This window comes from Plectropomus leopardus, chromosome 18 (genome assembly GCF_008729295.1).
Source record: "Plectropomus leopardus isolate mb chromosome 18, YSFRI_Pleo_2.0, whole genome shotgun sequence".
NCBI classification, from domain to species: Eukaryota; Metazoa; Chordata; class Actinopteri; order Perciformes; family Serranidae; genus Plectropomus; species Plectropomus leopardus.
The window spans coordinates 24281607-24351100 of record NC_056480.1 but is presented as its reverse complement, the minus strand read 5'-3'; the positions used below and the strand labels follow the sequence as shown (position 1 = coordinate 24351100).

Below are 69494 nucleotides of genomic sequence, written 5' to 3'. Positions count from 1 at the left end.
CATGCAAATCAAATTAAACTGCTACTGATTTAGTTATTGTAGGATATGGTGACTATTTCATATCATTAACTATGTGACCTAATGTCATTGGTCCTATACTATGCTACAGTTAGTTTGTAGAGCATTTTAATGGTTTTCTATAAATAAATGGCCTGGACAGAGAGAATGCTGCAAATATTGCACTTCACTATTATGGTAATACACATCAGTAACAAGGTGGAATAAACATTTATTTCAAAGATTTTTATTTAGCAATAATATTTTTTCCCCATTTTTAAGGCTTTAAATCCGCTTCTTCGCTTCTCTACCACCGGAAATAAAAAAGGATGAGGTTATTCAAATAAAAAATAAATATGCTTTAACTCACTGACAAATTGGAATTCATTACCTGGCCAGCTTTGGGAAATATCCTCTCACATGGCACAGTTATTGCTGGAATTGCAAGGTAAACTTGCGTGAGCTTGTATAACTGGGGGATTCTACATTTGTTGTTCCAGTACACAGCTGGGTCCTCCGCTCTGTCCAGGTAGCTGTCTGCATGGTAACATCCACTTCCATGATGGCTTCCGCAGTTGCACTGAAGCACTTCTTTGTGGACTGCACCATTTGGTCAAAGGACCGCCAGACCATGCTAGGAATCATCTATAAATATAGAAATATCCATTTGTGTGACACATTTCACAGAAGAATTTAAATAAGAACACATCAGTCATTAAAAACAAGAAACCTTTGGATGGTCAGATTGACTGCTGGTGCCAGGTCTAGGATCCAGGGATGGAATTGCTGCTGCTGCTGCTGCTGCTGCTGCTGCTGGTGGTGGTCTTATGAGAATAGCACACTCGGATATAATGTATTTTTTGGCCTCCTTGGCTTTATCCTGATCAGGAAAGGCTAGCATTTTAAATCTGGGGTCCAGGATGGTTGCTGCCTGTAGGGATGTCACGTTATTTTTTATACAGTACATTTCATAGGCAGGGAAACATCATTTGCAACATTAAATTTCAATCCAAGTGCACATATATGCATATAAACAGTTCTGTACAATTAAAAACACAATACACAGCAAACGTTAAAGAATGAAGGATATACAACTCTTACAGTACACCACAAAAACATATATACATACCTGCAGGTAGTGGATGTTTTCAGGAAGTAGTCTGGCCCTCAAGTTTTGCATCAGATTCAGCCCCAGTGTTGCTGCAGCATGGTCTGTTGTGTATGCTACTTGCAAGGAAACCTCATAAAAGAAGGTGACAGACCACAGGAATTGCCTTTAAGTTATTTAAGGCAAAGATAAATACTACATAGTTCACAGTCATACTTAACACTGCAATATGTTATATAGAAAAATGTCAGAAAAAATAAATGTTAAATTAACCTTCGAACAGGATACAGTGGTCTCTGCTGACAGTTCTTGTGTCCCCTCAAAAAAGGGGGAAAGGACGTGTAGACAGTTGCTGATTTTCTCCAGCTCATCAGTGGACAGTGGTGCAATCTCCGTCTTTAGATTGGCTAGAGCTGCCCCTACTGGCTCCCTCTCTTTGTAGAGGCGCTGGAGCGTAAGGAAGGTGCTGTTCCATCTCGTTTCCACCTCCTGCAGCAGCTTCATCTTAGGCCACCCTAACTGCTGCTGGACGACACCTAGCCTCTCCTTTGCTTTAATGCTGGACTTGAAGAGCCCCACTATTTTTCTAGCCTTAGAGCGGATATCAGCCAGGTCAGCAGTGTCCTCGATGGCTTTCTTGGCCACCAGGTTTTGGGTATGTGCAAAACATGACAGATGATGTGACTTTAATTAATGCAGCACTACGAATCATGTTTGCAGCATTGTCTGTGACAGTGCATCGTATTTGGTTCTGGAGGCCCCGGTCTACTATGAGTAACTGTTTGGCTTCTTTTATGTTTTCTGAAGTGTATGAATTTGAAAACTTTGTCAAACCCAGCAGTCTGCTCTGAAGTTTGTTATCCTTGAAAAAATGACGTCAGTCCCATGAAGTCATCCATGTTGATGGAGGACCACATGTCAGCTGTCAGACTCATGCAGGCAACATCCTTGATTTCTTCCTTAATCTTTTCTTTAGTTGCCTTATATTTTTCTTCCACCATCATCTCCAGTGTGTTCCTGCTGGGCAATGCGTAGGTTGGATCTAGATAGTCGACAACAGCTCTAAAGCCAATATTGTCCACCACAGAAAATGGCTGACAGTCCTTCACCACCATGTACACCAGTGCCTCACCCAATTCAGTTTTCCTGGCTATTAAAATAAATAACATAATTTACAAATGTAGCATGCGAATGGGCATATGTTTCAAATATTACACAGAATAACCACACCTCCACCAGACTGCTGATTAACACTAAATCAATGCACAGTCCACCACAAAGTGTGTCAGTACTGAACATACTGTATACGCTTGTGTAGCAGCCACAGGCCTTGAAGGAGCAGCAGCAGAGGGGGTGGCAGCATTGCCAGCCCGATCATCCTCTGCAGTAGGATCCACAGAATGTTTGGTCCTCAGATGCCTAATCATTGATGATGTGTTATTGCAAAACTTTAACACTGAACTGCACTGTCTGCACTTCACCTCATCTTGGGATATATATATATATATATATATATATATGTGTGTGTGTGTATGTGTGTGTGTGTGTATCTATTTATATATAAGCCTATGTATGTATGTATCTATCTTCCTTTCTATCAATCTATCTATCTTTCTATCAATCACTCTATCTTTCTATCTATCTATCTACCAACAACTCAGATCAATTCGCACAAATCTCTCTCTACTTCCTCACCACAACACAATACCTCAAATGCCTGCTTTTCCCATGGTCTTTGAAAACTCTCTGTCTGAGTTTGGTACAGATCACGTGACATTTGAAACCCGTCTTGAGCTACGTGCTGAAGCCGGAAGTGACGAAACCTTTTGAAACAGTTCAATCTTGAGTGTTGAATTTGCCATCTCTATTGAAACATTTCAAAACCTATTTGCTCTACATTGGCATCTACTGGTAGAAGCTTGCTTTGTACTCATTTATCATTGTTTTTGTTGTAAGCTCCCCAGCCTAAAAGCCTACCTTAATAGGTGTCATGCCAATCAAATCAAACTGCTATTGATTTAGTTCTTGTAGGATATGGTGACTATTTCATATCAGTATTAGTTAGGTGACCTAATGACGCTGGTCTTATGCTATACTACAGTTACTTTGTAGAACATTTTAATGATTTCATTCATTAACAGAGACTTAATCTGTCCGGGTTTGGTACCAATCACGTGACAAGGGGACAATAAATGTAAAACAGGCAGTTATTATAATGACACCATGGCTTTAGTGCGTGAAGCTTTGAATTGCATTGTGCTTAAATTAATGCCAATAAAAAAATAATATACCCATTATTATAGTGTTTCTCTGATAGAATGATGGCAGGGACAGAGGGGGAAGTTGAAACAAATTGGGGTGAGGGTGATGTGAATTTTTTCATTTTTATTTAAAAATAACAAATTTTCCACAGTACTGGGCCTCAGGCAGTTTCTTGTTTTTTGAGAGGATTCCACCTGCTTTAGAAAATACCCTTTCACAAAGCACAGATGAACCAGGGGTACAGAGAAAAGCAACAGCAAGTTTATACAAGTTGGGAAATACATTTTTCTGTCTTTCCCAATACTCCAGGGGGTTCTCCAGTCTTTCAATGTTTGGTTCACCCAGGTACGTTTGGACTTTCACTGTTGTGTCATGTGACATGTTGGGTCCTCGTCTGCAGGACTGTGGTGTCCAAACAATGCCACAGTTTGCTACCTAGGATATACAAACAGGCTGTAAGTGACTAAATAGGCCTACAATAACACAATTAGAATGTATCCATTACCTTGAGTCACAGGCTGAGAAGCTTCTGATATGTGCAGTTGTGATGACGATGAGGAGGAGGAAGAGGAAGACGTGCTGTTTCATATAACAGCAGCACATTCATAAGTGAGCCTCTTCTCGGCATCTGCTTCTTTATTGGGGCTAAAAAAGCCTATCTTTTTAAACATGGGATCGAGCAGTGTTGTCAGTGACATGATGCTCATTGATTGCAAAGTGTATAGCTTCTCCCTTAACTGTCCCATCAAACTCTCAGCCATTGCTGTGCTCCCTGGAGTTTGGACAGTTCCCATTTCCTCCTCCTCCAGTGCGTAGTGTAGCATTGATAAAAAGGGAATGACTTTTGATCCAGACACTCTCTTCTCCTCTGACAGCTCAACTGTGGCATCATTAAATGGGGACAGCACTTCTAGAGATTCTGGGATAATGTCATAGTGTTCTGATGAGAGTGGGGCAATGTCAGTGTGTAGGCCTGCCAAAGCTGCTCCTACAGGTTCCCTGAGGTCATTAACACGTTGGAGCATATGGTATGTGCTGTTCCAGCGTGTATACACCTCTTGAACTAGCTTCAGTGCTGGCCAGCCCATTTGCTTCTGCTCCTGTGTCAGCCTCTCCTATAAAATTACCCAACAAAAAGTGATTCATTCAAGTGTCACTGCAGTAGCAACTTAGGTAAAACAGTGTCATTTAGAATACTGCAATGAAATAAAGGAACTCACCTTTGCAGTGGTGCTGCTCTTGAAATAGCCCACTGTCTTCCTAGATTTTGCCTGGATGTCAGACAACACAGTGTTTTGGTCAGGAGCTTTTTTAATGAGTAAATTTAAAGTATGCGCCACACAATTTGTGTGACACAAACAAAGCTCCTTGGCACAAGCACCCATATTTGCTGTGCCATCAGTCACAAGGCAAGTAACTTTGTGTGTAATACCCTACTTTGACATAAGTGCTGCTTTTACTTTTGCCAAATTTTCAGCAGCATGTGCCCCAGGGAAATGCAGCAGCCCTAAAACAACAGCATGCAAAGAGGTGCTTGCATCTATAAAATGGCATGTCACAGCTAGATAGGCATCAGTGCTGATAGACGTCCACATATTTGATGTTAAACTAACAGCAGACGCCTTAGACACAATGATTGGCTTTCTCCTTGGATTCCTTATATCTGTCCTCCACTATAGCTTTCAACGCCTAAAGGAAAGAGGAGAACACTCTTGGAATGGAAAATATGGGGAAATGGGGAAAAATGCCTCATGTGCTCACATACGGACTTGCCTTGTGGGGAGAACATAGGTAGGTGTCAAAGCTCTAGCAAGCTTTCTGAACCATTTGTCCCCCACAATAGTGAAGGGCTGGGAATCCTCAATCACCATATTGACCAAGGCCTCATCCACATCATTCTTCTCTCCTGATGACTAAAAACTGCAGTACTCAATTACAGATGTTATTAATTAGTCACATTTAAAATATAAATTAATGTTGTTTAATACAAACGTACCATGTCATTTTATGTTGTAAGTTGTCTTATCATTGCATCCTAAAATGGCTTACCTGAGCTTGGTCCACCTTGGTTGGTCTCCTTGTTTTCATGCAGGGCTCTATAATGCCTCAGCATAGATGAGGTGTTATTATTGTATCACAGTTATTTTGAACATAACAGACACTTCAAAGAAGTGGAAGAAAGAAATTAGAACAAGGGATATGCTGTGCTGTCAAATATATTTATATTACGCAAGTTATTATTATGCACATACCTTATTAGGAGAGATCAGCTCAAAATGTTCCCTGACAGGAGAAAATCTCCTCTATCTTGCTGGTTCCATCACAAAAAAAGAACCTCAAATAGATAGCAAACAAACGTACAATAAAGTCCCAAGTCCACAAAATGGGACGGGGAGGTCCATTGTGTTTCGTTGCCCCTTATATTTCGAATTGCACACCAAACCTGCTTACCATTTCCTGAATCAATCATGTAGTGCGGCCAGCTCGCAAGGCTTCGAATGTCACCAGATAGGTCATGGACACAAGCCTCGATACGTGGATTACTGGACTACTCACTACACGCTTCGAAGCCTCGACACTGAAGGACACATCACTACCGTTTGTTACATTTGGTAAACGTGTACATAGTGGTTTTTTTCTCTTTATCGTGTTTTTCAACTGTTTTTTCACCTTTGTGAATATCAGCACTGTTTTCACCTTGTTTTCTTTTGACTACACCATCATTTAGGATGGAGGAGGACCTGCCCTGAAATTCAGGGCCTGAGGGACTCCCTTTCACGAGCTGGCCAGATGTCACAACCCGCCACACAGCCGCCTGTCCAAGCCCCACCTGTGCTGAACTTGCCATATGTTGCTACTACGCCAAGCACCGACACCACAAGAAGTCCCAGGCTTGACCTTCCAACACCAGCACCATGGCGTATGCATCTGGCGGCGCCATCAGATGTGTCCCCTCTGCAGTCACAAGGCACCAGCAGCAGACCTGAGCAGCCAAGGCCAGAGTATAGACATTATTCTGGGCCAAAGATACCAACGTACCAAATGGGTGAGGACATTGAAAACTTTTTGTTGTGCTTTGAGCATATTGCTAAAACATGGAACTGGCCAGAGAGTGAGTGGACATGCAGACTTGTCCCTCTGCGGTCTGGGAAGGCGTTAGAGGCCTACACTGCGATGGACGAGGAGCGGGCCCACTGCTACAGTGACCTGAAGGCAGCACTGCTGGCGAAATTTGACATCTCTCCAGGGACGTACCGGCAGCAGTTCCGATCCACTGTGGTATCATCCGGCGAAAACACCACCGAGACTTACCATGCCCTGAAAGTTCTCTATTAGCGCTGGATTCAACAGCAGCAGCACACCAAGGAGATCGGTGGGGCCATCATCATTCCAGCTACTGTGGGTACTCCCATCGGAAGTGAGGACCTGGGTAAAGAAGCACGAGCCAACGGAGGGTTTCGTTGCTGCTAAACTGGCCCTGCAGTACCTCAACGCTTGGAGAGGAGGACTGCCTGCACACCCCAACACTGCAGCACACTGACCACAGCAGCCTCAGCATCAGCCTGCGAAGGGAGAGCCTAGCCAGGAGCCTCCAGGTAACCCCAGCTCTGCCCCAAACCAGCGAGGACCAGGTAAGGACCTTGTCTGCTTTTACTGTCAGCAGCCAGACCACAAAGCTTCTGTGTGTCCCATATGCAAAACTAAGCTTGCCAGTGCTTGCTATATGCTGCGGCCTGAAGTGGGGAACACGGAGGTGAGGTTATAGCACCATAAGACTGACTGTTAATGGCCTGCAAGTTATTGATCTGTTGGACAGTGGGAGCTTCATGTTTCTGGTTAGACAGGATCTGGTTCCAGTTAGCAGTGTGGACTACAGCAGACAGGAAGACATTTTTTATGTTCATGGGGATAAGCATTCCTACCTCACAGCTGACCTAACTGTTGTTATTAATGAACAGCCTTACCTGACTGTTGAATGTTTCTTGTCCTGTGATAACTCATGCTCGGGTGCTCTGGTGTTCAACCACTCTCAGACCTTGACAGTGATCTGTGCGAGGGTGACACTCAGAGGCCAAGAAAAGGTAACCCCAGTGTCCAACCGCTCCCATACCCTAACAGTGGTCCGTGTGAAGGTGGCACTTCGCAGCCGAGCCAAGCATACCCTTGTGTTCCACCACTGCCAAACTGTGACAGTAGTCTGTTTGACAGTGGTACAAAGGGCCCAAGACAGTCCCGTCCCCATGCCGCTTTGAGAAGCAGCTGAGGTCGGCGGAGCCTGAGCCAAAGACTTCTCTGTCAAGTGAAATGTGGACAGTACCTGAAAATGTTTCTGTGTTACAGAGAGAGGATGAGACTCTGGTTGCTAAGGTGGTTGGGGAGACAAAGGGAAACTGTGTGGGAGGGAAAAGATTCACTGTGGAGAATGATGTGTTGTACACTGTTGATAATGACCACAAACACCCGGTAATCCCTGCTAGCTGTAGACCACTCGTCATGCACCTGGCAAACACACGCCCATGGTCTGGACACCTTGGCTGCCACAAAACATTTCTGCGCATCAGTTCACGTTTCTATTGGCCCACCTTGTACATAGACATCCAAACATACTGTGCCACGTGCCCAACATGACAGTAACCATGCCCTGCACGCAGGTCTGACTGAGCTTTCCTGCAGCCACTGCCTGTCATCTCCACTCCCTTCCACAGGATCACCATGGATATTGTGAGCCCTCTGGTGAGAAGCAGCGGGAGACACTAGTATGTCCTGGTTGTGTGCGACTAGGCTACCCTGTGCACAATTACCACACCTGCGGTTCTGCGTGCATTGTTGCAGCTGTTGTCCAGAATAGGGATACTGGATGAGATTCTGACGGACCATGGGACCAACTTCACCTCTAGGCTGATGCAGCTCTTCCACAAGCAACTGAGCATCTCCGCCATCAAGACCACACCATACCACCCACAGACTGATGATCTGGTTGAAAGATTGTGGCTGACACTGGCAAGGACTGGGACCGTTGGCTGCCGTTTTTGCTCTTTGCTTATTGTTAGGTACCCCAGGCGTCAAAGGGCTTCTCCCCTTTTGAACTGTTGTATGGCTGTGACATTCAGGGACCACTGGATCTGCTCCGAAAAGGCTGGGAGGTGCCTTCCACCCCGCAAAATGACAGAGGGGTGGTGCAGTTCGTGCGGGAGATGAGGGAGTGACTGGTGAGGTACCGGGAGGAGGCAGAGGTGAACCTGAGGCCCAGAAAAGCCACTGATAGCCGCATCACAACATTGGAAGCTACATGCAAGGAGCTACAGGTGGCTAGCAGTCTCCTCAGAGCCAAGGTGAATGATATGGAGGGCCACTCTCGCAGACTCGATCTTGCCAAAGTCCATAACGATCGAGATGTGGTCAACATTCTCCAGCTCAGTCGTCTGCAGGCACCTCTGCTTTACCACAACGATAGGGTTCACAACTCGATATTCCCTGACTACACTGCAGAGGTTTCATCTCAGCGGCAGGCTTTCTGCAATGTAAAGAGGCAGCTAACCGAAGCAGGTGCTAAGTGTTCCCTGCGTTTTCCAGCTAAGCTCCATGTTGTTTGCAAAAACGCAACTAAGATATTCGACTCACCGGCTGATACTGAACAATTTCTCCCATTCTCACTTATTGTTATTATATTTAAGCTGTATATTATGTTTGCAATATTCTTTTTGAAGCCTGCAGCGTGTAACATGTTGGACCCACTCTGATTCAGAAACACACACCTGGACATTCTAATTTTATTACAGGACTTAAAGGTATTGTCCACAGTACCTGGTGTGAACCTTTTTTTTCTCTCTCTCTCTTTATATGTTCATAGGTTGCACCAGTTAATCCACCTACCCACGTATCCTACCAGTTGTACGATCTGAATTGTTCTTCCATTACCTTTATCTTTCTGTGCAGTTTTACCATAAGGCCATTTGTTAGAGATTCTCACGGTTTTTCAGGGTTTTTTGCTCCGATGTTTTTGTTTTTTGTTACTCTGTATTTTTCTCTCGTTGTTGTGATCACTCAGTGTACTGTCACATGTAACACGTAATTTTTTTTTGTTCAGTTCCTCTGCTCAATCCCACTATAACCATTCACTTAAGTCAGAAATGAGCCACATCATTTACTTCTTGGAATTGTAGGGGTATGGGCAAAACTGTTAAAAGGGGCAAAGTCTTTTCACATTTAAAGTCCCTGTCATCTGACATTATTTTTTTACAGGAGAACTATATTCAACCTACACAGCAGAGGCGCTTGATCTATGTGGGTGTCGCAGGTGCACCAGTCTGCCCTCTCTTCTAAGGCGAAGGGGGTTGCCATTCTTGTCCGCAGAACCATTCCCTTGTATTTAAATCTCAGACTACTGATCCAGGTGGGAGGTTCGTTCTTGTTACTAGCACAGTCAATTCATTTCCGCTGGCTCTCTTAAATATACATGCCCCTAATTATGACAGCCCCAAATTTTTCTGCAAAGTATATAATGTTGTTACTGAATACAATAATTGTAATAGAATTATTGGAGGGGATTTTAATTGCTATTTTGATCTTCTGATGAATAGATCCCCCTCTAAAGCAGCCCTATCATTGAAATCTGTCCCTGTTCTTAATAATCTTGTTAAATCTTTAGATGTAGTTGACATATGGAGACATCAGCACCCCCTGGAGAGGCAATATTCTTTTTTCTTCCCTGTACATGGTACTTTAACTAGAACTGATTGTCTGTTGGTTGATTCAAGACTAATTTCAAGTATTAAGTTCAACGTAGCATTGTATTTTAATCTCCAACCATGCCCCCCTCTCAATGGAAATTGACTTTAATCTTCATGATTCCCATTAAAACTGGAAATTCAACCCATCGCTGTATACAGATGACGGGTTTAGTGACTACATTTTGGCCAGAATTGCAGATATCCTGCTCATAAATGATAATGGCATTGTCTCTGATTCAACTCTGTGGGGGTCTTTTAAAGTTGTCATAAGGGGTCACATCATTTCATAACAGTCTTCCTGTAAAAGGGCCAGGCTTAGGCGTTTAGGTGATATTGAGGTTGAGTTAAAGGTTTTGGAAGACTCCTACGGCAACACTCCTTCTGAGGACACCCTTCGCTCTATGCTTAAAGTGAAATATGAGAATAGCCATTTTCTTGGTGAGCAGGTTGGGAATTGCATTCGTAAACTAAAGCAGAAGCATTTTGAGTTAAGTGATAAACTAAGTTAAGGTCGATAAACTGCTTGCTAGGCAGCTGAAGAATGTTCACGCTGACTGGGCAATACATAAAATTTCCCCGCTCACTGGACAGCTATTAACTGATCAAAAACAGATCAATGACAGATTTTTTTAGTTTTTATACTCAATTATACACTTCTAAATCCACCACCACTGATTCGGATATTGCTAATTTTCTTCACGCTTTGCATATTCCTGTCCTTACAGAGACCGTGAGACGGGAACTAGACTCCAACTTTACACTGGAGGAGATTAAACGCCGACCAGAAAATAATCGCAAAAGTCATGACAAATTGGTTTAACAAATATATTGGAACATTAATCCATCCCAACCAATCGGGTTTCATCCCTGAAAGATTCTCCTTCTCCAATACCAGGCGCTTGCTAAATTTAATGTATTCAGCTAGGCTGCCCCACTCTGCTGTTATCTCATCAGATGCCCAGCAGGCTGAAGACAAAGTAGAGTGGAGGTACATGTTTGCCGCTCTTCAAAATTTCGGCTTTGGTGTGAAATTTATGACTCTTTTAAAGATACTTTATGCTTGTCCCCAATCGTCAGTTTTGACTAATCGTGATAGGTCTCCTCCGTTCCTGATGTGCCGCGGTACCAGGCAGGGTTACTGACTCTCTCCTATGCTCTTTGCTTTAGTTCTTGAGCTGTTGGCTGTAGCTATTAGAGCCAGTCCCCAAATCATTGGAATAAGATATGGCACATCTGACTGTACCATCGGACTGTATGAGGATGATGTGGTTCTGACGCTTTAGTATGTGAGGACATCTCTCTCCCCTCTTCTCGATATGATGGATGGCTTTGGGCGATTTTCTGGTTTTACCATAAACTGGCGGAAATCTGTCTTTATGCCCCTGTCTAATGATCTTGAACCAAGTTTTCTTGATAATTTACTCGATAATTTTGCCGATTTGGGGATCGACATCTCCAAGAACCCAAAACTTATATTTAAACTCAACTTTTTGGAATTGGTTGGTAGGATTAAGAGCATGACAGATAAATGGAAACGTCTTCCCCTCTCATTAATAGGCCGTTTTAACGTTATTAAAATGGTAGTGCTCCCTATATTCACGTATCTCTTTCAGAACGTGCCAATTTTCCTCACAACCTCCTTCTTCAAGGTGTTAGATTCTATTATCATGCCCTTCGTCTGGGCTTACAAGCCCCCCTGAATCTTGAAGGCTCACCTACAGAAGCCCACGGAGGAGGGTGGCTTATGTCTCCCTGTCTTTTGACACTATTACTGGGCCTGTAATGCAAGAGCATGGGTTTTCTCGACTCATACTTTGGCTGGGGTCAGAGAGGAGGGTGAGTTCTGTCCAAGATGGCCTGAGATTGAATCTTGTAATACTGTGTCACTAACTGGAGCTTCTTTGTCAGCCATTGTATTTTCTAAACCTGATATACATTTCAAATCGTTAAGCAATGACTTTATTTTATGTAACTCAATAAAAATTTTAAGACAAATCAAGGATGTACTGAGTCTCCCAGAACTGTCCATTCACACCCCTATATGCCAGAACCCCTGTTTTAAAACAGGTTTGATAGACGCTGTTTTTAAGTGCTGGTCAGATAGGGGTTTATCAACTATCAAAGACCAATATATTGGAAACCGTTTTGCATCTTTTACTCAGCTTCAGGCATTCAGGTGTTATTTGCAAATGAGGAACTTTGTTAGGCAATTTTTTTCTCGCTTTGATTCTATGCCAGAAAACCATTTATTCTATAATATAATGAACAAAGACCCCACCTCCAAATATTTGATCTCACGGTTTTCTGTCCTGTTTTCTTTGGCAACCTCCTCTCTCCATATTAAAGAGGCAAGGATGAAGGATACTGGTGAGGTAATCTCAGACCAGTTATGGGTGGAAGGGCTAAATAGGATAAAAACATCCTCTATTAACACCAGACTTCAGCTCATTCAGTTTGAGCTGAAGTCATTCACCAGTTACACTTTTCCAAGACCAAACTGAACAGAATTTTCCCCTCTGTTTCTGCCATCTGTGATAAATGTAAGTCAGCTGACAGGACTCTTGAGCATCTTTTCTGGTCCTGTCTGAAGCTTCAAAGTTTTTGGGCTGACATCTTTCACCTGTACAGCATCATATACTATATTATGTGGTTAGCACTGTTTCCTCACAGCAAGAGGGTCCCTGGTTCGAATCCTGGTTGGAACGGGGTTCGGTCCAGGCGGGGGCCCTTCTGTGCGGAGTTTGCATGTTCTCCTCGTGTCTGCGTGGGTTCTCTCCGGGGTCTCCGGCTTCCTCCCACAGTCCAAAGACATGCGGCTCAGGTTATTTGGTGACTCTAAATTGCCCTTAGGTGTGAATGTGAGTGTGTATGGTTGTTCGTCTATATATGTGTCGGCCCTGCGATGGTCTGGCGAACTGTCCAGGGTGTACCCCGCCTTCCGCCTGATGACAGCTGCGATTGGCTCCAGCCCCCCCCGCGACCCTTACGAGGACAAGCGGTTACAGAAAATGACTGACTGACTGACTGACTGGTTCCTGACAGTGTTTTGGTGTAACTGGGCTGTTCCAACGACTCTTTGGCTCTCCCCTCTCTTTTACAACAAGGCCTCATTTTTGGCATGGTCTTTGCAAAATGAATTATTCGAAGAGAGTAAAAGTAAATATCTCCCCCCAGCTTCAAAAAATAGTTTAATGATATGATTTCTTGTCTTCATCTTGAGCAGATTCGGTACACTCTGAATAAGATTTGGGGTCCTCTGATGGAACATATCAGGAGGGAGAGATCACAATCTATGAATTGACTGTCCTGCTCAGTTGCTTCAGTATTTTTTTTGTTTTCTTACCATGGAACTTTGCTAGTGCCAGTTTTATGAATTGTTGCTCTGGGTTATTGCGTCAACAATTTGACAAATACACTTGTACATTTTATTTTCCTTGCTTTGTCTTAGTGCTGGCAGTCTGTCTATTTTTTAAATTTTTTAATTAATTTTTTTATTTCATTGTATTAACGTGTTGTAAGTTTATTTCATTGAAAATTATATAAATAAAATTTAACGAACAAAAGTCATAGTACAGCATGTTGAGGCAGTTTATATTATAGCCAGCTGAAAAAACTGTCCAAAAGTCAATATTTTGAGCATTTTATGCCAAAGTATGGGATGGCAAAAAAGCCATAATACAGTACAGGAAAAAACGGTCGAAAAGGTAATCGCTCTAAATGTTAAAAACAGTCATAATAGAGAATGTTTAGGCAATTTATATTATAGCCTGATGAATAAACTGTCTGAAAATTCAATATTTTGAGTGTTTTGAGCCAGAGCACAGAATGGGGGGGGAAGCCATACTATAGCACAGGGAAAAAGTCATCACTCAGAATGCTTTAAAAAGTCATAGTACAGTGTGTTTACGTCTTATTTTGTATAGCCTGGTGAAAAAATTGTCCAAAAAAGTCAATATTTTGAGTGTTTTGAGCCAATGTACAGAATTGCGAAAAAAGTCATCGCTCAGAATTTTAAAAAAAGAAGTTATAGTACAGCATGTTGAGGCAGTTTGTAGTATAGCCTGCTGAAAAAAACTGCCCAAACAGTCAATATTTTGAGTGTTTCAAGCAAATTTACAGTATGGCAAAAAAACGATAGGGAAAAATGGTCAAAAAAAGTCATCGCTCTCAATGTTAAAAAAGTCACAGAACAGCATGTTGAAGCAGTTTATAGTATATCCTGCTGAAAAAAAAAACGGTCCAAAAAACCATTACTTTGATTATTTTAAGCCAAATAATAGCATGGCCAATAAAAGAGCCATACTAAAAGACAGTGAAAATGGTCAAAAAAGTCATATGACAGCATGTTTAGGTAGTTTATTGTATAGCCTGATGAATAAACTGTGCAAAATCTCAATATTTTGAGGGTTTTGAGACAAAATGCAGTATAGCAAAAAAAAAAAAAAAAAAAGCCATACTTTAGCACAGGGAAAAATGGGCAAAAAGTCATCACTCAGAATTTTAAAAATAGTTACAGTACAGCATGTTAGGGTTGTTTAAAGTATTGCCTGATGAATAAACTGCCCCAAAAGTCAACATTTTGAGCGTTTTCAGTCAAAGTACAGAATCGGGGCAAAAAACCATACTATAGCACAGGGAAAAATGGTCAAAAAAATAATCACTCAGAATGCTTTAAAAAGTCATAGGAAGGCTTGATTAGGTTGTTTATATTATAGCCTCATGAATTTAACATCCAAAAAGTCAATATTTTGAGTGTTTTCAGTCAAAGTACAGAATCAGGGTAAAAAAAACATACTATAGCACAGGGAAAAATGGTCAAATAGGTCATCACTCAGAATGCTTAAAAAAGTCATAGGAAGGCTTGATTAGGTCGTTTATATTATAGCCTCATGAATTTAACATCCAAAAAGTCAATAATTTGACTGTTTTGAGTCAAAGTACAGTTTTGCAAAAAAGCCATACTACAGCACAGGGAAAATGATCAAAAAGGTCATGGCTCCAAATGTTAAAATAAGTCATAGTACAGCATGTTGAGGCCATTTATACTATATCCTGCTAAAAAAAACTGACTAAAAAGTCAATATTTTGAGCATTTTAAGCCAAAGTACGGTTTTGCAAAAAAAGTCATACTATAACCTAGGGAAAATGGTCAAAAAAATCATGGCTCCAAATGTTAAAATAAGTCATAGTACAGCATGTAGAGGCCGTTTCTAGTATAACCCAGTGAAAAAACTGACCAAAAGTCAATATTTTGAGCGTTTTAAGCCAAAATACAGTTTTGCAAAAAAAATCATACTATAGCCCAGGGAAAATGGTCAAAAAGTCATGGCTCCAAATGTTAAAATAAGTCATAGTACAGCATGTTGAGGCCATTTTGTACTATGTCCTGCTAAAAAAACAGTCCAAAAAGTCAATGTTATGAGTGTTTTAAGTCAGAAGTCCAGTTTTGCAAAAAAAAAGTCATACTATAGCACAGGGAAAATGGTCAAAAAAGTCATGGCTCCAAATGTTAAAATAAGTCATAGTACAGCATGTAGAGGCCGTTTATAGTATAACCCAGTGAAGAAACTGACCAAAAAGTCAATATTTTGAGCGTTTTAAACCAAAGTACACTTTTGCAAAAAAAGTCATACTATAGCACAGGGAAAATGGTCAAAAAAGTCATGGCTCCAAATGTTAAAATAAGTCATAGTACAGCATATAGAGGCCGTTTATACTATATCCTGCATAAAAAAACTGTCCAAAAAGTCAATATTTTGAGCATTTTAAACCAAAGTACAGTTTTGCAAAAAAAGTCATACTATCGCACAGGGAAAATGGTCAAAAAAGTCATGGCTCCAAATGTTAAAAATAAGTCATAGTACAGCATGTTGAGGCCATTTATAGTATAACCCAGTGAAAAAATTGAGCAAAAACTCAATATTTTGAGTGTTTTAAACCAAAGTACAGTTTTGCAAAAAAAGTCAAACAATCGCACAGGGAAAATGTTCAAAAAAGTCATGGCTCCAAATGTTAAAATAAGTCATAGTACAGTATGTTGAGGCCGTTTTCTAGTATAACCCAGTGAAAAGACTGACCAAAAACTCAATATTTTGAGCGTTTTAAGCGAAAATACCGTTTTGCAAAAATAAAGTCATACTATAGCACAGGGAAAATGGTCAAGAACGTCATGGCTCCAAATGTTAAAATAAGTCATAGTACAGCATGTTGAGGCTGTTTATAGTATAAACCACTGAAAAAACTGACCAAAAAGTCCATATTTTGAGCGTTTTAAACCAAAATACAGTTTTGCAAATAAAGTCTTACTATAGCACAGGGAAAATGGTCAAAAAAGTCATGGCGCCAAATGTTAAAATAAGTCATAGTACAGCATGTAGAGGCCGTTTATAGTATAACCCAGTAAAAAGACTGACCAAAAACTCAATATTTTGAGTGTTTTAAGCAAAAATACCGTTTTGCAAATAAAGTCATACTATAGCACAGGGAAAATGGTCAAAAAAGTTATAGCTCCAAATGTTAAAATAAGTCATAGTACAGCATGTTGAGGCCGTTTCTAGTATAACCCAGTGAAAAAACTGACCAAAAGCTCAATATTTTGAGCGTTTCAAGCCAAAGTACAGTTTTGCAAAAAAAATCATACTATAGCACAGGGAAAATGGTGAAAAAAGTCATGGCTCCAAATGTTAAAATAAGTCATAGTACAGCATGTTGAGACCGTTTCTAGTATAACCCAGTGAAAAAACTGACCAAAATGTCAATATTTTGAGCGTTTTGAGCCGAAGTACAGTTTTACAAAAAAAGTCATACTATAGCACAGGGAAAATGGTGAAAAAAGTCATGGCTCCAAATGTTAAAATAAGTCATAGTACAGCATGTAGAGGCCGTTTATACTATATCCTGCATAAAAAACGGTCCAAAAAGTCGATATTTTGAGCATTTTAAACCAAAGTACAGTTTTGCAAAAAAAGTCATACTATAGCACAAGGAAAATGGTCAAAAAAGTCATGGCTCCAAATGTTAATAAGTCATAGTACAGCATTTAGAGGCTGTTTCTAGTATAACCTAGTGAAAAAACTGACCAAAAAGTCAATATTTTGAGCGTTTTAAGCCAAAATACAGTTTTGCAAAAAAAAGTCATACGATAGCACAGGGAAAATGTTGAAAAAAGTCATGGCTCCAAATGTTAAAATAAGTCATAGTACAGCATGTTGAGGCCATTTATACTATATCCTGCTAAAAAAACTGACTAAAAAGTCAATATTTTGAGCGTTTTAAGCCAAAATACAGTTTTGCAAAAAAAGTCATACTATAGCACAGGGAAAATGGTCAAAAAAGTCATGGCTCCAAATGTTAAAATAAGTCATAGTACAGCATGTTGAGGCCATTTGTACTATGTCCTGCTAAAAAAAACAGTCCAAAAAGTCAATGTTATGAGTGTTTTAAGTCAGAAGTCCAGTTTTGCAAAAAAAAAGTCATACTATAGCACAGGGAAAATGGTCAAAAAAGTCATGGCTCCAAATGTTAAAATAAGTCATAGTACAGCATGTAGAGGCCGTTTATAGTATAACCCAGTGAAGAAACTGACCAAAAAGTCAATATTTTGAGCGTTTTAAACCAAAGTACACTTTTGCAAAAAAAGTCATACTATAGCACAGGGAAAATGGTCAAAAAAGTCATGGCTCCAAATGTTAAAATAAGTCATAGTACAGCATATAGAGGCCGTTTATACTATATCCTGCATAAAAAAAAACTGTCCAAAAAGTCAATATTTTGAGCATTTTAAACCAAAGTACAGTTTTGCAAAAAAAGTCATACTATCGCACAGGGAAAATGGTCAAAAAAGTCATGGCTCCAAATGTTAAAATAAGTCATAGTACAGCATGTTGAGGCCATTTATAGTATAACCCAGTGAAAAAATTGAGCAAAAACTCAATATTTTGAGTGTTTTAAACCAAAGTACAGTTTTGCAAAAAAAGTCAAACAATCGCACAGGGAAAATGTTCAAAAAAGTCATCATGGCTCCAAATGTTAAAATAAGTCATAGTACAGTATGTTGAGGCCGTTTCTAGTATAACCCAGTGAAAAGACTGACCAAAAACTCAATATTTTGAGCGTTTTAAGCGAAAATACCGTTTTGCAAATAAAGTCATACTATAGCACAGGGAAAATGGTCAAGAACGTCATGGCTCCAAATGTTAAAATAAGTCATAGTACAGCATGTTGAGGCTGTTTATAGTATAAACCACTGAAAAAACTGACCAAAAAGTCCATATTTTGAGCGTTTTAAACCAAAATACAGTTTTGCAAATAAAGTCTTACTATAGCACAGGGAAAATGGTCAAAAAAGTCATGGCGCCAAATGTTAAAATAAGTCATAGTACAGCATGTAGAGGCCGTTTATAGTATAACCCAGTAAAAAGACTGACCAAAAACTCAATATTTTGAGTGTTTTAAGCAAAAATACCGTTTTGCAAATAAAGTCATACTATAGCACAGGGAAAATGGTCAAAAAAGTTATAGCTCCAAATGTTAAAATAAGTCATAGTACAGCATGTTGAGGCCGTTTCTAGTATAACCCAGTGAAAAAACTGACCAAAAGCTCAATATTTTGAGCGTTTCAAGCCAAAGTACAGTTTTGCAAAAAAAATCATACTATAGCACAGGGAAAATGGTGAAAAAAGTCATGGCTCCAAATGTTAAAATAAGTCATAGTACAGCATGTTGAGACCGTTTCTAGTATAACCCAGTGAAAAAACTGACCAAAATGTCAATATTTTGAGCGTTTTGAGCCGAAGTACAGTTTTACAAAAAAAGTCATACTATAGCACAGGGAAAATGGTGAAAAAAGTCATGGCTCCAAATGTTAAAATAAGTCATAGTACAGCATGTAGAGGCCGTTTATACTATATCCTGCATAAAAAACGGTCCAAAAAGTCGATATTTTGAGCATTTTTTAAACCAAAGTACAGTTTTGCAAAAAAAGTCATACTATAGCACAAGGAAAATGGTCAAAAAAGTCATGGCTCCAAATGTTAAAATAAGTCATAGTACAGCATTTAGAGGCTGTTTCTAGTATAACCTAGTGAAAAAACTGACCAAAAAGTCAATATTTTGAGCGTTTTAAGCCAAAATACAGTTTTGCAAAAAAAGTCATACGATAGCACAGGGAAAATGTTGAAAAAAGTCATGGCTCCAAATGTTAAAATAAGTCATAGTACAGCATGTTGAGGCCATTTATACTATATCCTGCTAAAAAAAACTGACTAAAAAGTCAATATTTTGAGCGTTTTAAGCCAAAATACAGTTTTGCAAAAAAAGTCATACTATAGCACAGGGAAAATGGTCAAAAAAGTCATGGCTCCAAATGTTAAAATAAGTCATAGTACAGCATGTTGAGGCCATTTATAGTATAACCCAGTGAAAAAATTGAGCAAAAACTCAATATTTTGAGCGTTTAAAACCAAAGTACAGTTTTGCAAAAAAAGTCAAACAATCGCACAGGGAAAATGTTCAAAAAAGTTATGGCTCCAAATGTTAAAATAAGTCATAGTACAGTATGTTGAGGCCGTTTCTAGTATAACCCAGTGAAAAGACTGACCAAAAACTCAATATTTTGAGCGTTTTAAGCGAAAATACCGTTTTGCAAATAAAGTCATACTATAGCACAGGGAAAATGGTCAAGAACGTCATGGCTCCAAATGTTAAAATAAGTCATAGTACAGCATGTTGAGGCTGTTTATAGTATAAACCACTGAAAAAACCGACCAAAAAGTCCATATTTTGAGCGTTTTTAAACCAAAATACAGTTTTGCAAATAAAGTCTTACTATAGCACAGGGAAAATGGTCAAAAAAGTCATGGCGCCAAATGTTAAAATAAGTCATAGTACAGCATGTAGAGGCCGTTTATAGTATAACCCAGTAAAAAGACTGACCAAAAACTCAATATTTTGAGCGTTTTAAGCAAAAATACCGTTTTGCAAAAAAGTCATACTATAGCACAGGGAAAATGGTCAAAAAAGTTATAGCTCCAAATGTTAAAATAAGTCATAGTACAGCATGTTGAGGCCGTTTCTAGTATAACCCAGTGAAAAAACTGACCAAAAACTCAATATTTTGAGCGTTTCAAGCCAAAGTACAGTTTTGCAAAAAAAATCATACTATAGCACAGGGAAAATGGTGAAAAAAGTCATGGCTCCAAATGTTAAAATAAGTCATAGTACAGCATGTTGAGACCGTTTCTAGTATAAACCCAGTGAAAAAACTGACCAAAATGTCAATATTTTGAGCGTTTCAAGCCAAAGTACAGTTTTGCAAAAAAAAATCATACTATAGCACAGGGAAAATGGTGAAAAAAGTCATGGCTCCAAATGTTAAAATAAGTCATAGTACAGCATGTTGAGGCCGTTTCTAGTATAACCCAGTGAAAAAACTGACCAAAATGTCAATATTTTGAGCGTTTTGAGCCAAAGTACAGTTTTACAAAAAAAGTCATACTATAGCACAGGGAAAATGGTCAAAAAAGTCATGGCTCCAAATGTTAAAATAAGTCATAGTACAGCATGTAGAGGCCGTTTATACTATATCCTGCATAAAAAACGGTCCAAAAAGTCGATATTTTGAGCATTTTAAACCAAAGTACAGTTTTGCAAAAAAAGTCATACTATAGCACAAGGAAAATGGTCAAAAAAGTCATGGCTCCAAATGTTAAAATAAGTCATAGTACAGCATTTAGAGGCCGTTTATAGTATAACCTAGTGAAAAAACTGACCAAAAAGTCAATATTTTGAGCGTTTTAAGCCAAAATACAGTTTTGCAAAAAAAAGTCATACGATAGCACAGGGAAAATGTTGAAAAAAGTCATGGCTCCAAATGTTAAAATAAGTCATAGTACAGCATGTTGAGGCCATTTATACTATATCCTGCTAAAAAAACTGACTAAAAAGTCAATATTTTGAGCGTTTTAAGCCAAAATACAGTTTTGCAAAAAAAAGTCATACTATAGCACAGGGAAAATGGTCAAAAAAGTCATGGCTCCAAATGTTAAAATATGTCATAGTACAGCATGTTGAGGCCGTTTATACTATATCCTGCATGAAAAAAAACGGTCCAAAAAGTCGATATTTTGAGCATTTTAAGCCAAAATACAGTTTTGCAAAAAAAAGTCAAACAATCGCACAGGGAAAATGTTCAAAAAAGTCATGGCTCCAAATATTAAAATAAGTCATACTACAGTATGTTGAGGCCGTTTCTAGTATAAACCAGTGAAAAAACTGACCAAAATCTCAATATTTTGAGCGTTTTAAGCCAAAATACAGTTTTGCAAAAAAAGTCATACTATAGCACAGGGAAAATGGTCAAAAAAGTCATGGCGCCAAATGTTAAAATAAGTCATAGTACAGCATGTTGAGGCCGTTTATAGTATAACCCAGTGAAAAAACTGACCAACAAGTCAATATTTTGAGCGTTTTAAGCCAAAATACAGTTTTGCAAAAAAAGTCATACTATAGCACAGGGAAAATGGTGAAAAAAGTCATGGCTCCAAATGTTAAAATAAGTCATAGTACAGCATGTTGAGACCGTTTCTAGTATAACCCAGTGAAAAAACTGACCAAAATGTCAATATTTTGAGGTTTTTGAGCCGAAGTACAGTTTTGCAAAAAAAGTCAAACAATCGCACAGGGAAAATGTTCAAAAAAGTCATGGCTCCAAATGTTAAAATAAGTCATAGTACAGTATGTTGAGGCCGTTTCTAGTATAACCCAGTGAAAAGACTGACCAAAAACTCAATATTTTGAGCGTTTTAAGCAAAAATACCGTTTTGCAAATAAAGTCATACTATAGCACAGGGAAAATGGTCAAGAACGTCATGGCTCCAAATGTTAAAAATAAGTCATAGTACAGCATGTTGAGGCTGTTTATAGTATAAACCACTGAAAAAACTGACCAAAAAGTCCATATTTTGAGCGTTTTAAAACCAAAATACAGTTTTGCAAATAAAGTCTTACTATAGCACAGGGAAAATGGTCAAAAAAGTCATGGCGCCAAATGTTAAAATAAGTCATAGTACAGCATGTAGAGGCCGTTTATAGTATAACCCAGTAAAAAGACTGACCAAAAACTCAATATTTTGAGCGTTTTAAGCAAAAATACCGTTTTGCAAATAAAGTCATACTATAGCACAGGGAAAATGGTCAAAAAAGTCATGGCTCCAAATGTTAAAATAAGTCATAGTACAGCATTTAGAGGCCGTTTAAACTATATCCTGCATAAAAAACTGACTAAAAAGTCAATATTTTGAGCGTTTTAAGCCAAAATACAGTTTTGCAAAAAAAAGTCATACTATAGCACAGGGAATATGGTCAAAAAAGTCATGGCTCCAAATGTTAAAATAAGTCATAGTACAGCATGTTGAGGCCCGTTTGTACTATGTACTGCTAAAAAAAAACAGTCCAAAAAGTCAAATGTTTGAGTGTTTTAAGCCAGAAGTCCAGTTTTGCAAAAAAAAAAAGTCATACTATAGCACAGGGAAAATGGTCAAAAAAGTCATGGCTCCAAATGTTAAAATAAGTCATAGTACAGCATGTTGAGGCCGTTTTTATACTATATCCTGCATAAAAAACTGACTAAAAAAGTCAATATTTTGAGCGTTTTAAGCCAAAATACAGTTTTGCAAAAAAAAGTCATACTATAGCACAGGGAATATGGTCAAAAAAGTCATGGCTCCAAATGTTAAAATAAGTCATAGTACAGCATGTTGAGGCCGTTTGTACTATGTACTGCTAAAAAAAACAGTCCAAAAAGTCAATTTCATGAGTGTTTTAAGCCAGAAGTCCAGTTTTGCAAAAAAAAGTCATACTATAGCACAGGGAAAATGGTCAAAAAAGTCATGGCTCCAAATGTTAAAATAAGTCATAGTACAGCATGTTGAGGCCGTTTATACTATATCCTGCATAAAAAAACGGTTCAAAAAGTCGATATTTTGAGCGTTTTTTAAGCCAAAATACAGTTTTGCGAAAAAAAAGTCATACTATAGCCCAGGGAAAATGGTCAAAAAAGTCATGGCTCCAAATGTTAAAATAAGTCATAGTACAGAATATAGAGAGGCCGTTTATACTATATCCTGCATAAAAAAACGGTTCAAAAAGTCGATATTTTGAGCATTTTAAGCCAAAATACAGTTTTGCAAAAAAAGTCATACTATAGCCCAGGGAAAATGGTCAAAAAAGTCATGGCTCCAAATGTTAAAATAAGTGATAGTACAGCATGTAGAGGCCGTTTATAGTATAACCCAGTGAAAAGACTGTCCAAAAAGTGAATATTTTGAGTGTTTTAAACCAAAGTACAGTTTTGCAAAAAAAGTCATACTATACCACAGGGAAAAATGGTCAAAAAAGTCATGGCTCCAAATGTTAAAATAAGTCATAGTACAGCATGTTGAGGCCGTTTATAGTATAACCCAGTGAAAAAAACTGACCAAAAAGTCAATATTTTGAGCGTTTTAAGCCAAAATACAGTTTTGCAAAAAAAGTCATACTATAGCACAGGGAAAATGGTCAAAAAAGTCATGGCTCCAAATGTTAAAATAAGTCATAGTACAGCATGTTGAGGCTGTTTATAGTATAAACCAGTGCAAAAAAAAAAAAAACGGTCCAAAAAGTCGATATTTTGAGCATTTAAAGCCAAAATACAGTTTTGCAAAAAAAGTCATACTATAGCCCAGGGAAAATGGTCAAAAAAGTCATGGCTCCAAATGTTAAAATAAGTCATAGTACAGCATGTTGAGGCCGTTTTTAGTATAACCCAGTGAAAAAAACTGACCAAAAAGTCAATATTTGAGCGTTTTAAGCCAAAATACAGTTTTGCAAAAAAAAAAAGTCATACTATAGCCCAGGGAAAATGGTCAAAAAAGTCATTGCTCCAAATGTTAAAAAACGTGATAGTACAGCATGTAGAGGCCGTTTAGTATAACCCAGTGAAAAAAACTGACCAAAAAGTCAATATTTTGAGCGTTTTAAGCCAAAGTACAGTTTTGCAAAAAAAGTCATACTATAGCACAGGGAAAATGGTCAAAAAAGTCATGGCTCCAAATGTTAAAATAAGTCATAGTACAGCATGTTGAGGCCGTCTTTAGTATAACCCAGTGAAAAAACTGACCAGAAAGTCAATATTTTGAGCGTTTTAAGCCAAAATACAGTTTTGCAAAAAAAGTCATATTATATCAAAAAATTGATTGCCCCGAATTTGAAAAAAGTCATAGTCCAACATGTTGAGTCAGTTTTAGTCGTAGTATAATTTCATTTTTAAAATATTATTAATATGTTTTAGTAAAGTATTTCATTCTAATAATTATAAAAGCCTCGTAGAATAATAGTTAGATTGAAAATTTATTAAACCTTCATTGCATAGGTTTTAATTTTAATATTACCATTATAGTACAGTGTGCCATGAAATAGACTTATAAAACAGTTAGACTAAGAGGTCAACATACATATGTCTTAAAATCATAACAACATCAACGTCTATTATTTTGTGTAAAAAAACAAAACAAAACATACATACAATTTCATATATATTATCATAGTATATTATTTGAGAATGTCATAGTATAGTTTGTCAAAAACAGTCATAGTATAGTTTAGGTATACCATCCTGTGATTGTATGCTTCCACACACCAGCCAATACACACATCCATGTCTGTGAAAGCATGGGTCATTCACACACATAAGATCTTTACAATAAACAAAATTTCCATTGCCATAATATAGTATGCAAAAATGCCATAGGATAATATGTGGAAAAAATGCCATCTTATATATTGTCATGTCAGATAGGTGAGCTTCCCTTTTATTCTTTCCGACAGTATGTGCAGAAATTCCTCAGTGGGAAAACCAACTCTCGCATCAGCTGTTTTTAAGGCCAGTCCTACTTGATGTCACAGGTAATGATGCTGGATGTGGAGATTTGCTGCTAGCGTCATTACATGTGGTCTGCAGTTGTGATGTAATTACTATACAGTGATCCTTAATGTTATCTAATAATAATGCTAGTAGATTTTGAAGTTTGAGTAGGTGATGCTTGTAAAACTGTAGTGTTATAAGCTCCCTCATCCAATATTCTGCATATGATTTCCCTGGTGCCAACTAAGAGCCAATATTTAAATAATGTATCAGATATTGAAATGTCCATACTTTTTTTTTTTTTTTTTTACTGGAAATTGTGAATTAATGTTACAATAACTATAAATATTTATGTGATAAGCTTAAGGAATAAGAATATGTATCTGTATCTAAATATAGCTAAGAAAAAAATGAACTACTAATATACTCTGTCTACTATTACTGTCTACTCATAGTATCTCACAATGGTATTTCTTATATTTGACTTTAGTCAAAATTGTGTCTTATCATTTCATATTTCTGCTTTGGTATCTCAAAATGTTGACTTACTGTGACCTAAACTCATGTAATTAAAAGAAAAAAGAAATTTTGGGTTAATTACTATGGTGATTAAAAATTGAATTTCCAGCTTTTACATTTTTCAGGGTTACAAGCAGTTTCCTATAATTCCAGGGAGATCTTTGGGGCCCTCCAGGTGAAAATGATAGGAAGTCTGTTTTAATCAAGAAAAAAAAGGGGTGGATTAACAATTCTATATGCAAAAGAGGAATTGAATAATTTTGCATTTCTGCCCACTTTGGCTCAATTATAACACTGAATACAGTATGGGATTGAAATGTAAAAGATAGTTATTTCCACCTTCCAGACCCCAACAGCAATATAGCCATGAGCTGCAATGACTTTGGTCCCAAAGACACAAGCACTTGGAGAATATTCTTGTTTGCTATTTGATTGGACTTGGCCACCTGGGGATTGATAATTTGAAAAAAAGAGTAGACCACCATTGCACTGCTTTAAGGTGACCACCCAGGGTTCTCCAGTTATGGCAAAAAAAATTGTTTTAAGAGGTCAACTTGACCTTAACCTTTGACCTCCAGATACTAATCAGTTCATTCTTGAGTCCATATGGATGTCTGTGTTTAATTTGAGGAAACTCCCTCAAGGCCATCTTCAGATATTGACACAAACACCTTGACCTTTGAACACAAAATTCAGTTCGTTTTTTAATCCAAGTAAACGTTTGTGTTAATTTAAATAAATTCCCTCAAGCGTTTTTAAGATATCTTCCATAAGAACGACACTAATCTAAGGTCAATGTGACCTTGACCGTTGGCCACCAAGATCTAATCAGTTCATCCTCACGTCTACTCAAATGCTTGTGCCAAATTTGGAGAAATTCCCTCCAGGTGTTCTTCAGATATCATATTCACAAGGATGAGACAGACAAGGTAACAGTGACTTTGAACTTTGACATGTCACCACCAAAATCTGTTCAGTTCATCCTTGAAATGTTTGTGCTAAATTTCAAGAAAATTTCCTCAGGCGCTCTTGAGATATGGCCTTCACAAGAATTGGATGGACATACAGAAAAACGGACAGACTGACAACCCAGAAACATAATGCCTCTGGCCACAGCTGTCATCGTTGTGGAGGCATAAAATTTGTCCACTTTGAGACAGTGTGTTAAGAAGCAGTGCCAACGTGTCAGGAAATTGTCTTGTTTGATCTTCAGATATACATGGTGATTACTCTATCATGCTTTTATCATTGCTTTTCATCAATCCTGTACTTTCCTCTAATATCACAGTTTGGAAAGTTTCTGAAATGACAGAGTCTGTGCATCTCGATAACAAAAGCCCTGCTATTACAGCAAAATGAGCTTTGGCGAGGTGATCAGGTTCATATCAGGCTAATGCTTGAGCAAATCAGTGATTATCAAAGAAGTTCACTATCCAAATCTTGATGTAGATTAAAATACTTTGTAATACAGGCTAAAGTAATTTAAAAGTTATGACTTGAAAAGCCCAGCAGGAGTGTCTACAGTTAATATCATACACACAAAAGTAGTGACTGGTATGATTAAATGTGAAAGGTCCTTTTTAATATATATAACTGCAGTCTTTAATGTAAACAATAGGAATTTACAACGTGTTCAGTCAATTAACAATATGTTGTCAATGTAATTGTCATATAAGATAGAAAAAAATCTCACTGTAATTAAGGTGTGCATTTTTTCACTCTAGTTACAGAGAGGAAATATAAAGATTTACTTTAAGAACAAATAATTCAGTGCAAAGCAATATGCAACCTATGCTAACTTAACATGTTGACTTTGGACAGTGCAGTTATTTCAGAAATCAAACCATAAATATTTGGGACAGCACTGAGATTAGTTAGTATGTTGTAATGACTGCTTTTACAGCTATGATTATGGAATGAGTAAGAACCGAGGTGGAAAGAGTACTACACTCACGAGATATGTACTTGTGAAACAATTTAAAGGCAAAACCTTTAAGCTACAGCATAAATTGCATTTAATTTCAATATATACACAAGTAGAACATCCTCAACAACAAGAGTCTGTTTGTCAGACCGACAGCGAATTCCATTTCTATAATCAGTTTTCTGCTCAGGCTACAAAGTGCCTGAGCAGAAACTGATTGTCAATCCCCACAACCCATGAAAGAGGTACCAGCTAAACCACCTATGTCCTGAAATCCAAGAAACACCCTAAAGCCATAGAAATGTCCTAAAATCCTTGAAACATCCTAAAATCCTAGAAATGTCCAGAATCATCCTAAAATATCCTGAAATTGGAGAGGCGTGCTAAAATATAAGAGACGTTTCTGATATCTTAGAAACATCCTGAAGTCCCACAGAGGTGTTAAATCCTAAAAACATGCTAAAATGCTAGAAGCATCTACAAATCATAGAAACACCCTAAAAACCTAGAAACAAGCTAAATCCTAGGAACAAACTAAAAACCTAGAAACATGTACGGAGCTGCTGCGACTGGCTCCTGGCTTCCTGTCATTATATAAATGTGTCCCCAAGCAAAGCAAATAGACGGTACACCCAATACAGAGGGTCATCATTTAAGAAACTTAAATATCTAATTATTGACTAATACTAAAGAAGAAGAAGTCAGGAAATCTGTGTTGATGGGAAGAAGTTATTGGTATTAGCTTAGTATTCTGAGGGACTCTGATTTGGGTTGCAACTGTCACCTACTGATTAGCGCTCCTTCAAGCAGACAGGGAGGTATCAGTGTTATTGCCTGTTTAGGTAGTCATTTGGAATGAAAGCAGCAGACTGATGGCCCTCGACAATGTTTGGACCACAATCACCATGAAATGGGCCCCGTTTGTTCATGCATACATCAAAAAGCCAAGTGCAAATTTCATCCAAGAGGTATTTGAAATAGATTGAAATCCAACTGCCATCTTCTGAGACAGATTGCACAATTTTACAACTTCAACACATAGATGCTAATACAGAAGGCGTTTATCATTTATCTGATTAATGATGAGGCATAAATGGGACCATAGATGCAGAGTACAGAACTATAGCCATGTTCATGTCGTATGGTATCGAGGGTTAACATGATAACCAAATTCTACACCCTTATCCTGAGTAATACAAAACTGTGCGGTGCTCTCTTTCTCTGAAACAACCATAATGTACATATTTGTGTGCCTCCAGGCCGGCAATAGCTGTGGCCAGAGGCATTTTGCTTTTGAGCTGTCCTTCTGTCATTCCCATTCTCTTCTGATTAGATTTTGGTGGTCAAAGGTTAAGGTTAGGGTTACTATAACCTTGTCTATCTCATTCACATGAACATGATACCTCAAGAACACCTTGAGAGAATTTCTTTAAATTTGGCACAAGCATCCACTTGGACTAAAGAATGAGTAGTTTAGATTTTGGTACTCAGGTCACTGTGACCTTGAATCCCTCTCTTTCTAAAGAACACAGTATCTTCAGAAAAGCCTTGAGGGACTTTATTCAGCTTTGGCACAAACGTCCTCTTGGATTCCACGATGAACTGTTTAGAATATTTGTGGTCAAATGTAAAGCTCACTATGTCTATGTATTAAAAACTTTAAAAAGCATTTTATTTTTTTTTTATATCATCTTTGGAATGATGAGGCATAAATGGTTGCCATCTATTATCTATCATCTATTACTTGGACATTATAACTCTTACATAAACTAGGGCACACACCATAGAGCTGCATCATGTGAGCTAAACCTACAGGGATATGTTATTGAAACTCTTAAGTTGTGACATTAATTTCCACTGTGCCATATTACATTGTCGCATCAAACCGCTGTGCTACTTTGTTGCGTCGCTTAGGTTCTGTTATGTTGCATAATGTTTGTCTGTTGCTGCTAAAAGGAGCCCTCCTTTGATGTATAGTGCAGTTTCATTTCAGCTTCCTCTCTCCAGAGGAAACCTCAAGTCTCAGTCACAAGACAGAAAGCAAATCAACAATATTAATACATCTGTTTACTCCTTGGTGAGTTTAGCATATTCTCTGTTTGCTACATGTGTGGCCCTAGCGGATTGAAAACTCAGCAAAGCTTTGCTAATTAGTTTAGATTGCCAGGGATGCAGTGGCACTCCTCTAATTACACCACAGTTAGCATCACACTTGTTGGAGCAGAGCTCAGCTCCTTCCTTTAGTTCCCCCAGTGTTTCAAAGCAGGGACAGAGGGGCCCATCAGCAACGTTAAAATGCAGGCAGTTAACACACATAGGCTCATGGGTAGTGATTTTTTAAAAGAAAGGTAAGCAACAAAGTACGAGCATAAAATTGGAGGCTGGAATGAAGCAGATGGGATGAATTGTTTTTTGCACTTGTGTGAAATGTATTCAATTTGTGCTGTAGGGCAACAAAGTGCTCCCTACCTAAATAACAGAGCTGATGGGTTGTCATTGGAGATCCATTTTATTTGAAAGCAGCAGCACAGCCCTTATGGAGAGAGAGCATATCAACAGTCAAGCTTTCAGCGTCTCAGCCCACATGTCACTACTTCATTTCTGGCTTTCCCCTTGCTATATTCCCTCTTTCTGACCCCCATTGCTTTTCGTTTTGTTCGTGCAGCCTCCATTCCTTTTGTAGCACAGTCATTTTTCAGAAGAGCTCTTACTGCAAAGTGCCTGATGCAGGGCGGAGGTAAGTCTCCAGCAGTCGAATGAAAGCTGAGGCAAATGAAAGCCTCCTGGGAGACGCCATGCATGATAGAGGATACGGTTCCAGACATAGAAAATAAAAAGCTCCCAGAGCTGACAGCTCCGAGTTTGAGCCTTGAGTAATTTCATATTTTATTAAAAGCAAAGGATTTTTTTATTGATTGGCTTAATTTCCCCAATCATTTCACTTAAATGTGTAATGTGGTGTGTTACTGTGAGCAGAATTATACAGAGAATTATACAGAGAAGGAATTAGAGTGACAGATAAAAATTAAAAAAAAATTAAAAATGACATGACACCTGTGGATCTCTACAGGCTGTGTGCCTTAACTCAGTTAACTGTTGCAAGGTAATAACTCATTTTTAGTGAAATTAACAAGGCTAGTGTTCTGTGCGAATCTAGGAAGATTTGATGCTAAATGACTTTACATTAGCATTGTTTCCATGGTAACACAGGTCATTTAAACAGATTACGTGCTACCATATAGTGCAGTTTTAAGCAGTTGTGGTCATTGCAAGTATTTTTGTTAGATCAGGTTGCTCTGGTGATGGCAGTGTTATTCGGTAGGTTAATGTGGTCCAAAAACAAATTACATTCCCATCAGCCTCAGCTGTTTATTGCACAAGAGTACTGAAGAGATGGACATAGAGGACAATTAGTTCAAAGTAATGTGCTCTCTGCTGGTACTGTGTTTCCAGATTTCTGGGTAATGAAGTCATTGGACCTTTCAAAAACAGAAAGCAACAATAACTTTAGATATCATGTTGCACTCCACTGTTGATCTTTTCCTGCTCTTGTGTCAAACATATAAGCATTAGCTCTAGTGCAAATGGATAACCCTGCCCTGCGCCACAGATCAGTTTGGGTCATTACTCACTGCAGTTAAGTCAGTGTATCACAGAGGAAGTTGTAAAGTTGCCATGAAGGATCCGATGCAATTCTTTCATCCCGAACTTGCTACAAATCAGAGCAGCCATGGAGCAGAGCAGCACAGCCAACACTGGATCCCTGCTGAGGAGAACGTGTTTTTAATCACTGCGGTTTGATGTTTGCTCGCAGGATTCACCTGTTCGCCTCCATCTACCTTCACGACAAAGCGCCTCATCAGAACACATTTTACCTGATCTAAGGCCGTGCAGCATCCGCATCCGCATCCGCAAGCATTACAGAGCGACTCACCACCATGGCGATGGAGAGTGGCAGCAGGCTTTGTTATATTCACAAAATGTAATTACATTCTTGCATCAGCAGCCTGCTCTCCCCTCCCTTGACAAGCAGCTGTTTGGAGACTCCCTGGGTTCTGTCATGATTCGGTGATGACCCCCCCCACCCCCACTGGCTTCTTTTACAATCCATCTCATGCGCCTTCCCAGCTCTCCTTAAGGCTACTGTCTTTACAGCAATGTCTTCATTTGTGCTCTGCAGCAGCAACAGAAGGTGATCAGGTTGAAGCGTTTTAGTAGAGCTGTGATAACCAGGGATTTGATTATTATTACATTCAAACTGGGACATGATTATCATATGAAAGATAATCCGCCTTTTCCATGTTTAAAATCCTAAATCTTGCACTGCAAAATAAATAAAAAATCATGACTATTTGAGAGTGAAGTGTCTGATATGTGACTGGATATTGAGGTTGCATTATGAATTGCCCCTAATGGAGCTTTGTTATCTAAACGTAGCCGCCTGCCACCAAAACTCAATGCATCGATTAGTCTCCTGGAAGATAAATTGGACATAAATCTTTCATTACCCCAATACAGTCATAAATATTCAGCGCTCATATCCGAGATGAAGTTGAGTTCGACTTGCGATTTCTTTTTCTGGGGAAACATCATAACTTATCAATAAACACAGCCGCTGTCAACATTTGGAATTCATAGCTAATTATACATTCATGCAGGGCTGCTTTCTGAGAACACTAGTTCTCTCTGATTGTGTTTTTCTTGCTCTGTAATAAATTGTGGTTTACTGCTGCAAATAGACGTCAAAACTATCCAGCTCTTATTCTGTGTCATAATACCCCTGATTCTTCGGTGAAAATAATTTAGAAAAAAAGTAAGGCTGACTTGCCTTCCTGATGTAAAATTAAGGATATAAATCATATTCGCTTTCAAAATTGATGTTACTTATTTATGAATTCGTAAGACTTTATTGTGTATTTACAATAGAAAAAACGCCATACTAAGGGGGACATGAATGTGTGAACCAAATATTAATAGCAATCCACAAACTGGCAACCTCTGGGGCTAAAAAATGAAGCCGACGCCAGGAAGTGCCAAAAACTGTAGTTCCTTTATTGGCCACTAGAGGCTGGCTCCAAGAGCAAGTAAATCCCCATGGACCCCCATATTAAAATGCTCAATTTTAAGTAAATGTTTACAGCTGAGTATTAAAAAAGGATTTTCGTCTGTTAAGTTAATTTACCCGTCCACGACAACTGTACAGAGGGTGAATTATTAAGTAACTCACTCGTTTAAATGTTGTAAGAATTGAATTTACAGGTCGCCACTGGGTCAAAATCACTGCTATGTTACATGATAGTGGTGTAACCCCGGATTTACAGAGTATAGAGTACCCCAGAAATGAGTCCTAAAACGTGGAAATTAGTTAGCATTTCAGCACCGTGAGTTCCCTCATCTTGAAATCAAACCATTTTGAAAGTGTTTTTGGTTAGATGCCTGGTATAAACTTTTGTTCTACACCATAAAATACACTAGTTAATAACCCACTCTTGAGCTTTGAAGCTTTTGTGTGTCTTTAAAAAAGGCAGTTGTTAATAAGCAGCTCAATGAGACTATAGAAAAAAATTAATTTAATTTAAAAAATGATTAAAATCGTTAAAATAAAAAGCAGCAATGCCATATACATACAGTATGTACAAGATCCCTAAACATTTTTTTTTTTTTTTTTTGCATGAAAAATTACTTACACAGAAGAAAACGTGGCTAATTTTCTATTAAATCAACTAATTGTTTTAGCTGCACTTTTCATATTTTTGTTTTGTGTGAAAACATCTTAATTTGTAAAGCAGTTATCTGATAAAATTTTCAGAGTAAAAAGAACATATTTCCCTCTGAAGTGTAATGGAGTAGAAGTGAAAAATGGCATGAGATTAAAATACTCAAGTAACCTCAGATCTGTATTTAAGTGCAGTATTTGAGTTGGGATCAACAGACTTGAGTATAGTAATGTCCCTTTACCCCTGAAATTTAATAATCCAATCATTATAATTCATCTAAAACATGATCTAAATTTGATTATAAGATTTTAGTGCATTTTTAAAATGTTCCTCAAATATAAAAACAAATTTTTCCAAGTGTTGGACAACAATTTACGGCCTTTGAAATGAAGATGTTTCTCTATTATCTTGGTAACAAGTGCTCTGAGCCACTCATCAAATGTTCTCTTACCTAAGAGAAAAGCAAAAATAATTGCTGAATTCCAAAAATCAATAGGTACCAACAAAATAAGAATAAATCCTGGATACGAGCAAAAATAAGAGAAAATATGTCCGGATATAGTTTTTTTCATGAGGCCCACTGTCATAAGGAGACACAATCTGGAAACCATCAATGTATCTATAAAATCTAACCAGTAGATATTGAGATATTTGTCATGACAGAAAAGTGAAATTTTGACCCACTGGTAGCAATCCATTTAGACCTGTCACGAAAAAAATGAATAAAATAAAATGTCACCTGCTGAGCGGAAAAGGCGCGGGGTCACAGCCCCCCAAAGAAAACTGCTAATGCATGTTGACAAACCACAGATACTGTCATCCCATCTCACTAATGTGACTAAAATCATAATAAAGTATACAGCTGTTCTTTTTCTCTGGCTGCATTCAGGCTACCAGCTCTTAATTAGCTCCACTGTGCAAGCAATGTGATAGTGTGATAACAAGCTAACCAATTTAGGGGAAGACATCTTCTGACAATCTGATGATGAGGAACCGCAGATGCTCAGAGTTAATGTAATTATGGGATTTATTTCATTCAGCCTGTGAAGGACCGGAGACACCTTATCAAACCCGCGGAATGACCTGGTGTGGTTTTCTCCGAGTCAGGTGCACAGAGGCACCCAGTCACCGATGACTCCCTGTGGTCCCAGATGACGCTCATCATTCAAGCTGCAGCCTTTTAAAATGAAGCATAAATGCTTCAGGCGTAATAGACAGAAATAAACTCAGTTTATGAGGAAGGAAACTGATTAAATTGGGCCTTATGGATTTGCATTCTATCATCACTGACATTAAATGATTACCGACAGCCGGGATCTGATATGTGCTCCAAGATGACATGATTTATCAAGTCGGCACTTCCAGTTACTGAGGTGCTCCTTTTTCAGAGTCAGGTTGCCAGTAGCTTGTAAAAAGAGTAACATCTTTATGCTATGGAAGCATATACTGATCAAAACTAAAATGAAAAAGCAAATCTGAAAAATTTAAATGCATGAGCAGAAATGCATTTTAATTTTAAAATTTGCTGAATCATTTGAATTGTGATAACAATTTACTGTTTCTTTTTTAAAAAGTAAATGTCTTTTTTCCTTTAAATTATGTCGAAAAATGTGCTGTTTCTTCAGGATGAAAATGCAAATTGGATGATTGAATTTTAAAGTAATGTATAAGTCAAATAATGGAGCTATAATCCAAACATTAAAAAGCCTTACTGTGGATGCATGAACATGAAACTACCATTTTTTGTGTTTTGTTACCTTAGAATGAGCCATTTATTTCTATAGAGGTGATGGGTCCTCATCCATGGAGATCCCCACCAGTGTCCTGCCCAAGGATACTTTGACATGTTTACTGGAAGAGCCGAGGAACAGACAAGCCAACCTTCCAATTAGGGGACGTCTCGCTCTACCTCTGAACCACAGCCCCAAAGTGAAACTGTCCCACCAACTGCTGTTTCCAAAGCCATGAAAACAAGTCTGAAACTAAACTTTCAGCTTAAAAAGAAAAACAGAACTCCAAAATCCTAAATGTGTCAATGTCTAACCCTAACGCTTTTAAATGTCCCAAGTCAAGTCCCAAGATCTAAACTTAAAGTGCAAAACAAGATATAATCACCATTTTATAATAGTAATAATATATTAAATTTACAAACATCATGACACCTTTTTCACTTATTAAGTTTGCTGGAAGTTGTTTTTGCTTAACCCACAAATTTTGTATACCGCAAGTCATTTTTTGTTGACCACTCATAGTTTTTGTATGCAAATTGGGTGCTGTCGGTTTGGCTCCAACTGACTCAAGCCAGGAAATTAAGTGTGGACCTATTGGAAATGAAGAGGTCATTAATTTTCATTTAATTTCATTCGCATTTATTTTGTTTTAATAAACATTTCTGTAAATGTACGAGTGTAAGCCATCTGGCCAATTTTCAACTATAGTCCTTTGTCAAGATGTTTTGAAACCTATAAAATGATACATTTCACATAGCAGCTGCAGCAGGACACCATAAGACAGCAATTAGCAACAACAAACAGCAATTCCAAAGACATAACACAAGCTATACGAAGCAGCTGGAGACAGCAGAACAGCAGTACGAACAAAAGCATAGTAACAACATATAGCTTTTTAGCACAAACAGCCATACATGCAAAAAAACCCATCATCTAGCATTTTAGCACAAATAGCCACAATCATAACATGAAGCAACCACATACAGCTTTTTAGCACAAACAGCACTGAACGCAACATGAAGCAACAACATTTGGCTTTTTAGCACAAATAGCCATGCACACAACATGAAGCAACAACATATAGCTTTTTTTTTTTAGCACAAATAGCCGTACATGCAACATAAAAACATCATATAGCATTTGAGCACACACAGCCATGAACTCAACATGAAGCAACATATAGCTTTTTAGCACAAACAGCACTGAACACAACATGAAGCAACAACATGTAGCTTTGTTTTAGCTCAAATAGCCATAAATGCAACATGACGCAGCAACATATAGCTTTTTTTTAGCACAAACAGCCATGCACGCAACATAAAACATCATATAGCATTTGAGCACCAACAGCCATTAACTCAACATGAAGCAACAACATATAGCTTTTTACCACAAATAGCCATGCATGCAACACAAAAAAACATCATATTGAATTTTAGCACAAATAACCATGAATGCCACATGAAGCAGCAACATATAGCTTATTATCACAAACAGCCATACACGCAACATAAAACAGCATATAGCTTTTTCACACAAATAGCCATGTAGGCAACAAGAAGCAACAACATATAGTTTTTTAGCACAAATAGCCATGAATGCAACATGAAGCAAAAATATACGGCATTTTAGCACAAATGAGCGCATAACATGATTTTAATTGTTGTGCTTGAAAGAAAGTGTCAAGTATTTTAAGGTCGAAAGGCTCGGATCCAAGTCAAGTTGGAGCAGCAGTGTGTCGAGTATAATACGAGAGACATGTTAAACTTACAATATACCTGTGTAGACCTTCTTGATTGACAAATAAAGAAAATTAAGTGTAAGTCACGAGTCACTGGTGTTTCAGTCCAGGTCGAGTCTAAAGTCATCAAATTTATAACTTGAGTCTGACAGGAGTCCGCACCTCTGGTATGCAACAGCAGGCTTGCGTTTTTGTCACTGATATAAAATGGACAGCCAAAGTCTTTATGTTAGTTTACTGCTGCAGTGACATGATGGGGTCCAGCTGCTGAAGATAACACTCGTTTTTTATACTCAATTGGATCATTCAGCAGACATGAAACAAGAAATCGCTGTGTGCAGTGCACATAGCTTTTTTTGTAATGACCACAAGACAGTGACTGATTTTTTGTTACTGTGCTTATAAGTCATTTTGTAATTTGTGTAAAGCATATGTGTGGAAGAGAGAGAGAATGAAACATAAATTAGATTAAGCTGCAGTATAAGACTGTATATCAATATAATAAATGGGATTTATTATTGGTATTGCAATGTCCTGAAAAGTTGACAATAAATGTCATTTTCATAGCTCACACTGTAGCTCAGTGTGGGCTGCATGAGTAATGGTTCTCAATAGACTTGCTGTACTTTTAGGGTTAGAAATGTCATATTGAATATTGTTTTTTTTCTTGGGCATTAGCTTGCAGTGCTTCTCATATTTTGCTAAAAATGTTGGTTTTTTCTCTTTTTTTTATTCATCTTTTCATTATACTTTTTCTGTGGGCTTTTCATAAATAACTAATTAATTAATTAGGTTGTTTTTTTTATTATACAACTCAGAAATCACAGGTCATTCCAAACCAGCCGGGGTGGGGTGGGAAGGGGAGAGTTTGAAAAAAATGTTAACCTTCCTTTTCGAGTATTAATACCAGCAAAATCTGAAAAACGTATGGGCACATATGGATGAGATGCGGCTATGTATGATTTTTTTATTATAATACTCTGCACAGAACTAAAAAAATTTGACAACAAAAAAAATAATGGTGACTTAAGGGTTAAAGCAAATGTATTGCTTATACGGGTCATTAAAAATAAAATAAAAATAAAAACTCTTGCTCTTAATCTGAGGATGCTAAAACAAATTATCAGATTAAAAATGTATCCCTCTAATCAGTTTATCTTGATAATCATTTGACATTCAGTTAGAGCACAAAGGAGGAGGAGAGCGGCGTTCCTGTTGACCGACTCAGTGTCTAATTAGCATCACAGGGGGAGGTTAAAGGGACGAACACTCCTGTGTGTCAGCTGCACTCATGAAACAGGTCCACGACTGAGGGAAGGACTGATTCTAAGAAATGTCTTGGGGCATGTTATTGGATTTTGGCAGTGAGACAGTGTTGACTGCTCTGTGAATCAATCTGCACATTTTATAAAACACTGCCCTCATCTGGTCATTTGTAGAGTCCTTATACTTTGCATTTACTTCGAGTATGACGAGTCGGCAGACTGGAATAATGACACCATGCTGAAATGAAAATCACAGGTTATTTTAATTTCTTAGTGGATTGCTCATTTATACAGTGTGCTTTGCAAAAAAAACAACAACATTTTTTTTTAAAGATCTCTGTATCAAAAAAAAGTACCATTACTACTTGGAAATAACATCTGAGAAATACTTTACAATTAAAATGTCAGCATTAATGTGGATGTACAATATATAAAGTCAATCAAATCTACATAATTGATCTATACAACTGCAGCCGGCTATTGACGTGCATATATAAAGAACCGTAAAAACAGCCAGGAAAATAAAAATATGTACATTTTCCAGCTTGAATAATTCATTATAAACATAGAATTAGAGGCTCTGAACTTTTTTTAAATTTCCTACACACCCAATAAAGGAACATAAGGTGCCTTATTAGAAAAAAAAATCTAGAGATATGTGCTCCATTTAAATGATCAAAAAAATAATACAGTAAAATGCACACTTTTCAGATATTAGGTTGGAATCAGGGCTCTGAGGGTCGTGCAGAGCTCAAACTCTATTCAGTTTTAAATAAGAAAAACGCTGCGGAACAGAAGTCTTTCACATTTTGTCCGACAGTGTGAGATCATGGGGAGTAAGGCCTGTGTGTGGCACCTCAGGGTACACATTTGCAGTACCAAACACATACGTATTAACAAGTTTAAACAGGTGTTAATAGTAACTACAATGATCTCTTTATGTGCATAGTTTTCCTGTTCTGCAGGGAAGGGAGATAATCGAATGTGAAGGCAGGTAAAGGCATGGGGAGAGTGGTTTCCCCCGAGGGAGACAGTGTGATAACACTCCAACAGTTATCCTTTCAGTTCAATCTATCTGAGCCCCCGGCAGAGAGAGGAGGAGGGGATTCTCACTTGTTCAGTGTTGGCACCAGAGTGCCTCCATCATGGACGCACCATCAAACTCCTCCACAGTCCGAGAACTGCAGCCGTGGGTTGAACCGATTCGTGGCTTCTTTGGTTCCAGTAATCAGCGACAGTCGGCTGAAGCAGGCTAGCAGGCAGGAGAAACAGACCAAACAGGCCACGTGTTCAGTTCACAGTGTGGAGACCGACTCACTTCCCACACTTTTAAGTGCTCTGCAGGTCGGCGTGTGCAGCTAAGGCCGATGAAACCTGGCAAAAAGAGAGGGGAGAAAGGTTATTCCGGACCTTTCATCGCTGCAAACGTCTTCAGAAAATCTTCAAAAAAAGGAAAAACAGAAGCGATAAAGTATTGATGACTTGGCTGAATACACTTGGAGAACAGCTGAGGTGAATTATTGATGACGTGCTGTATACGAGCCTGACCGGGTATAGATCCTGCTGTCTTCGTGAACCTCCATCTCCATACTCTTGAATTCATTGAGCTCCTTGCGGATGGCGGCCTGAAAGTAGACATGACAGTGAAAGAGGTTTCATCCGTTTATGTGTGATCAAAGCTGCTTTTGACTGAACTTACAAATAAAAAAACATGTTTTTACCTTACGTACAAATTGAACACACTTAAAAATATGTCACATCCAGCGTAATTCCTGCTCCTACATATTTTCTGAGCTTCACTGGACCAGATAATTTACTTGGTAAAACTCAGCCCGGCCATTAAACGCTGGCTGCATTGCATTCCCGGGATTCCTGCTGGATACTGAATCTGCTTGGAATGCAAATCCTCTGAGAAAAATACATTGCTGTTCAAAAGACGCACAGAGCTTAGGCTCTCTCTGTCTAAGCTGCAAGATCCCCGTCAGTATAAAGAGAAGTGCGGAGTGTGCGCTTGCGTTGAGTCTCACCTTGTCAGCAGGAGTGAGCTTAGTCCACGGTTTATCTGCTCGCCGGTCGTAGTCGTGAGCGTGGGTGCTCTCCACGTACTCGTGGAAGCGCAGGATCTTCCGGGCCTGGAGCTCAGCCACCGTGGGCCTCTGGGACAGCTGGTGGCAGAGTGACATCAAGTTAAGTGTTTTATGTGTCATTGGTGTCAGTTTGTGCTTCATAATAATAATAATAATAATAACTGTGTGAATGTATGAAACAGTTCCTTCGCTGCATCCTGACCTTTCTCGTGAGCCTCCGTTTGATCTCGCATCTCTCTAACCGTCGATCCGCTTCGTTCTTGGCTGCGGGAGGAAAACACATTCCATGAGTGAGAGGGGAAACACTGCAGCCAGTCAGGTGGATTTCACCCGAGCTGCCGTCAGCATGCCGCGGTAACGGGAATCCTTAATCACCGCCGTGCTCCACACAAGGCGCCGCATTGTTTCGGTGTGGCTTGTGAAGCGTCGTCTTGGCCAAGTCTTTCGAGGATAAGTGAGACGCGGCGCGGTGGTATGAATCCTGGATCAGAACGTGTTGACAGACTCGGAGACGTATTGTGTTGATACTAACTTGGCTTCAGAGTGATGCTGCATTGATGTTTCACCACAGTCTGCTGATCTTCACTTTGCTCAGCCTGCTCATAATGTTCACGTGTTTGTGTTGTTTAAACAGAACGTCAGAGAGGGAGATTCAGTATGTAAACCCGGAGCCAGAGCTAGTGATACTGGTATCACATGAGAGTTAAGACTTCAGAGAGAGAGAATCCAGCCTAACTCTTGTCATGAAGGGGGTTAAATAGCGCTTAAATGTTAAAAACTGGCACGGCCCATTTTCACCGAAGTCCCTTGATCTCTCACCTTAGGATATCTGCATCAAAATCAATTCTAAGGAACCCCTTGAGTTTCCTCTTAACATACTTGCCCTTTTTATACTAGTCAAAAGCAGTTTTGGGCAAAACCTATTCAGTTTTTGTCATGCAGTACCTATGTCTTTTTTCACTTACTGAATTTAAATATTACTGCATACTTGGGTCCCTGAACAGTCTTGGAATCACATAATTGGGTCTGACTTAAAAGCTGCGACTCTTGTGGATTCAATAAGCCCACATTATTTATGTGCAACGATGATTCCCCCCACAGATGCAATTTCATTGCAGTGAGACCTTTTTTTTTTAAATTAAATAAAAATACTGTGAAATAATCTGTGGTGACCTCGAGGATGATCAAAGCCAACACAAACTAGAGATCCTGATCATTCTGAGGAAGTATAGTTTCATAGGTATACTGATTATAAAGAAGTTGCTCAGTACTTTCCTGAACAGAAGTGCTCACCAACCAATCCCCAGATGCGGTGCAATTCTTACAGAAATCTCCAAATGTCAAAAGTTTTTGACACTAAATCACAGTATGGGTTTTTATATGGTGTTCCTCGAAGTCTTAGTGTCTTAATGTGGTATTTTGATGATATTTTTGACTGTTTTTATAAAGTTTTAAGTGGTGAGAAATGCTTAAATTCAGCCAAAAACCTGTGTTGCAGATGGTTTCAACACTAAAAATTGCTGCAACAAATGAAATATTTAAAACATAACTGAAGTTTCTTTTCATTCTTGCAATATGTTGTATTTAATTGTGCTCTAAACCAACATGTTGAGTATGTTTTGTAAAATAAAATTGAAAGTATTTAATTCATTGTGTGGACCTCAAACTAATGTCAAAGGAGGTGTCTGGACTCTGTGGCTGGACTGCTTGGGAACCACTGCTCTAAACCACGAGGGATCCTGACCCAATTAGGGGGTCAGCATTTCATTCATTTCTAGGAATAAAACTAAATGCATTGACTATAATTGAAATTGAAATGAAACTGTATTCAAAAAGTATGCGTGCTGTAAAATATCAAAATATCTTATACAAAAATTCATCCAAATCAACTTTGGCTCACTGTTTTGGATTAATTGTGCAGTTTATCAGTTGTTCCATGCTGTTATTCTAATGGGTTTAATACATTACGAAATATCCATAAAATATATTATGAAAAAGGTTTGGAAGCACTGCCTTAAACTTTCACAGTTTTAATAGGGACCTAAACAAAACACAATGTTTATTTAATTTATGACACACAGCACTGAGCTGCATCTCAATTTAATCTTTATGCTCCCAGCTTCCAGGTGATGTGTACCACTTGTATGTGGCATACACTGCTGACCTGCTATTTTGCCCTAAAGATCCCCTGCCCTCCCTAAAAAAGACAAAGATAGGTCTATAGTTGGGAGGGGGTGATGAGGTTAAAGCCATGTTTTCCATAGATAGAAGTAGATGTTCCCTTAATCAGCAGTTTGCATATGAATCAGGGTTTCACCAATCTGACTTTCCAAACTGCTTCGCAGGTAAGTACAAAATGAAAAGGTCACAAACGCTGGGTGGTGAAATGAAATGCAGGAAACAACCAAATGCATAACAAATGGGATGAATAACACATTTCAGTATACAGAGGTCATTACAACGTGAGACCCTAATTTGAACTGAAATAACTGATCTGCATACCGACAGCCTGAAAGAAGACTGGATGCGTATATGATTCCGTCTCCAACTTTGTCCACATCCCATTTCTGTCATACGAAGCAAAACATGTGCACGTCTGGTCTGAAAGTATGCACGACATTCTGACTGTACGTATTGCTTTATAAAGTTTATGTGGGGGTGTTGAATGGTTTATACATCTGACCTGTGGAGTAGTGACATTCAAATCCGAGACAATATCTTAAAAAAGTAAAGTCACTATGGACATTGTATAAACTGCTGTGTGTTCAGTGACTATCAATAAGCCAGAGGCAGAGAGGAAAAAACCCACATTAGCCAGTGAACAAATGCCAACTATTGATTTGAGCCGAGAATGAGGAAAATGAAGTGTGCACTTTCTGACCTTGCGGCGCAGAGGAATTAAATGCAAATAAACACACCTGAATGAAGAAGTGAAGGACGGGGGAGCGATAGTCTTACCTTGAAGGATGTTCCTCTGCTCCAACTCATCTGCTGTTGGTCTCTGACTCAGCCGCCTGGAGACACAAAACACTGTTGACTACTCATTTTTAAAGGCTGATGTGGATCACTCGAAAAGGAGCATATTTTGTCTCCAGGAGGGAGTATGGAGAGCCTTTCAAATTCTATGAATTACACTATAAATAATGTATGAAATCTGTCAAGCTGCATCAGCCGTTACATCAGCGATGGATGATGCTGACTTGCTGCATCCAATTTTTCTCTGAGGACATCTGCATTCTGGTGTTTATCAGTTTGCTGAGATGATGTGAGTTCTTTACCGTGTCAGTGCCGTGCCGATCTTGTTCCTCACTGCCAACCACTGCTCCCTGTTGTGCCAGCTCATGCTGTCTTGGTTCTCCTGAGCGTCCCTTTCCTCTCTCTCCTGTCTCTCCTGTCTCTCCAGCTTCAGGGCTAACGTGTCCTTCCTCTTCACACGGCTTGCCAGTCCACCTGTTACACATATGACCCATTTATTTATACATATCCTCAATTTTAAACAAATTTTAAATCGCGCATCACGGTGTTCATGAAATAGTCGTAAGAATAAGCAAACAATAAAAATGTAAATAAAATGTGTATTATGTGGTTCCTCCTGCAGGTTCTGGACCTTCATAAGATGCTCTTTGCCTCCTGTCAAAGGCCCTCATGACTCTACAAAAAAAAAAAATTCTCTGTTTTGATGCTTTTGGGAGACACCTCTTGAGCTTACAGGAACAGTGAGTAAGATTAAGGAAGATTAATCTTCACAGTCTAGTCATTGCAGATTGCAACCAGTTGAAGCTTCTCTTGGTTATGATTCCTATAGCTTTCATTGTTCAGGAGGTTTTTAATGGCAGCCGAATTATCAGAAGAGGTCTTTTCCTTTACAAAACAAACAATTTTAACCAGTAAACATAATAAAAAAAAAATCAGTGTCTTTTCGACACTCTTGTCACGAAGGGGCTGCTAACTACTCTGGGTGAAGTGAAAATGTGAAACACAGATGTCCCCAAGTAGAGCCAGTTTTTGGATTGTCCATTCTGGGCCACTGTAGAAACATCACGGTGTTGGAAAACAAAAGGTCTTCAGGCAGTGGCAAGCACAACAAGAATATTTAACAACTTCCAAACTTATTCTCAAGTTGTTTTTACACTCAGTAGTTCAGTATTTTTTTTATTTTGTGTCTCATATGACTTTAATGGAGCAATACGAAAAAAAGACCAACTTACTTGGAGGGCTGTCATCGTCATCATCTTCGTCGTCGTCTCTGTACAGGATGGGGCCGTCAGAGTCAGTATCCTCACCGTCCCCGGAGCCTCCTACCTCTGGGATCGAACTTACTCTGATCTCTCCGACTAAACCCCTCCGGCTGCGAGGCTCCAGCTCAGGCTGGCGAGGAGGCCTCTGAGGATGAAGCTTCCGCATCTCCTCCTCCATGTCAAAGTCATCGTCTTCTGGCCTGTGAACAAGCACAAGCTGTGAGAGAGCTCAAGAAGCTCAGATACAGGTTTTCTCTTTTGTCTACGTGTGAGAACAAACTGCGTTACTTTCCAGCTTCTTTAACGTTCTGATGTCAGGGTTCCTAAAGTGACTATTTTTAATACCACTCAGGGTGAAATTTTAGACCATTTTTTTATATTTATTCATGTTTTCTGTCTCCCTCTGCTTGTGGGATTCCGATTCCTTCATTCACATTTTATAGAGTTTGAAATACACTGCTCCTCGTATGTATTGCCTTGCACCAGTTTCAGGAATGCTGCAAAATCTTGGCAAAAAGAACCATTTATTACTGAATTTACACTTCCCCCTGTTGTTTTGCTATCCTGATCTGCATTACATTATTACTAGAGGCGTTTGATCAATTATTCAAACAGAGATGTCCAAAAAGTCCAAAAAATCCTGAACTTCACATGACTTGGCATTTTGAAGACTGATTTAAGACATTATGATACCAATTTATGCCTTACTTTAGATGCATGAACACAATGACTTTTACAACTTTTTAAGGATCTGCAGGAACCCTGGATGCTCTAATGTGGTAAAGTGTGCAGCAGAGTGCCACTGGGAACAGCCACGGGCAATTTATAGCCCTTCTGTCAGGTGAGAGAATAAAGCTCGACTGTTTGCTGAGGAGATTAATGAGGCAGAGTTTTACATGACTCTTTTTCGGCTGACTGTGGAGGTTCGCTCTCTTGCTGGTAGCCCTCAGGTCAATAGCCCAGGAAACAAAGTGCTGGTCTTTTTTTAATTAGGGATATATGCTTGAAATTCAGTAAACCTGAGAGAAAAAATAACACCAAATCCAATAACAAAAACATTTACTGTCAAATGAAGAGCTTTGAAGTCCCTGCCATGTCCTGTAAATTTATAATTGTTTAATGAACACTCATAAATGAGAAATCCAAATGGCAGATTTGTAATAACGTTTTACATCTTTATTTCAGTTTGGCCTGTCTCCTTTAAGACATTGAGTTACAGGCCAGGGACTCTTTGACCTGGCCCACCCAAAGATTCTTCCATTTGTTTGCTTAGATTTTTTTCTTTGTTGATATTGACCGTTTTCTGCAATAATGACAGCATAGTAATGCAGGCTTGTTACATCTCATAAACATGTTTCCCTGTAAGTTGAATCATTTTTCTGTTTTGCCCCATGACTGACTGAATTTTTAATCTAAGCAGGCTCTTTCACTAGAAAAGCTAGATACATAACTAGTTTGCATGGACTGTGGAGAATGGTGCTCTTAGAACTACTTTTTAGCACATTTTTAAGTCAAATGCAGTAAAATTCTTTAGTGTCAGAAAGCAGCGCAACGGACAACAGGAACTAGGTACAGGTTAAAAAAAAAAAGGGTAAAATACATCGATGATGCAAAGGTTTATGGGTGAAGAGAAAGAAATGTATCTCCTTTTGTTCTTAACTAATATGAACCATATCAAACTTACTAAGACAATAATTAAATTGTGTATTTCAGATACACAGATGGTGGATTTCTGCAGATACTGATGTTTAAAATAACCATTTGGCAGAATGCTGATACAGACTTTTTATTTGTTTTTTTGTTATTATTTATACCCTCTTTTGTGCCAGGGAAATAAAAAAATAACAACAAATAACAACAGAAAAACATCAGCCACTGCCATTGTTCAACGTCATCTTATTTGCAGATTGACCAATGACAGTTAAAAAGGCGAATATCGGCCAATAACGGTGTGTTAATAAAATAAGTGCAATATTTAACACAAGGTGAGTCATCAAATATCTTCTTTTGTCAATCAAAAGTGCAAAATCCAGTAATATCTAATCTACCATTAATTATTCTAATCAAAACCAGCAATGTTCACAATTAAGAGACTCAAAATGGTTATATATATATGGTTAATAATTTATATATAAATATATATATAAATGCTTAATTTACTTTCAGTGACCTGAGTATGGATTTGTTCACATTCTAATTTCCTAAAAAAAAGAAAGTCTCCAACCTTAAACTTGAATTATGGTCTTTCGATCAGTGTCGCGCAACAGAAATTAAATTTTTTTGGCTAGAAAAAAATGTAATGTAAAGTGTTTTGTTCCGTCACCGACACGGTCATGTTTCTTTTGATTGAGTGTTAATAATGTCTCTATGGAGTTCTCTCTCAGTGGCTGGCTAAACTGCCGTCACCAGACTGACTGACAGCAGATATTTACTTGCTCAACATATTTTTCATGTCAGCTTCACAGGAAAAAAAATAACAGTGTTTGTATTTGTTGATCATGGATTATAATCCCAAAGCCACCGTAGCGAGTGAGCGGAATCTGCTGCTCACAGACCGACTGGGAGCTGATCAGCGAATACGGTTAATGAGTTATAAACACATGTACAGCGGGATGTCTGTGTGATTGAAACGGCGGACTATGCAGACTACGCTTCACTAACCATGACAGAAACAGACTAGACTAGGAAGTAAAAAAGGTCTCTGTTTACCATGGAAGTGACTTTCACTGAAGCACACGCTGTAAACAACATGCGACTGCTTGATTTCTGTCGAGCAGTATGCGAAAGAGTTGAGAGCCCTGCTTTAAATCCCTCATAATCCTATAGTAATTCAACCCAATTGAATGCAAACATACAGACGACACTGAAGAAGACTCATTCTCAGCTTAAAAGGCAATGATATTCTTCTACACAAGAATGTAATGTAGAGTATGTGGGACACTTACAGCCTGAGAGGTTCGATGGTGATGGGGAGCGAGTGGCGTGAGTTACCCCCCGCCTCAGTGAGGATGTCCAGAGGAGACTCAAACAGCATTGAGTGGGCCCTCTGGGAGCCGTCCGGGCTGGGCTGAGCTGGGCCGGGGCTGGCCAGAGCTCTCTGGATGAGGATGTGTAGCGGGATTGCTGGAGGCTGGCTGGGGGGCTCAGTGGTCGGGCTGGGGGGATCCGTCTGCACAGTGGGCACAGGACCAGAAGAGGAGCTGCTGGGTGGCTGAAGTGACTGAACTCTGGGGGGAGACGGAGGGATGTGGGATGGCGGTGAAGGCAGAGGCTCGGAAGAGATTTGAGGAGCTGCGACAGTTGTCTTGTCCTCGTTGTTATCTCCTTTAAGGACAGCAGGGGGCATCAGTGCAGGGGCAGTCGCCGGGTCGGTGGTGGGAGACTCTGGGACCTGACTGGGAGGAGACGGGTCCACGGAGTGACGCTTGGTGACAGGGGTCATCCTCTTTGGTGGAGTCGGCGGCGAGCGCTTAGCAGGTGCTGGCACTATGATGATGCCGCTGCCAGGCTGTGAAAGCTCAGCTGTCAAAACAACAACAACAGGAATCAATACTTGTCACACAGACTGATGCTCAAAAACACAGCGTGCAGTCAGAGCATGATGCCTGCGGATGCACATTCATCTTTAGCAAGGTGAAGTTAGTTTTATTATCAAAAAAGCAAGTATGTCAATAACGAGGGTAAAAACGATGTCCCTGTTACTGCTGAGCTGGTTGATGAGTCAGTGAGGGGTGACACAAATATTAACACACAACTGTATCAACAGTTTGTAATGAACATCCACTAGGATCAACAAAATATACACACAAACGCACTCCAGCACGTCAGTTTGTCCATGCCGTGCTATTTCTTGGCAGCATTTGTAGTTAAAGTTAGCTGAGCTGGGAACAGCTCAAATGGCTGCAATACACATGCACAATGCAGGACTGGTGTTAAAACAGCAGTGAGGCGTTCCATGAGGGGGTGAATCAATGCAATCAGTCTGCAGGCTCTGGTAAGACGGACTGAGATCTGGCGCCCGGCTGGGTACCTGAGCAGCTCTGGCCGGCTCTGTGCCGCAGGTACACAGGTAGAGAAAGGTAGAGGCCAAGCTCACTCTGGCGTGTCCAGCTGGTCCAGTAACAGGGCTGCCTGACCTTAGAAGCCCTGTTCAATGAGGAAGCTGGCAAACATGAGCGGAGATGTCAGAGAGAGGGACGTGTTTACATTCCAAGCTGGGAGATAAATGTTTGTCTCGGTTTGACGCCGTCCAGAAGCAGAGTATATGTCCATGTAAACAACCTCTGTGGAGAAATGTCTGTCTGAGAATAAGATAAGAAATGCCTTTTTTTTTTAATCCTGGTTACATAAAAGTACCAGTGTAGCTCAGTATTTCCCATTGAGACATTTTCTGACATTCCTTTTCTGACTTAATCTAAGTAGACTTAATACATTTATTAGCTATGTATAAAACTGTGACATTTTCAGTGCACTAAGAATTTACTTTGTATGCTAACATTATATCATTAGTGTTATTAAAAACATACTTAAATACAATTAATTGTATTTGGCTGTACTACCTTTTCTCAAAATGCTGTACTTTAAAAAAAATTAAATAAAACTTTAATACAACTTTAATAATTGGAAGTGTTATTAAATTAAATTTAAAGTGCACTAATAAGCTCAAATAAATCATATTGATGTATTTTCAACACATTTTTGATTACAGTATATTTTTTGTTCACTATAAGTGTATTAACATATCAAAAACTAAATCAAAAGTATGTAATGTACATAAGTATGCTTTATAAAAGAACAGCATGAGAAGTAAACTTTAGTATATTTAGGTGCATCTAAATGATGCTTTAGAATAGTACAGTTAAATGCAGTTAATTGTATTTCAGCATGTCATAGCAATGATGATATATAATTAGTATATTAAGCACAATGTTAGTATATCTAAAACAGCTCACTTTTAGTGTATAATTTAAATTTGAATAATTAAAAGTTTTTCAACAATCTTTTTTTCAACTTGGGATGGTAAAAATGGTAAAACACTTCTCTTTCAGGGAATGAATCACAGGGAAACTCCATTTTTCCTTGTCAGCCTGTTCAGCCCTATAAGAGCTAGACAGATGTATCGACCAGCTCAAAATCAACTCAGTATCAGATATTTGTATCGGTATATGTCAGTCGATAAATTGCAGTACAGAAATATCTAACCAGGTTTGAAGTAAATTGCCGTAAATACACTTTTCTGCACCAGGGGGCAAACTCATTTTTCAACTTTAACATGTATGTCAACTAAAGCTATTGGCCAACATAGTAGTATCAGATTTCAAAGAGTAGTTTTCATATTCATGGGTTTATGCTTTTTCTTTTCAAGAAAAATCCAGCGACCAATAAGGCATCTATGTTTCTAAATCCATGGAAAAAAAAAAAAAAAAGATGCACACTGCAAGAGACACTCTCCAAAGACAAAGTCCATTACCAGTGTAATCTCAGCCAGCTAGTAAGGCCAGCTACTCTGTGCACACTGAATGTGACAGTGTGAAATGAAATGTAGTAGCACATGTATAGAAACCTCGCCTAACAAATGGTGGTGGAATGTGTCACTGCCACAGACACTGTTTCAAAGAGACAGTACTGGGATGGGCTTTGAACAACAGCAGCTGTGGCACGCTGGGCCAAAGGATATGAGAATCTAAAAGCCAATCAGTTTCTATCTACCCTCCAGGGAAGTGCTGGCATTGCATAAATGGTGCAAAGACAAGCCGGTGCGAGTCCTGTCTGCAGAGACTGGTGGCTGTGCTTGCAGAACTTGCACGTCAGCAACACATTGGAAAACACCTACACAGCAAAAAACTGCAGCCTCGCTGTGAGACGCCACTTAAGTTAGACATAGAAAAAAGACTCAAGGTAATAGGGTCAATGCTTAAAGAAACAATACTGTGTGTGTCTTTCAGTCGCTTAAAAAAAAAAGAAATTCAAGGAGTCCCAGCATAAAAAAATATAGCTGAAATACAGCTGTCAATAACTTTCTCTGAATCAAAGATTAATACTTGTTTTCTTCATCTGCTATTTAACAAGCTGAAATGACTAAAATAAGACTTGGGTACATTAAACTTTCAAAGAATATCTTGCTATTCCACCAACAGCATCTTCCTACCTTCTTTCAGTCACTAACCACATGATTTAGTCCGTCAAAAATTACAACAGCCACACCACAAGACACAACAAGTAGCATCTGCATCTTTGAAATAGGTGTGGGCACAAACCTCTTACACCCAACATACCATGTAAATCCCAACCTTAACTGACACCTAGCAGCTGTTTTTTTTTTCCTGTCTAAATGAGAGAGCCTTTCATCTACAAGAAAATGTTGTATTTAATTTTAAAATAATTCAGGGTCATGGTTTCCCACACATTCATTCATCTGCCATAAGAAGATTTTTTTTTATTTTTGAGGCTGGACCATTCATTAGGAGCGCTGTTCAAAAACTGCTATTCTTTGGGGCGACCTCCAGCTCAACTGTTAGAGTGTGCGCCCCACATGGCTGAGGCTTCTGCAGCGGCCTGGGTTCGAGTCCAGCCTGCAGCCCTTTGCTTTCTCTCTCCCACCTTTCCCATCACTCTCAGACTATCCTACCAATAAAGGGAAAATGCCCCAAAAATTATCTTGAAAAAAAAAAAAGCTATTCTTTGTTTGACTGGTTTGTTTAACTACTTTCACATAGGTGTAACATTATGCAAGTGTGCATGTCAGTGTGAATGTAAAGAAATGTAGTCTATCAAAGGCAATGTGCTCCCAGTGTAAATATTTAAGAAAAACTTTGTCTGGCTCTTCTATCACTCATCTACTCCACCTCTCTAAATGTGACAAAGGTAAATAAGGAATGACGTCACGTCTGCTCGGTGTACGTGTACATTTTAAACTCTATCTTGGCTCTATTTTGTTACTTAGTTGTGTGGTACAACCTGTTTTTTTAAGTTTAAGCTACATAATGTTTGAACATTCTAGTGAAACAGGCTGCAAACTCTCAAGTGTCCCACCACAAATACATGTTTTAACCTATGGGAAACACTGCAATGGAATTTGGGGTTGATGCTAGCATGGCCGAGTGGTCTATGGCCCTCTGTGGAGGTGGTTGTTTAAATAAAGCATGCAATCTGAAACCATTGTTTCTAAAAGATTGAATAAATAGTTTCCCTAGGCCTAATCAAAATACTACACAGCTCATTATGGAGGTTGTTTGTCTAAAAGTATAAAGACACAAAGACCAGCTTTTTAAAGACAGAGATTAATTTTCAAAGCGGCAGAAGCAGATGCCAACAAACTCACCAAGCAGTGCAGGGTTGCTGTTGCGGTTGGTGGGTTTGGGTGGAGGGATGGGAGGCTGCTTGGCGTGAGGAGGGACAGGGGGTGGCGTATCAGAGTCAGCTGAGGAAGGAGCAATGAGGGGGGATCGTGGTGGGTCTTCAACTATTAAGGAGACTGTCCTCGGTGGCTTGGCTATGGCTACAGCAGCGGAGGAGGAGGAAGAAGAGGACGAAGAGGAGGAGGATGAAGAAGAGGAGGGGGTTGAACTCCTGCTGGAGTCAGTGGAGGGTGTGGTGAGAAACTTAGGGGGGAGCAGTGCTTGTTTGGGTGGGGGAGGTTCCTGCTGGGAGTCTTGTGGTGGACGAGGGTCAGGGGCGAAGCGGACACCAGTGGACTCTACAGAGGGTACACACACACACACACACACACACACACACACACACACACACACACACACACACACACAGAGATTACAGGGAAGGTCAAAGCAACAAGGTAAAACTAAGCACAAGACAAACAAAAAAGGATCATCACATGCAGCAGTGATACTCAATCTATGGCCTGTCCTAAAATCCTAGAACTGTCCTAAAGTTCTAGAAACATCCTACAATCCTAGATATGGTCTTCAAATCCTAAATATCCTAAAATCCTAAAAAACATGTTGCTGCTGCAACTGGCCCCTGTTCTCCTGTCATTTTGCAAACGAAGCAAGTTGAGTATCCTTGACATACAGTAAAACCTGAACGAGAAGCTGAGGTGTTGGTGATCATTAGAAAATAAGCCGCTGTTTCAGAGCTTATCCCAAGGGCAACTTTGATCAAGGCTCAACTGTTATTAGAGGATGAGAGGTATCCAAAGTTCACAAGCAGCAGACATGCAGGACGATCAAAGACGCACATCGATTTGTTCTTCCCTCTTTTCATGTTGGCATAAATCCGTGTATCAAAGCTTCATAGCTGCTCTTACAGTTTGTGGAGGCTTTCAGATTGATTTTGTTGACTTCAGAGTTACAGTTCAATCATTTACCCATAATGCCTTCACTGCACCGTCAGGAGACTTTGGTTTGCACACGTTGGTATTTCATCACAGCAAAACATTCATTGACTGACTATTTACTAGGACATCTGCGTGTTAGCTCACATGTCAACCAGTCATGAATTTGTCTCGACCTTCTCCTGGCTGACTCAAAGTTGGTCAGATCACTGCTTGTCATCATGGATTAGCTACAAGCAGATATCACTTAAAACATAAAAGTCACTGTCACAGTGAGACAGGCTGAACAGTAGTTCAGTTCTGTTTTCCTGCTTATCACCGTAATCAATGTTTGACTGGTACATTATTAAGCAATGTTGTACAATTATTATATAACTCAAGTAACTGTTACAGAGAAGTACTAGGCAAAATGTGAATCTGTCCTAAAACAGTACTCGCATGTACATATTTGTGAACACTGAAATTGTTTTTGCTTGTTCTCTATCCTCCAGTGTGATGGGTGAGACAAAATCCATTGTTCTTTTGGCAGAAACACAGTCCAAAGATGGAATTTCATGCTAGATAAACATTAACATCGGAAGATACCCACCTAATATGATTATAAGCTGAAGTCTTACATTAGCTTTAGATTCTAAACTGGACTTGCTGAAGTTTTTTAAAACCAGTCATTCGGAAATCAATCATTTGCATGTGTCAGGGTAATTTTCTTGTACTTTTTACCAATTTCTTGCTAATTCTTGGGTAATTTCTTCTTTCTTTGCTCAGTGCATTTTTGCCATGTGTTTTTAAATAAATCAAGACATTTTCCTCAGGTTTTTAAAAGGTTAATGTCACACACTGGCAGGTTGAAAGTCTGAAGAGAGAGATCTTACCTGATCGTTCTCTGAACTCTGCAGCCGGCATATACCTGGGCAGGGTGATCCTCCTGTCAGACTCAGAGGCTGGGCGCGTCCTCTTGTTGTCCTCTGAGGAGCTCTTCTGTAGAGGAGGCCGCAAATCTATCTCAGAGACGGGCCTACCTACAGGCCGCGGCTCATCCACTGACCGCTGAGGCTCGGGCTTCTCTCTCCTGTCCTTCTCCTCCCTCTTTTCCCGGTCTTCTCGTCGCTCTCGATCATTCCTCTTGGCCCAGTCATCCCATTTGTCCCTGTCCTCTCTCCTCTCTCTGTCATCTCTCCTGTCCTTATCGTCTCTTTCTACTCGCACGTCTTTCCTCTCCCTGTCTTCTCGTTCTCTGTCATCTCTGTTGTCTCTCCTTTCCCTCTCAAGCCTCCGATCCCTATCCTTGTCCCTGTCATCCCTCCTTTCTCTGTCATCATGCTCCCTGCGTTCCTTCTCGTCCCTGTCTCTCCTTTCTCTCTCATCTCGATCTCTTTTTTCTCTCTCATCCCGATCTCGCCTTTCTTTCTCATCTCGATCTCTGCGTTCTCTCTCGTCCCGATCTCTCCTCTCTCTCTCATCTCGATCTCTCCTCTCTCTCTCGTCCCGATCTCTACGTTCTCTCTCGTCCCGATCTCTACGTTCTCTCTCGTCCCGATCTCTACGTTCTCTCTCATCCCGGTCTCTCCTTTCTCTCTCATCCCGATCTCTACGTTCTCTCTCGTCAGGATCTCTGCGTTCTCTCTCATCAGGATCTCTGCGTTCTCTTTCATCAGGATCTCTGCGCTCCCTCTCATCGCGATCCCTCCTTTCTCTATTGTCTCTCTCTGGTCTTTCATCTCTCCTCTCTCTGTCATCCCTCCATTCTCGCCTATCTCTCCGGTCGCCTCCGCCATCTCTTTCCTTTTCATCTCGCCAGTCCCTTCTTGCTCTGTCCTCCTTGTCATCTTTTCCATCTCTCCTCTCTTCCCTGCGGTATCTATCATCTTGTGGAGGTCCTCGGGGTAAAGATCCTCCTCTCTTATCAACATCGGATGGCAGACGGCTTCGTCTGTCCGCTTCTCTCCTCTCTCTGTCATCCCTCCATTCTCGCCTATCTCTCCGGTCGCCTCCGCCATCTCTTTCCTTTTCATCTCGCCAGTCCCTTCTTGCTCTGTCCTCCTTGTCATCTTTTCCATCTCTCCTCTCTTCCCTGCGGTATCTATCATCTTGTGGAGGTCCTCGGGGTAAAGATCCTCCTCTCTTATCAACATCGGATGGCAGACGGCTTCGTCTGTCCGCTTCCACAGCAAGCCTTGCGTGAGAGTCCACATCCAGAGGTGCCCGGTTGCTCCGGGAGGCGTCTGATGGCGCTCTGCTACGACGGTCATCTGCTTGGGGCGGCCTCAGGGCATTCCCCTTGAAGTCAGATTCCCCTCGAGACACTCGCACCCCTGGTTCTGACATTCTGTCCATGTCCATTGGCACAGGGTGCCCATTTTTCACTGGTGGAGCTTTGGAGTGGTTAACGTCATTGCTCTCTGTTCCATGAAGACACAAGCAGGAGAATACAGTTAGCTTTGTCAAAAATGGAGACAAGTCATCCACACAATACTTTTTGACAGGGAATGTCACTGTTTAACCCTTAAATTATTAACTGCTAGGAATAATTTTTACAGGTTATGCATGTCGGTCCATAGGATAATTTTGATGTGTGCACATCACCCACACCTAGTGGGTGACAAGACAGACAGCTAGCTAGCTGAAACAATATGCAGGAACGTAGTGCCTACTTTCCAACCTCCAGTCTGCACTAATTACTTAGCCTTGGCTGCTCTACACTGTGCACAAACCAGGTGGGATGGGAGCTAGCTAACGGCACCTATCATTCAGCCATCACCACTAGTAATGCCGCCCAGACCGAACAGCCTTGCTGTGGAAAAATTGTGCCTATCCTCTGGTGTCCCCCTTGGCTGCCCCAGTGAGTAAGCGTCTCAATTTTGAGCCACAAACCCTCTTTAGCAGTGTTAGTGTTAGCACATTTGTAGTGTGTGAGCACAGCTAGTGGTGCTAATGAAGTTAACAATGCTAAGGGGATTTCAGACTCAAAATCAGCCACTTTCTTACCAGGGCAACCTGGGGGAACACCACAGAGCAGCAATCATATTTCTGCAGCAACTTCCTCCCACTGCAGTTCAAAGTGGCCAAGGCTAACATTAGTCAACCACTGGAGATTGGAGGGTGGACAGTGGGCACTTTGTTTCAGCATGTTAACATGAGTAGCCGGCTATCTGTCAGTTAGCTACAAGTTAACAAAATAAAAGAAAAGACATCTACATCACAACACATCTAAAGGGATAGCACCTTGAGATGCAGCACTAAAGCTCACTGAGTCACTGGAGCACCAGACCAAAAGGAAAGGCCTCTTGTATATCTAATTTTTTTTCCTAAAAAAATTAGCCGGTTAGTTACCGGTTAATGGGTGTCGGGCTATCGAAAGCAAAATTTACCAAAATGGACATCCCCATCTTTGACAAAAACAACTAAAGCCCGACCTACCATTCTCTGGGATGTCCTTTAAAACCCCTCTGGCAATCAGCTCTTGCCGACTTTTTCTAACAGATATCCTTCTTTCCAAGGCTGAGGAAAGAAACAGAATATATGAATAAATCAAGCATAAAGTAACGCACACAGCAGGGGAAAGTAATAAGTTCTTGTGCCCAGCATACCTATCGATGTTTCAGTGAACTTTTCACTTGGCTTCTTCTTTCTCCATTTCCACGGTTTGAAGATCTTTCCCATTTTGGAGAACTTGCCTTTGCGTTTGGTTGGAGGTGTTCCCCCACCGGAGTTTCCTTCCTCACCTCCTGTTTTGCTCTGTTGCAGGTCGACCTCATCATCTGTGAGAACAGGACAGTGGCAAACAGAAAACTCAAAGTTAGACTTCTGAAAAATAAGTGAAAGAGGAATTTCTTTCATTTTAAATCTTATTTCGCAAGGTTTTGGTCTCGATGCTCCAAGAAGGCCAAAGCAATTAATGCAAACAATACAGCACATGAGCAATGCAGTCTGTCGTACGGCAGTTACATGTTTAAACAGCTGTGGCTGAACAACACAACACCATTTACTAAATTTGATTTACACATATTTTCCTTTACAGAACACAACAGTTCATTGTGCTCATGTGAATGTAAGTGAAAAGTCCCTGCTGTGTTTTATTGACAAACCCAGATAATATTTGGGCTTATCACAGAATTCTTGGCAAGCCTCTATTATTAATTGTTTACAATGGAATTTAATTTTCAGTTTCACTAAATGCCCACATCTGCATGACAACTGCTGGTGGCCTGTCACTGTAGCAAACACTGCAGTTCAGAAATCTTCTGCATGGTTAGTTATCATGATTGCCAAAAAATAATTAAAGGTAGTTACAGCCTATTTTCAAAACTGCCAGCCATACTTTAAGGACTTTCTAACAACACCATTTGAGAAAGTATGTATTAAGATATAAACAAACAGCATTATATCCCACCCAATAGTCAGATAAAATGCCATAACTAGCTGATATACAGGCAAACATGAACCTCATTGTATTGGAAAATCAACAGAAAAAGGTTCCTCCATCATGCTGAGAATCCCCAGACAATAATCTAAACAGCAGTTTAGATTTCTGATCAGCTATGCACGTCCAGACATAGGGTGGGGCTACAACTCTAAACTCTACGTTCAATTATCTGTTATATCAAAGGACGAATCCAAGTCCAAATTCCACTCTCACTGCCCAAGCTGTCCCAGCTGTCATGTGAGAGCAGGACAGTAAAATATGGGCACGGCCTCTCATGGTATTATTTACAGGGTGGAGTGAATTAATGTGATTTTTGCCATAGTAGTTATGATAGTTTAGGATCATTGGACATCCACTGCATTTGTCACGTTTGCCATCAACAAAGTCGTTGATAAATTTCTTTTAAATAAGAGTGATTAACTACACAAAAAAGCTAGAGTTGCCCCTGCGAGTTGAAGATTCAAAACATCTGTCGAGGAGTCATCTGTCAGTCAGTGTACAGTGTACTTCAGGACCGAAACGTCCCCAGAAGTGGCTGCAGAGCGAGTGCTCCTAGGTTTCATACTGCTTCGGAACGAAATGGAACAAACAGTCGACAGCTAAATCCATTCAATGGACAAAATTCTGTGCCAGGTCCAGCACTAAAATAAGCTCACAGCTAAGACTAAACTATGACTCAAAATTCTAAATTCTTATGCTTTTGAAAATCTTAAGTACATACTGGGTGTGAAACCACCATTATAATTCCAAGGTGATGACTCACATGACAGCAGTTACACAACACCGCAATATGGCAGCAAACACAGAGTGATGCAGAAGGCCTATGGTTTAAGTGCAAGCAGGAGGGAAGGAAATGTGCTCACCATCAGGAAGACAGGTAAGCTCATTTTCTTGTTAGAGCAGTTACAATTACATTATGACAGTGAGACAGAGGTATGCGTAATGAGGAGACTCACTTCCAGTTGTGATCTAAGAGGAATGTCTGCAACAGAGTGACATGAATCACTCCCGTACATCCGTATAGTGGACATTCGAATCATCTGTCGACTAAGACTGCTTTAAGTCTGCTTCTAGTTGTACTAGGTGAGATGTACTAGGTGTACTGTGCAGTGTACTTCTGTTGGTCCCCAGATTTTGCTGTGGAGTGAGTGCTTTTGAGTTTCATGCTACTCTTTGGTACAAGTAGCTATGAACATGTGGACAGCGACCAGGAGGAAGAGCGAACCGGTACCATGAAAAGCAGTGACATTACAGCTAACAACAAGTAAATACGATAAAGACTGTGGCTCAGTAAAAAATGTTGCACATTTGCACATTATTAAAACTTAATATGAAATTAAAATATAATAATAGTAAATAATTCTAAGTTCTGTAGAGCCTTTGATAATCACACATTTTGGGCATGTAAATACACACACACTCTGTAAAAGGTGAGTCAGGGTTTCAGGTATTAGGCACTTGAATTTAAAGCTTTTTTAGCCCTTTTCAAGATCATTTTTAACCAAAGCAAAGACTGACTTTTGGACAAATCATATTTTTCTCATTCACGCATTCAGTAATTAATATGTAGCCATGTGCAAAGGTAGGTTCCATGTCAGAATATGGTTAGTGAGTTAGTTAATGTACGTTTTGCCAACGGGTAAGTGCATGTAAAAGTAAAAACACAATATCAGATTCAGTGGTAGTTTTAAAGATTTGTAACTTCAGAAATGTGAACTTTCACATGGAAAAACTCGAGTCATTTTGACTTTAAAAAAAAAATTAAAAGAAGGATAAATTAATAAAAATGTTTGTAGCAATGAACAACTCATAAATGCAAGACTTTTGCAGCCTTATAAAATTCAAGACATTTTAATACTTTTTAAGGACCTGCAGATACCCAGTTAGTGTGTGTTTGGAGGCTCAAAAATTGATGTTCAAAAAAGGTAAAATGAAATGACCTGGGGAAAACCAACATAAACAGTGAGGTTGAGAAAGGCAAAACATGAGAAATGATGCACAACAAGGTGAGAAGATGGGATCCCTATTCAGCAAAATCATAACTGACTGATTTTAGGTCAATAATTTCTGACAGAGGAAGGGGAACACCTGTCTTACCAAACACTGACTGATATTACACGTTAAAGGTTTTTCACAGACGTTTGACACTGACGGATTAAAAGTGGATTGGTACCTTTTACAATCTCAATAAAAACCTGCAACCTGCGAATTAGTTTTTCAAGGTCAGAGATAAACGTAGCCAGTATCATGAGTCAGAGAGGAAAGCTGAGGACATCAGGCCCCTTTGGGAAAATAATTTTTTTTTTTTGTATCTTGAATGGAAGGGTTAATGATTAATTCATGATTTATTAATGACTAACTAGCATCTGATCAATCAGGAGTACAAGAGCTGTCAATGCAGATTTTCAGAAGTTGGTTCTATGCATGTGGGTTTATTTAGTGGTGGAAAATTTCCATACAGTTAGGATAAATGTGCCAAACGTTCAGTGGGCAACCACAATCTAATCCCATGCTGTGGACACAATGAGTAGATTTCCATATGTCAGAAAGGACAGAGTGAGCTCACCCAGACTGCTGGAAGCCTCTGTCCTGCAGCTCTTCGTCAAACTGCCTCATTGTAACCACCATTTCTTTAACCATTCCTTCATTCTAACAAAAATGAACCGCCAAATTTGAATTAACACTCAATTACAATTAAGCCTTAACCACCAAGGTATGCTTCAGGTCTTAAACTAAAAAAATGAGGACGGAACAGAAAGACAAACAATGGCAGCAATGACAGCGTCTCACTCCTGGAAGAGGTGATGAAGAAACAAAGTTTTGTCTTTCAGTAATGAAGAAGACTGTGCATCTTCATTACTGCTCCCTCCTCTTTTAATGCTGTGACAGTGACAGGCGAACACCAGGGTGAAGGACGGTGTTGTAAGAGCAGAGTTGCTGTTTTCAGGAATAACATTTGTGAGAAACTACACGAGAGATGCAGACAGCTGTCGGCAATCTGAGCAGAGAATGAATTGGCAGTTTATTTGTTAGGTGGTGGTAAATGTAGTGTTGTGTGTAATATTTCCTGTCGCTTTCATCTACAATAATCAGTGACCAGGTTACTAGTGTTTTTCATTAATGTGGGGAATATGAATAACCCATTTTCTCTGTGCACCACAACACCATAGCTTGAATATGATCATGCCGGGATAGACTTTATTATTCATGTCCCTGTAAACACAGTTCCCGTCAGAAAAGACTCTATCTGTAAAGCTCAGTTTAACATAACAAATTTCAAATTCATATTCTGAGACTATTCATCTTGAGTGGGCAAGGCTGATTATGATCATCCCAAACCTCCATACTGTCACTGTTATTGTCACTGTGTGTAAACATGTTTAGTTTGACTCTGCCCCTGCAGCAACGGTGGCATTGCTAGAGAGCACAACACAAGAGTAAACTGGTGGATTAGTTACAACTTGTGGTATAAACTATTGCAATGCTACTCTGTTGCATGTATCACATGGCAGGACAGAAAGACGTGTTCTCTTTAGCCTTGAGCTCCTTTATAATTGGTCTTCACACTACTGGAAGCTGATAACAAATGTCAAAAATGTCAAAGCTACAGAAAGGAATGTTAGATTAGGCTGTTTATCAATAAGATATATACAGTATATATATATATATATATATATTAGCATTCCTTACTCACTGTGTATGTCCTTGTTCATTATCTTCACATTGTTGAGGCAGTTTGTTTTGCATACATGTATGTTAATGAGCTGATACTGTTCAGCAAGACATTAAATAATTTTGCAGTTTCACTGGTCGATACACCTATAGTTTAGTCACAGATACAACACACATTCCCACTGCACAAAAAAAAAACACTAACACGAGCTAACATATGGCTTTTTAATGCAATGAAAATGTGCTGAGAAAGATCACAACTGGGTCAAATGACTCTGCAGTAGACACAGGTTTTTATGATTTCTGGCTCCAATCGAAATTGATAGGAACACAACACCTGGGTGAACACCCCAATTTTAACTCCTTAACCGCCAAGATGGAATGACACGCCAACGCTAATTATCGTACATCTCCTCAAAAATTAGCACTAAAACACCAATTCAAATACATCGGCACCAAGTTTGAAAGAGATACTGAATAATTAAGAGATATATGAAGAGAAGAGACCACTGAACAGTTTTCAAAGATCTCTGCTCCTGCTTCTGTCTACTGTCTACTCTGGCCTGCCCGTGACATCCTACGGACACACCAACAAAACAACACACACACAAAAGCTGACAGAAAGGCAGACTCACGTGCTGCAGCGGTGTGTTCACTGGCAGTAGGAATAAAATCTGTCACCTATATTCAGCGGGCTTCTTGTTTGAAAGACCTGCGTGCATGCACTAATTTCGGTGGTAAAGGGGTACAAGTGCTGCTTAACTGGCAATTAACCTTACATGACCCACTGCTGCAACAATAGTTCAGGAAAAGTTCTCCATAAAATGTAAAATGATTTTGTATCTACCCTTCATATGAAGTAAAGCAGGCTGTTGAATGTTATGTGTGAAATCCCATGCTGAAATGCAGGCATACAGAGGCCATTGAACTCTGTCAGTGCACTGGCCCTTACAGCTATTCCTGAAACATGTGGGTGGGTGTTAAACTGAGAGGGGTGGGCTGGCAGTCAACTGGGAGACACTGATGTGCTTGACTGCAACAGAAGCAAAGTGTGATGTGGTGACCTTAAACAATAGAGCATGACAATCTGAGATGGCTGTTCTTGACAGAGGCATCAGAGAATTAAAGGCAACGACCCCAAACAGGAGGTGAAAACAGTCGAGAAAGAAGAGAAAAATGTGATAATGCTCAGACTCTGCACTAACACCCAGGACCAGGTATGCATTTATAAAGGGACGCTAAACAGGAAAGCTTGTTTCAACAAAACCTGAGTGTAGTAACAGCATAGGCTTCTGTAAATGTTCAGCCAGTCAACTTCAAAGGACGTCTTAAAGCATGAAACCTGCACTAACCACCCAGCACTCTATAGCCAAGCTGTCCATATGACTCATGCCAATCACATGACACTCTGACACCAACTACACAAAATAGCACACCAGAGGCAAGAATACATTTTGCAGAGAGCGAATATGTAACGAAGAGGACTGTCTCGTGTTACTTGTTTCATTCAGAGAGTGTTGAGAAGTGTTTGAACTGAAGCCCTACAGGAAAACTAACAGCAAATATTGATCCAACAAATGATAAATCAACAGTTGGTTCCTTCTAACCAACTGTAGACCAACAGGTAAGTGTTGGTCTAAGTGAAAATTAAAGGTTGTGATAGTGAAAGACAGGAGGTGGTCTTTCTGATGTAGAGGCTGAATTCCTATAGCTGCGAGCTTTATTATTAAGAGGATTCGTAGGTGTGCAAATAGACCTTGAGAGGATCCACCTTTTGACAGCAAAAACAGGTTTTGAAGGTTTAAACTATAATTAGCTTAATTACAGAGAGACAGGGGCTTCAGGGTTCATCGTGCACCTGTGGAATACAACATGAGCCTGTTTACACTTTGTATTAACATACGTTTTTGGTGATCTGACCACCAAGTGGTCAGCTCTTTGTCATTCTGTTCACACATGGCATTAGAATGTGTCTCCATGTGCCCAGATTTGACCTGTTTCAGTTGAGTAAAACCGTATTTCATCATAGAGCTGCACACAGTGCATTAGATTTGCAGAGCCCCTCCTCACCCTACTCACTCTAGCTTTCTGTTTATCATGAGATAAGCACAGCCCACAGTTAGGCTGGGTATCAGTACTCAATACCTTTAAATAAGTCAGTACCAAGTGGTATTAAAACTTCTCTAGAAAAATGTGACTATATTCAATCCTTTTTGTACCAAGATCTAAAAACAGTAAGACTATTTGTATGATTTTGCTTACAGCCACTCACCGCAAGCATTCTTCAGTGAAATACAAAATACAAGTGGCCCACTACTGCAGCAGCAGCTACAATCCATACAGTCTGTTTAATGGTGAAATCAAGCATGATGCATTCGATGGAAATGGCAGTTCAGTATTCTAAGACGCCACCAAAACGTTCAAAAGTAAGGCAATACTACATGCTTGTGGCATGTTGTGGCAAGTAAATGCTTCCATTTGTATGATGGGTATTGAATGAAGTAGAGGAAAGGTAACAATAGTAATAATAAAAGTAAGAGGTCAAATGAAGAACCCTATTAGCATCTGTATCATTTACTAGTAAAAGTACAAGTGCCATCAATTTGAAATGATACCCGGACCCACCTCTAGATCCCTGCACCTCCCAAACTCTAAACTACTGCTGTGGGAGTGCGAGCTCCACTTCAGGGACAGTTGGTGAGAGTCCACCTGCACACATGGTGTGACGGGGCTAACTGATAGCATCACAAGGTTAATGTTAGTTAATGGTCATTAATAGGTCAAGCAGCTTCGGTGTTGGTGTATGTTTTTTGGGACCACAACAACTGCTCGGGCCAACTGGTCAGACCTTAAATTGACCGTTCACTGACCCAGGAGGAGAGCGACTCCAGGGACAGTCCTTCAGTGCTGCGTCTACCTTGTGTTACAGCAGCAACCAACCATTTTAATGGGATAAGCAAGGACCTCAGCTGAGCAGGTAGTCCTTAAATGTGGCCCAGGATACATTAGTGTCCACACTGCTGAAAGAATGCGGCAATATGCAGTCCAGACCACATCTGAATGTGGTCTGAGCGATCAAATCAACACCCATTGAGGACTTATTGGGTGGATTCACACCTGTACTTAGAGCTGTCTACTTATGATACAATCACCCATGATGCATGTTAATAGCAGGCTTAAACAACAGGTGTAAACAAGGCCAAAGACTTAAGGCTAGCTGTTTATAAACAAAAAAAAAACAAACGGATCCAAATGGGCAGAGCTGGTGTCAGTTGGTGCCTTGTACCCCCAAATCTTGTTTTTCAGAGAGGCCTCAACAGGGAGCTGCAGCGCTGAGTGTAGACAGAGAGAAGTTTGTGTGGTTTGTACATTTCACAATCACCACATTCCATCTGCATGCATTCTTCTACACCTGTCTATGCCTGCCGCCTTCCAGTTTCTCTCAGTTTTAAAAACACCTGCAAACTGTATCCACTTGTTGACTTTCCACTCTGCACAAATGCAAACATGCCGGCAAGGTTGTTCCCTCTTTAAAACCAGTCAACACGTTCACTGGAGCCATTTAGAGCTGAGCCTCTGGTCTCGGACTCACCCGTGTTGTGTTGGGCTGGTTGCTGGGCCACTGTGTCATTGCTAGCAGTTTGTCCCATGGTACGGATCCTGTCCCTGCTGGCCTGCAGGGCCCTGCCTCTCCCGAGGCCCGCTGCAGGAGAGGAAACCCTAAAGCCACCTCGCTCTTTTCCAAGCAGACATGGAGCTCCTGTAACTCAAGACCGTCTTGACTGCTCACTTGCGTCGTTTAGTCTCTCTTGTCTCTTCAGTCTTGCCCTCCCCCTCCCTTCAGCCTGTGTGATTTGGTCTCTCCCTCCCTTCCTCCCTCCTTCTTTCGCTTTAAAACACAAACACACTCACTCGCTGGGTTCCTAGGTCCCTCCCTTATTGGAGCTCTGACTTCATAAATAAGGTACGCCAATAAGGTAATCCAGCAGATGCCTTTCATTCCTGAGAGCACATTTTTCAGGGGCAAAGTTCACAGTAGGCGAGCTTTGAGGTTTGGCCGATCCGGCCGTCAAGCCTTGAGGGATTTGCCATGCGGAGGGCCCCCCTGCTAGCACCATTTCACAGACTGACAAAACACTACTCCCTGAAGGGCGAGGGGCGGGCTCTGCGGGGTGAGGTAATTCGAGAAGTGGAAGGTGAGCCGGGCCAAGGTGGAGCTCAAAGCCAGAGAAGAGGAAGTGACACAGTGACAGTGTCTAATGACTCTCCAGGGTTTGTCCCTTTAAACTATAAAATGTATGTGCTAACTGATAACACTTTATTAGATATTAGCAGTGTTGTTTTACAATTACACCTGATTCCTTGACTAAATGGTTTTTTTACAACTTATTCGCCAAAGGTTTTGGAAATATAAACGCAACACCTGGGCAGTCAAAAAGCCAAAACCTGTCTTGAGGCCTCACTCTCAAAGACATCCTCCATGCAGGGCAGAGACAGGGCAGCCAGGCAGGCTGTGTCAGAACGTTTTTATCAGAGCACAGTGTGATTAGGTTATGTGTAATCAGTGTGTGGGAGTTAGAGGGGAGCCTCCTTGCATTTTAGAGATAAAACTGGAAAATAGGAAAGATGATGTTAACCTTCAATTCTACTGCTAATCAGACAGAATTTGGTTTATAAAAAGTGATCCAAGTCTGCTCCAAGGAGATGACCGTGCAATGTAATAACCTGTTAATAATTTGTTCTTTTTTCTGCAGGGGGGAGACAGAGAATAACAATACATTTTCATAAAATGTAGGCCTCGTCTAGACAAACTTTATGCTACTGCATTAGAATTAGGACTGAAACAACTGTTCCATGCAAATTCATGGCATCCAAGCTTTGTTTAATCCATACAGCTAAATACAGCACACTGTGTTTTCCATGGATGGTGTTTACTGTGGCACAACAAGCTTATGCTGTGGACAAGTGACATGACTTGATGTCATGGAATTGCAAACTGAGGGATAAAGACTAGCGAAGGGTGAATAGGAGAGACATGACAGAGAAAATGGCAGTGTCCAAAGTTTGGGATCATTTCAAGCTAAAACAAATCAAAAATTCTCTATAGTTCATCTATTTTAAAATCAGACTAGCCAACCACAGTAGCACTACTTCACTGTTCAGCATCTCAACTGAAAGCATTCAGTCTACACATCTATTTCACAAGAGGGAATGACAGAAGCTATAAATGTATGATATTATTTAACATAAATCAATATGATGAAGATCAGAGTTGTTACAAGCCCCAGCAAAGAAGTCTCTTACCCCTTTTTTAACTTTTAGTAAAATTGCTGCACACTCTTTTTCGCCTAACAGTTTCAAACTTTTCTTCTTCATTGTTGTCATTCTCTCTTTCCAACCAGTATAATGTTCTCACTTCAGGTCAAAGAAAACCTACTACTTTTTTGGTTCTAGCTGAGAACCTTTCTGGTTCTGAACCAATTTATTTTTGGTAGAAATGCTCTGAACAGTTCAAAATTAGGTGCGGGAACCAGAACGGAATTGGTTTCATGTTGGTGAAAAAGAAGTTTCTAAACAGCAGGGAGTCATAAAACAGGCCAGTCCCTCTCCCTCTCTCTCTCGAACACACGTGCACACACACACGATACCCATCTTACTTTGTATATTAATTTTTTTTCTTTCATAAAGCACAAGTATTTCCTACGCAATTGCTCATTTGATGTTATAAATGGTAGACTTCACGTACTAAAATAAATGATAGTTGCAGCCCTAATTAGACTGTTAGAGATTGAAACTTTTTAGTTCAAAAGGGTCAGAATAAAAAGGGTTTTGTTAAGTAGTGAGACAGTGAGCTATACGTGTGTTTTCAGGACATCCAATTTATTACAAGAAGCTGACCTCATAATATGCTGCATCACTGTTGCTCCCTCTGCAGCCTAATTAAAGCTAGAGCATGGGAGCACAACTGAGGAATGTGTGGAATGCCAGACCACCAGCCAGCCCTTTGGTATAAGGATGGTAATTAGGATAATAATACAGGAAATCACTGGTAAACAGAAAGGGATCAAAGCTTATTACATCGTCTAACTTATTACTCATCACGGCACTGAAAGCCTTTCCACTCTTTCCAAAGAGCAGCAGCAGGTGGAGACAAACACATTTTTTTTCAAGCTTGTAAACACTCGAACCATGAGAGGATGAAGCCCAGCTAAACAATAAAATGACTCACACAAATATTATTGGACTGTGTCATCATGTCAACCCCAAAACATCCAAATGCTAATCTGAAATAATGCAGCTCTTTTTTCTGAGTGTTTTTATGTGTGAATCATTTACTCTTTTTTTAAACTGTGATGCTACTTATTGCTTTTCTTTGTGACATTTTTGTTGTACTAATGCTTTGGTTTTATATTTCTTTTTGTCGAGCACTTTATGGCATAGGTTTTGAAAGGTGCTATAAAAATAAATATTATTTGATATTTACTTACTCACAGGCAAACATGCTAGCTGACTTTGCTCTTTTAGGTCAAATACGGGGACATGTAAAGAGTTGCCCAACAGCTTTCAACAAGCCTTCTTGTTAGAAACACATCACTTTACTAAAAAGGCCAAAGAGGAAGTCCAGTTTATTTTTACAGCTCGGCCATGGGATTAGGCATGGATGAGTAAATCAAACTTCCTTAATTTGTTTCTGTCATAGCTCAGTTGACTGTAAAGTGGTCACAAAGCCATGCTGGTTGTGTAACTATTATTTCAACAAAGGTCAAAACACCCACACTATGATAAAAATAAATAAATATTCAACATTTAGCATCCAATAGGAGAAAGCAGGTTTACTCACGGATGTATTCAGACTGAACAGCCATCCCAGGTATTTTTCCCAAAGATGTCACAAACACACTACAACAGTTGAACAAAGATCCTCTGCGCTACGAGGTGTGAAAGTGGTAAGCTGACGTCTGTCACTGATCGAGGGCAGTGGTGAAATAGACACAAGACCACGAGTGACAGCGAGAGAAGTCGGCAGCTCTGCTAACCTACAGGTGTGTCCTCTGGGCAAGGGCCAATCAGATAGCTGCAGTATCAACAGCGCAATGCGTCATGGGGCCAACCCCTTAACGGACAGCTTCACAACCTCACATTTTGTTTGTTGACTCACCACTTTCAGCCATCATGATACTACAGTTCAGATAACAACAGTCTCACTACAGCCATCACATCTGCTAAGTCAAGTCAGATGGTGTGTTACAACCTCAAATTACAAAGTTTTCTAAATGGCTGATTTATACCTTTTATGCAAAGATATATATATTAAAAAAATGAAAACATAATATATGTTTGGGTTTGTTATATTTTGATGATTATTTTAATCTGCTGACATATTGATCCAGCACATCGGAAACAAAAAAGTATGATAAACTTAAAGCATTAAAGGGAGTGGTTCAGATATTGCAAGGTACTTATCAAAAGTCAGTGCATTAGATACAGTAGATGTCTGGGCATGCCCCAAGTTTAGAGAAGCAGGCTGGAGTCAAACACGAAAGCTAAGCAATGTACTGCTGTGCATTATTGTCAGACAGCAAAAAAGAGACGAGAAAATGAAGTAGTTATATCGCTCTCTTCGAAGCCAAAAGAAGCTACTCGTCTACCACGAAGTAGCTCTTCGAAGCTACTTGTCTACCACTGCCTATAACAGTTGGTTTGTTTGTGTTATTGTGTGACTTCTGCATTTCAAAGGGTTTGTTTAGATTCAAAAAAGTCACATAATAACACAAACTAAGTATCTGATAGAAGCTTTGGCAGACCAGCAGCTCCAGTGTTAATTTAAAATTATTGTTTTTGTCAATGGAGTCTGTTGGCTTCAACAAGAGCATCGATGGGGAACTGAAGCCACTTACAGCTTCCCCGCTGGAACAGGCTGTCTGACAGAAAGCTAAAGCAGTGAAAATATTCATATTAGATTGTAGATTCTAAACTGTTATAGATTGTTTTCATTGGGACTATTTTTAAGTGGCTAAAATACATTTCCTGCTGCACTCCACCCACAGCATCACATCACTTAGCTTCCATGACGGTAATCCTGCCACTTCTCCAAACTGGAGACATACCGACTGAAATCTACTGTATGTAATATACTAACTATGGATGAATATCCCATATAACCACACTTCATAAAAATCCAAATTATGCCTTTAAAACTAAAACTTATCCAGTTTTTTCTTACCTGGATTTTCCATCACAGTGTCCTAAACTCAGCAGTCAGCAGCTCCTGAAACAAATAAACAAATTGCATAATTATGGAATTCATAAGAAAAAATTCAGTGGTAAAACAATAAAATACATAACTTAATTACAGGATGTGTGTGTGTGTGTTTGTTTGTGTGTGTGTGTGTGTGTGTGTGTGTGTGTACTGTTACAAGAGTTTTTTTTAAACACAGTATAAACAAATGTTCCATTTCATGAATTCCTCTCACTTGTCATCACTCTGGTAATAATCAAACAGCTGATAAAAAAGAAAAAAACAAAAGAAAAATCACTGTCACACAATATTTTCAACAAAACTTAAAGTTGAGGGGTTGGGGGACTGAGGCATCCGAGAGCAGCTGATGTTGAAGTTTCACTTTACAGAAACTTGCAAAAGGTATTCCACTCACTGAGGACTTCAATTATTATTCAGTAAATCAATAAATGAGTCTCAGGGCACTTGAATAGATTGGATGTTCTCTGCAGTTAATGGGGGGGCAGACTGAAGCTGAGCAAAGCTCTGCTGTGTTTGCCAAGAGAGAACAGTGCATTATTTAGCTCGCACACCATCTGGAAAGCCATTCTGACTCCTGCTAAACTAAAAAAGGCAAATCAATGAGTTGCATTCAGAGACAACAACTGTA

General features: G+C 39.6%; 1 protein-coding gene across 1 annotated transcript; it reads right to left on the bottom strand.

Moving 5' to 3' along the window:
* Positions 1–38145: 38145 nt before the first annotated feature.
* On the bottom strand, positions 38146–64404 carry phactr4a (phosphatase and actin regulator 4a). The gene is made up of 16 exons (XM_042506040.1): positions 64199–64404; positions 56099–56269; positions 55929–56009; positions 54543–54910; positions 53945–54353; positions 53384–53797; positions 51540–51914; positions 48249–48380; positions 47164–47740; positions 44189–44418; positions 43259–43430; positions 42939–42994; positions 40183–40244; positions 39921–40058; positions 39442–39518; positions 38146–39267 (listed from the first exon to the last, which is right to left on the bottom strand). The coding sequence occupies exons 1-16, from the start codon at positions 64254–64256 to the stop codon at positions 39252–39254; spliced, it is 3336 nt and encodes a 1111-aa protein (XP_042361974.1). The 5' UTR covers positions 64257–64404; the 3' UTR covers positions 38146–39251.
* Positions 64405–69494: the final 5090 nt, after the last annotated feature.

Coding starts and splice junctions, on each gene's coding strand:
- phactr4a (XM_042506040.1), bottom strand. CDS start 64,256: ATGGGACAAACTGCTAGCAATGACACAGTGGCCCAGCAACCAGCCCAA. Junction 56,270..64,198: donor ACCAGCCCAACACAACACGG/GTGAGTCCGAGA, acceptor CTGTTCTCACAG/ATGATGAGGTCGACCTGCAA. Junction 51,915..53,383: donor AGAGTTCAGAGAACGATCAG/GTAAGATCTCTC, acceptor TACCCTCTGTAG/AGTCCACTGGTGTCCGCTTC.